Raw genomic sequence first — 71,222 nt, 5'->3', positions numbered from 1 at the left:
TTTTGGTAGAAACTAAAGCATGCTCATCTAAATAAGAGGGTTTTGGATCATACCTTTATAGAACTCTTCAAGATCTTGATCAAACAGCAGTAGTCTTCTACAAAGATCATCGTGAACTACCTCAAGATCTTCCTCACTATCTTCTTGGAGCTTTAGATCGAGTTGTGGGACTCAAGAACAGCTTGAAGCAACAGAATTACAGAGAAAAGCTCACAACATCACACTACCGAAGAACTCGTTCTACCAGCCAAAATTTTCTCTGAAATTTCAGTAGAATTCATGCTTTCAAATCACCCATTTCTTCTTTATTTATTGCAGATGAACATGTACAGAAGGAATGTGCATGGCTTGTAACTCATGCTTGGATTTAATGAAGTAGAGAAAATGGGCTTTGTGTGAGCATGAAGAAGATGATAATGGAAAATCTCACATTTTCATTTTCTGTATGTAATCCTATTTTCCAATTTTATCTTAAAACCAAAATCTTGATTTTAAAATCATTTTGATATTAAAACTGAAAAATGAAATTTCTAAAATTAATTTAAAAAATATTAATTAATTTAATATCAAATACTAAATTAATTTTTGCACAATACCATCTTCATATATTTAAATCATATTTAATATATATTCTCCTAATCCATTTAATTTGAACATTTCAAATTAATCTCTGAAGCTACTCTAAAGCTTAATCATTTATGAGCTAATAGGGGGACCTTGTGGACCTACAGTCATAGGCTTCAACAATTCGAGATTAATCGGCTAAACTCATTAGTTCGATCTAACCACCATTCATTAACTGATGGGACACTCCACTATAGCCCATAGTTGCACTCCTCACACTGTAGATATATTATGACCACTTTATAACCATAATCAGTAAGTCGATCCTTCACAGGTAGTTTGTAATCACAGTTAGGTCAAAATAACCATTTTACCCCTGTGAATACATCTTGTTCCTTAAGTTCCTACTGACTCTCTAATGAACAATTCTTATTCATAATCTCTATGAATCAAATCTTTTCTCTATCATGAGAAGGCAGAGCCCCGATTATTCAAGACCTGGAATCAGTACTTAAGAGAACAACCTATCTGCTAACCCTAAATCGGGTAGGAGTGAATTCCATTTTGCAAGGCTATGTCCCCAGCTATGCATCCGGTCTTATCCCCAAAATGGGAAGCTTATTGAGCAGTGTTGTTGGACTACTCTCACCGTCTGCAGATCAAAGGATAATCCTGAATAAACAAGGGTTTATAGCTAGCTCAGGATTAAGATCGAGTTAACCTAGGTTATTTGATAAATAAAATAGTCACTTTTAAAGAAAAATGAAAAATGACTATTCTCGTGGTCCAATCTATATGCAAACTCATTGCATAGAATGCCCCCACTCACATGTCTCAACATGAACAATTTGTGGATCACATCGTTTGTAGTACTTTACAATTTCTTGTAACAACTACAAAGTGGGTGCATCCGAAAGCGTTACCAAGATGAGATATCCAATTTCATTCATATACTTCTTAGACCATTTAAGCTATATACTGTTGACTTGATCCTGTTTATGTCACTACATAATGATACCCAATTTTGTCTATAGAATTATTAGACCATTTAAGCTATATATTGTTGACTTGATCCTGTTTATGTCACTACATAAAGTTACATTATTCAGACTATAGCCAAAGATATGTTTATTGGATTTTCATAATAAGATGCAAAATCAACAAGTCAATATTATTGATAAATAAAATGTTTAACATGAACTGCGAGTTCTAGGACATTCCTAACAATCTCCCACTTGGACTAAAACTCCAGTGAGAACAAATATATACAATATCATGTTGAGAAACATAATGGGAAAAATACAATAAACTAGGGCATCTATAATACCATAGAAATTCTCCCACTTGCCCTAGATTACACTACTCGGAGTCCTAGTCCAACTAGGTGGCCCTCAAATACTTTAGCCGAGAGGGCCTTTGTGAATGGATCAGTAAGGTTGTCTTCAGAAGCAATCTTAAAGATGAGATGGTACTTTCTTTCAATGTGCTTTCCATGTTTATGACTTCTAGGTTCCTGTGAGTTGGCAACAGCACCACTATTGTCACAATACAGTGTGATAGGAAGGTGCATATCAAGAATTACTTCCAAATCAGCCAAGAATTTACATAGCCATACTGCTTCTTTAGCAGCTTCGCATGCAACCACGTATTCCGCTTCCATTGTGAAGTCAGCGATACAACTTTGCTTAATGCATCTCTAAACTATAGCTCCTCCATTAAGAGTGAAAAATGATCCTGAGGTAGATTTCCTAGAATCTATGCCAGTCTGAAAATCAAAATCAGTGTATCCTATAAGGATCAAATCCTTAGGTCCATACACAAGCATATAGTCCCTCATTCTCCTTGGATACTTGAGGATGTTTTTTACAACAGTTCAATGACTGTGTCCTGGATTGGATTGAAACCTGCTAACGATTCCAACTGCAAAACATATGTCAGGGTGTGTACACAACATAGCGTACATAAAACTTCCAACTGCAGATGCGTATGGAATTCTGTTCATCTCCTCAACTTCTTGAGGTGTTTTAGGACACTATTCTTTTGACAAATGAATTCCATGCCTAAAAGGTAATAAACCTTTCTTGGAATTTTTCATATTATACCTTGACAACATCTTGTCAATATAAGATGCCTGAAATAGTGCCACTGTTCTATTCTTTCGGTTCCGAAAGATCTGTTTCCTAGAACATATTAAGTATCACCCAAATCTTTCATTTGAAACTGTGTTGCTAACCATCTCTTTACGTCAGCAAGAAAACTTGTCTCATTCCCAATAAGCAAGATATCATTAACATAAAGAACTAAGAATGCTACAGTTTTGTTGACTATCTTCTTGTAGACACAAGGTTCGTCAACATTCTGTTCAAAGCCATAAGATTTGATCGCAGTGTCAAACCTTATATTCTAGGATCTGGATGCTTGTTTCAATCCATAAATGGATCAATTAAGCTTACATACTTTTTGTTCTTGTCCTTTTTCGATGAACCCTTCTAGTTGAGACATAAAAATACTTTCATCAAGATAGCCATTTAGAAAAGTTTTCTTGACATCCATTTGCCATATCTCATAGTCATAATATGTGGCAATGGCAAGAAATATTCTTATTGATTTGGTCATGGCAACAGGAGAAAAAGTTCTTCATAATCAACTTCTTTTCTTTGGGTAAAACCTTTGCCACGAATCTGGCTTTATAGGTCTATACCTTGTCAATTTAGTCTCGCTTTCTCTTGTAGATCCATTTACAACCTATAGATGTAACCCCATGTGTTTGATCTACAAGTTCCCAGACAGAGTTGAAGTACATAAACTCCATTTCATTGTCTATGACTTTTATCCATTGTTCCCTGTCAACATCTTCCATTGCCTTTTTATAGGTTAATGGATTCTCTAAACCATCATCTTGTATGATGTTTTGAGTTTCTGTTAAACCTATATAGCGTGCAGGTTTTTGAATAACTCTCCCACTACGTTGAGGCATCCTCAACTCTTGAGATGGACGTGACGGGACAACAACCATTGTTGATGGACCAACTTGATCAACAACTCTTGTTGATCTTTTTGTAGTATCTTTAGTCAGCTCTTGCAATATTATTTTACTGCAAGGTAGATGATTTTTAATATGATCCTCTTCCAAGAATGTCGATACAAATACTTTATCTTCTTGGGGATCATAAAACAATCCTCTTTTTGTTTCTTTGGGGTATCCTACAAATAGGTATAATTTCGAACGTCTTTCTAATTTCTTAGGATCCTGTACCAACACGTGTGCTGGACAACCCCATATATGGAAATGACATAAACTTGTTTTGCATCCTTTCCATAATTCATACAATGTTTCTGAAACACTTTTTGATGGAACAACGTTCAGAATATAAACTGCAGTCTGTACTGTATACCCTAAAAGGATTGAAGTAACTGAGCATAACATTATAGACCGAACCATGTCTAACAAGGTTCGATTTTTCCTTTCTACAACACCATTTTGTTTTGGTGTTCCTAGTGCTGTGAGTTGGGATTGAATTCCATGATCTACTGGATAGTTCTGGAATTGCAAATCTATATACTCACCACCTCGATCAGATCGAAGTGTTTTAATTCTTTTACTTAACTAATTTTCAGTCTCAGCCTTAAATTCTTTGAACTTTTCAAGAGTTTCAGACTTATGACTGATTAAGTAAATGTAGCCATATCAAGAGTAACCATCAATAAAACTGACAAAGTACTGATATCCTCCTTGAGCTTTAACATTCATTGGACCATATAGGTCTGAATGTATAAGTTCGAAAGGTTCTTTGGCACGAAGATCTTTGTCAGAAAAAGATATTTTAGTCATTTTCCCTCAAGACATGATTCATATGGAGGTAGAGAACTATCTTCTAACTGATTTAGATTATCGTTTTTTTACTAATCTCTCAATCTTGTTGAGATTAATGTGACCAAACCTGATGTGCCAAAGATAGGCGTTAGGAGAATTTTTCCGCTTTTGATTATGAGTCTCAGCCATTTTAAACATCTTTATATTTAAAATGGCTTTTGCTTCGGTTGGTTTTAATATGTACAAGTTACTATCAAGTCTTGCAGAACAAATATGTACACCTCTTGAATAAACAAACACTTCATTACATTCAAAAGATACACTGTACATATTTTCTAATAGACAGGAAATAGAGATTAGATTTCTTTTCATCTTTGGTACATAGAACACATTCTTAAGCAAGATAAAAGAATCTCCAAAAAATAACTTTACATCTCTCATTGCTTCAGCTGAAATGATTTCACCTATTCCAACCTTGAAAGTCATCTCATATTCAGAAAATCTTCTCCAAGAACTAATTTCCTGTAGAAAAATACAAACATGATTAGCGGTGCCTGAATCCAATATCCAGGTAAGATGATAATTTTCCACTATACATGTTTCAACAACTAGTAAATCAGATTTACCTTGTTTAGCCTTTTCTGCTTTCTTTTCAGCCAGATATTTTGGGCAATTTCGTTTCCAATGCCCAACTTCACCACAATGAAAACATTTTCCTTTGGGAGTTTTGTTTTTATTTTTCTTTGCAGTGACTTTCTTTTTCCCTTTTTCTTTCTTCTTCATTTGTACAGTTTTATCCTTAGAAGAAGAAGAACCAGCTTTCTTATCATCAGTGGGTTTCATACCTGACGTAGACCCCTTATAAAACTTTTTCGGTTTCAAAATAACATTTATTTCTTTTTCCTTCAGTTTCATCATTGATTGACAAGTAGTTACTCATTCAACAGCATCGTCAAATTATAAGTGATTTTGTTCATGACAGCGTTTGTCTTGAATGGTAGATAACTCTCTGGGAGAGATTCCGTTTCATGCTCACTTGATTCGTTTTGTCTATCATTGCCCCATGAATCTCTGTAATATTGAAATGAACCATCATGTTGAGAACGTGTTCTCTTACATTGGTTCCATCTTTCATGCATGTAACATAGACATACTTGATGGCTTCATGTCTAACAGAAGATAACAGTTGCCTGAACATCTTCTATAATGATCCATAATCTCAGGGGCAGTGGGCATGACCTCATGCTTCTTGTTGAGTACATCAGATATACTCGCCAAGATATAGGATCGAGCTTTCTCGTTCACCCTCACCCACCTATCATAGACGTCCCGAACATTTCGAGTGGCTATTGAACTGGGAATTGGAGGACACTCCTTCTTCAACACAAACCTCAAAACGTCTACTACTAATATCGTATTGATGTTTGACTTCCAGTTCGAATAACCCTCTCCATTAAATTTACCAGAAGCAAGCAATTGTATGATTGAGTTCGACATTGCTGAAACATTTTAAACAAACTCTATTAAATATGCATCTAAATCCATTTCGCAAAACTAATAAAGTACCCAATAAATCTTTACATATTTGCAATGATACTTAAGTGATTTAGAACAATTGCTACCGAGAGGTAGTCAAGAATTCCTTCACAGAAGCAAGACAATTCTTGACCAAATACTATTTCCAAAATAACTCATATTCCAATAGTTCTTTTGGTTATCGCTCGAGATTTTTACTAACAATTAGTAATTCTTGTAAGTGTGACCCGCCATTTTCAGATCTAATAGGACGGTATGAATATGCCTCCAAAATAGAAGACAATATCCAAGACGAAACTATAAGACCCTATTCATTTTACTGAAGCCCGGGTTGTTCCGAATCCTATGTTACAACCCTCCGTGGGGATCGCTGTGGTTGACAACTAGCTAGTGCCGCCTAAAAACGATAGCAGGAGCAACATAGGAATCTCACGGTTCAAACTAATGGAGGAGACCGTAGGACAATGTTGACACATTTCCTTCACCCACTTACTATGAACTTTACCTTCTTCATTCACCTTGTTATTGACCCATGAAAACACTTTTTGAATGGAGCAGTCGAGGTAAAATCGACACGAAGCCGAGTATGGATCTCACGGTGTGAACTCTTGAGGACATGAGAGCTAATAACCTTATATCAAATATATTGTTAATCTCCCACTAAAGTGTTCTAAATGTTTGGGTATTTTACTTAGGTATGACGACTAATTTCATACAATCTAAGTCTAAGTGGTTTATCTAAGTATAACATTTATAATTGGATTTAACCTACAATGTCTAGGTGATAAACCATTTTATTACCTCACATCGCTCACGCAAGCTCATAAAATCAGTTAACAATTCTCAATAGTTCGGTCATAATCCCTAGGTAGGAGGTGTTCCATAAATAGTCAACTTAAGTACCCCCAACCTTTGATAGGTTTATGAACCAATGTGAGTTTGTAACTGTATTTTATAAGGTAACAATCTATTTTAACGATTAAAACTAGTTGTTAAACTAAATGAGCATGCAGCTGTTTTTATTATGGATTTTAAACGTCTAGCCAATTTTATAATAACTTGCAAAATTTTAGACATGCTAAACATCCACAACATTCAACAAAGGCATCTAACATAACCATTATATTAAACACAACCCTAACATGCATATTATATATTATAACAATTATAACATACTTTCAATGCATGTAACATGCTTCCTACGGTGGGGTTTTAAATCTTCGTGGCATACTATATGCATATACATGAATTATTTAATTATTAAATACATCAGATGCATAAACAATTAAATACTAACTGATATGGTTTTTGTTTTTGCATAATCAAGCAAATAAATGCCTAACTATTACAAACAACTTCAAAACCGTCTTTGAACCGCTCCAAACCGAACCCAAGCATCTTGAACCGGACTGGATGAGTCTGAATCAAACCAACAAAGTTTGAACCGGACCAGCCCAAAACCCTTTGAGGTTGAACCGGATTGGACCTTAAGAAAATTGGTCGAACTGGCTACTCTCGGTCCAACCTCAAAATCTTGCTAAGGCCAATTGTGTAGCACTGAAGGCAATCGTCTAACACCATCGCCTTGTGTTGAGAAGTGTTTTCTGTCTATCGCATAGTGCAATCGCTTGCTTTCGGATAGAACTACACGATCGCTTAACACCATCGCCTAGCGCTTCATGTCATCGTTTAGTGTTTGTTGTAGCTAAAAGACCGCTTAGTTTCCATCGCATAGAACATCATCGCGTCGTTCAATGCCGTAGCTAAACGATCGTTTAGTTCCATCGCATAGAAACTTCAACGCATCGCTTAGCACCGCATCTAGATGATCGCCTAACGCTATCGTATAACACTTCATCACATTGCTTAGCGTGTGCCGCAGCTACACAATCGTGTAGTGCCATCGTATAGCACCTCCAACGTATCGTTTAGTTCCCATGCAAAAGCTAAACAATCGCTTAGTTCTATCGTATAGCATTTGAACGCATCATTTAGCTCCCACAGGTACATGATCGTTTAGCATCCAACATCACAATGACCAGCGCCCATTGCTATACGATCGTCTAGCTTTTCTTCACATCGTGTAACACCTGGAACTAGATGATCGCTTAGCAACTGAACCTCAACAACGATTTTGAGCAGAAGCTGAAAACTGGAACAGCAACTCGGCCTCTTTCACTTGTTTCTTCAATTACATCTTAATTACAACTCTAATGACTCCAAATAAATTAAAAACTCTTGCTAACACATATAAGCTTATGAAAAAAGAGCCAATTACAAATTTAATTGAGAAGTTAAAGAGAATTAAAATACCAAAACTCAGAAAACCATATTAGTGCATCAATTTCATATATCTCATGAAAAACACCCACCACACCAAAATTAAATCGAATTAAATGGTTATCGATGCTCTGATACCAATTATTAGAGTGTAATAGCATGCAACGGAAGTATGAAGGATCCATAAGCATTCAAATTCACTAATTTTGGCAGAAACTAAAGCATGATCATTTAATTAAGAGGGTTTTGGATCATACCTTTGTAGAACTCTTCAAGATCTTGATCAAACAGTAGCAGTTTTCTCCAAAAATCACCATGGACCACCTCAGATCTTTCCCACTATTCTCATGGAGCTTTAGACCGAGTTGTGGAACTCAAGAATAGCTTGGAGCAATAGAATTACAGAGAAAAGCTCACAGCATCACACTACCAAAGAACTCTATCTTCTAGTCGAAATTTTCTCTAAAATTTCTATAGAATGCATGCCTTCAAATCACTCATTTCTTCTTTATTTATTGCAGATGAACATGCAAAGAAGGAATGTGCATGGCTTGCAACTCATGCTTGGAGTTAATGAAGTAGAGAAAATGGGCTTTGTGTGAGCATGAAGAAGATGATAATGGAAAATCTCACATTTCCATTTTATGCATGTAATCCTATTTTCCAATTTAATCTTAAAACCAAAATCTTGATTTTAAAATCATTTTGATATTAAAACTGAAAAATAAAATTTCTAAAATTAATTTCATAAATTAATTTTAAAAATATTAATTAATTTAATATCAAATATTAAATTAATTTTTGCACAATATCATCTTCATATATTTAAATTATATTTAAATATATATTCTCCTAATCCATTTAATTTGAACATTTCAAATTAATCTCTTAAGCTACTCTAAAGCTTAATCATTTACGAGCTAGTAGGGGGACCTCGCGAACCTAAAGTTCATGGGCTTCAACAATTCGAGATTAATCGGCTAAACTCATTAGTCCGATCTAATCACCATTCATTAACTGATGGGACACTCCTGCCCATAGTTGCACTCCTCACACTGTAGATATATTATGACCACTTTATAACCATTATCTGTAAGTTGATCCTTCACAAGTTGTTCGTAATCACAACTAGGTCAAAATAATCGTTTTACCCCTATGAATGCATCTTGTTCCTTAAGTTCCTACTGACCCTCTAATGAACAATTTTGATCCATAATCTCTATGAATCAAATCCTTTCTCTATCATGAGAAGGCGGGGCCCCGATTTTTCAAGACCTGGAATCAATACTTAAAAGAACAACCTATCTGCTAACCCTAAATCGGGTAGGAGTGAATTCCATTTTGCAAGGCTATGTCCCCCAGCTATTCATCCGGTCTTATCCCTAAAATGGGAAGTTTATTGAGCAGTGTTGTTGGACTACTCTCACCGTCTACAGATCAAAAGATAATCCCAAACAAACAGGAGTTCATAGCTAGCTCAGGATTAAGATCGAGTTAACCGAGGTTATTTGATAAATGAAATTCACTTTTAACAGTAAATGGTCGTTATAAAGAAAATTGACTATTTTCGTGGTCCAGTCTATATGCAAACTCATTGCATAAGATGCCCCCACTCACACGTCTCAACATGAACGATTTGTGGATCACATTGTTTGTAGCAATTTACAACTTCTTGTAACAACTACAGAGTGGACCACATCTAATAGTGTTACCAGGATAAGATATCCAATTTCATCCATATACTTATTAGACCATTTAAGCTATATACTGTTGACTTGATCTTGTTTATGTCACTACATAAAGTTGCAGTATTCAGACTATAGCCAAGGATATGTTTATTGAATTTTCATAATAAGATGCAAAATCAACAAGATATTGATAAATAGAATGTTTAACACGAACTATGAGTTCTAGGACATTCCCAACAGTTTTAAGCATATGAATTAAGTTACTTATGCTTCAGAAGTATGATTTATTTCAAAGAATGAGCTATATGATGATTATGATGAACCCAATACTAAAGAACTTTGAGAAGGTATTTAGGCCCTAGTACCTAAGGTATGACGGTACTTAGTTATTACCACATGCACGTAGGTATAGTTGCCGTTAATTGTGTTGAGACTACTCCACACCAAGAGGTTTGATGTTGGGGGATTGAGTGGTTCTCTCTCAACTAAGGATTATGTCAATTAATATTTTCTAGTAGTTCATGTTAAAAATTTTAAGTATAAGTTTGAGAAATGAAGTTTAGGTGTTTATCTTAAAAATGCTTGTATATATGTGTTGATCATGTTTAAGTATTAATAAGGAGATTGGGACCCACTAGGCATTGGTATTGTAATTATGTTATGTGTGCAGTGTGTGTGCTGAACCCTGGTCACTCAGGTTATTTTATTAAGTCATATTCAGAGTTGTTATGTAGTGATATCTTGTATCCGGGGTTAAGGAGGTTAAGGAAATCTAGAGGGGTAGTAAGTGCCATAAAAGGATTGGTAACTGTTGCCATCACATTCTATCCTTGATTAAGAGGGTAATCTAGGAAAAGATATGACAGGTAATGTACCTGATCATGTTGATAATGATGATCTTGATGAGTCTTCATCTAATGAAGAAATTCATGAGGAAGTGGTTCATGGAGAGGTTCATGAGTAGGGGGAGCAATCTATTCCCCAAGTGGAGGATACTCAGGCTTGAAAGTCCACCAGAGTGTATAAACCTTCAACAAGGTATCCAAGCTCAGAGTTCATTCTAGTTAGTGAAGATGGAGAGCGAGAGAACTATCGAAAGGTTTTGTCTCATGATGAAAAAGACCAGTGGCTCAATGCAATGAAGAAAGAGATAAATTCCCTGGAAAAATATAAAACCTATGTGCTAGTAAAGCTTCCAAAGGGCAAGAAAGTATTAAAAACATATGGGTTTTCTAGTACAAGAAGGATGGTGAGAAGATAGTGACATACAAAACCAGATTAATGGTTAGGCGATGCAACCAGAAAAAAGGGCATTGACTTTGATGAGATCTTCTCTCTAGTGGTCAAAATGGCATCTATCAGAATAGTGTTGGGATTAGCAATAAGTCTTGATTTTAAGATAGAGCAACTTGATGTAAAAACTACCTTTTTACATGGTGACTTGCATGAGAGATCTATATAGAGCAACCTGAAGGATTTGAAGAAAAAGAGAAAGATAAACTTGTTTGTGATGGAACAAGAGACACATGTAGTGGAAAAATGACCTAATTACACTCTAATTGCTTTTAATTAGAAGGAAAATAGCATGCACATTAAAACTAGGGTTATTTGAAATCTTACCTTTGAAGCTCCTGAAACCCGCTTTTCCTCGCTGAATCTCGACCCGAACATGAACGGATCACCACTAGAGTTGACCTACTATCCTCCGGACTCAGAACCGGGTTGTGGGACTTGGTGGATGAAGAAAACCGAGAGAGAGAAAGAGATGGAAAAGAAGATGGAATCTTGGGTTAGGTTTGGATTTTTATTTTTCACAAAGTAGTGATTTTTCTAGCCCAAATTTAGAAAACAATTTTGGAAAATGGCCAAAAGTTTTTCATCCATAATTGAAAGCCCATTTTATAGAAAAAACCATGCAACATTTGTATGAAACAAATCCATAAAAACCCATCACCTAGAATCCACTATCTAAGTGGACTTGATGTCTCCACTATAAGCCAACACCTAGCCTACTAATTTGTTAGTAGAATTATCCAACAAAAGTTTGGATTTTCCCACTAACTTTAGTCAAAGGGCAAAATAGTCATTTGGTCAAAGTCAAACTTTGACCAAAAAGTCAACATTTTGACTTTTTATGATTTTTTCCTTGCTGACTAATTTTGACCTCCCGAGCATGAATCCGCATTCATTTTCTCGAAATTCAAATCACATTTGAATATAAGGTCGGTCAAAGTTTGATTTTACAAAGTCAAAAGTCAACTCTTTGACTTTTTACATCTTTGACCATTTTCATTATTTTCGAGCTTCCGAATATGAACGTATTCATATTCTTGATATTTAAATCACATTTAAATATTAAAGCTATATCTCTAAACTGAAAAACCCGACCACTATATCACATATACTTGTCGGTTTCTCTCTCTTCACCTAATTCGATCAATTCGAATTATTCTATCATACTGTTCTAAGTTTATTCTATATGAGCTAATAGGGGAACCTAATGGACCTACAGATCATGGGCTCCAACAATCCGAGATTAACCGGTAAAACTCTTTGACCTAATTAATCAACATTTGTTAACTAACGGGTCATTCCAATAAAGTCCCGTAGTTGCACTTCCCTCACTGTAGATATATTTATATCCATCAGATATAACCATAATCAGTAAGCTAATCCTTCATAAGTTGTTCGTAATCTCGGCTGGGTCATAAAAACCGTTTTACCCCCAAGACTATATCTTATTCCTTAAGTTCCACTGATCCTCTAATGAACAATTGGTTTAAAGTCCAACCTATAAACCGAACCCCTCGTGGGCCAAGGAGAGGGTGGGGCCCCTTGTTCAAGACCTGGATTCAATACTAAAGGGAACAACCTATCTACTCTCCCTATAACGGGTATGAGTGAATTCCATCTTGCACCCTATGTTCCCAGCTATCCACGTGATCTTACCCCTGAAATGGGAGGCTTATTGGGCCAGCGATAATGAACTGCTCTGACCTATGCAAATCTAAGGATAATTCCGAGTGAACAGGAGTTCATAGTTAGCTCAGGATTAAGATTAAGTTACCTAGGTCATCAATTAACAAAATCGTCAGTTTTATACATTAAACGGCATTTAGAACGTAAAAAGTGACTATTTCATGGTTCAATCTTATGTAAACTCTTTACATAGGATGCCTCCACTTTCATGTCTCCACATGAACGATTTAGGATTACATCGTTTGTACTAACTACAAAATGGGTCACATCCATAGTGTCCCCAGAATAAAGGGTCCAACCTTATTCATATACTATAGACCATTTTGGCTATATATTTGAACTTGATCCACATTTATGCCACTACATAAAGTTCAAACTACATTAAATAGCATCAGGACCTTAGTTTATTGGATTCAAGATTACAATTTCAATAACAATTTTATCGAAAAACAAAACGGAATATGTTTATTAATTTACAAACTACGAGTTTTAGGACATAAAATCCAACAAACCCCCACTTGGACTAAAACTCCTAGTGGAGTATCACAATGTTGAATTTAAGTGAGAAACATATGAGTACAATAAACATATGAATACAATAAACTAGGGCATATACCCAAAAGTTCTCCCACTTTTCCTAGTTTACAAACTTCGTAGACCTAGACTCTGTAGGTAACCTTCAAACACTTTAGCCGTGAGGGCCTTTGTAAAAGGATCAACAATGTTTTGCTCAGAAGATATCTGGGTTACTGCAACGTCTCCATGATGTAGAATCTCCCGGATCAGATGGTATTTGCACTCAATATGCTTGCCGCGCTTGTGGCTACTTGGTTCTCTTGAATTTTCAACTGCGCCACTATTATCACAATATAGGGTGATAGGCAGATGCATATTTGGAACGACTTCCAAATTTGTCAAGAATTTTATCAACCATACTACTTCCTTTGCTGCTTCACAAGCAGCTACGTATTCAACTTTCATTGTGGAGTCCCCAATACAGTTTTGCTTTACACTTCTCCACACTACTGCTTCTCCATTCAGACTGAACACTGATCTCGATGTAGATTTTCTTGCATCTTTATCGGTTTGAAAATCAGAGTCAATGTATCTAGTAAGGATCAAATCCTTAGTACTATACACGAGCATGTAGTTCCTCGTTCTCCTAAGATACTTGAGAACATTTTTAACGGCAGTCCAATGATCATATCCAGGATTGGACTGATACCTACTGACTATCCCTACTACGTAGCATATGTCAGGTCTAGTACATAACATTGCATACATCAGGCTCCCTACTACGGAAGCATAGGGAATGTGTCTCATATCCTCAACATCTTGAGGTGTCTTAGGACATTGATACTTTGATAAATGAATTCCATATCCGTAAGGTAACATGCCTCTTTTAGAATTCTGCATCTTATACCTAGACAATATTTCGTCTATATAAGTTGCTTGAGACATGGCTAGTGTTCTGTTCTTGTGGTTCCGAATAATCTAAATCCCGAGAACATACTGCACATTTCCCAAATATTTCATTTGGAACTGCGTTGCTAGCCATTTCTTGATGTCAGTTAGGTAACTTATTTCATTTCGAATGAGTAGAATATCGTGAACATATAAAACTAAGAACGCTATAGTAGAACGAGATGTAATTGAAGAGATGTGATTGAATCTGAAGAAAGTCTACACTGACAAGAATAGTGTAGATATGTTAACTAAGTTAGTTCCTGAAAGAAAGATTGAGCTTTATAGTAAGCTCGTCGGAATGAGATTCAAGTTATCGTGGATGTGATTGAGTCTTCCCCGTGTTGGGCTGGAGAAGGAGATTGTTGTGGGTGTCTAGCCAACTTGTTGCACAAGCAAGAATTTATTTTAAACTTGTGTTTTGTAAGCCCAATTGGAGCTAATTTTTTGGGTTGGCCCATCTGATGCGTTATTTTATGAGGAAAAATTATGGAATGAAATGCGGTGATGGAAATATGTTGAGCAATAAGTTTTCTCAGCGGAATCCAAGTATAAACCCCCACTAAGTTTCCTGGTAAGTCCAAGGTTGAACTTAGGGACTAGGGAAAACAGTATGCGGTGATAATTTCTAAGAAGACCTTGTGGTAACCAAATAAATCAAATAGTTTTTTATGTTGTCGTTTTCAGTGTAAAAATAAATGTATGCGACGGATTTGAGAAAAGTTCGATTATGCAGTAGATACACTGAGTATGCGGAGGAACGGGTTGAGAAGGCCTTTCGCTAGCATTTCTCGGGAATGCATCAAACTATACGATCATGCTACACTCATGTGATAGCAGATCATTTTCCAATGCAAATGCGGTGCTCCTAGTTCTAGGACGCAAATGTTAAATGCAACAATGTCCATAGAGCTTATTTCTAAGTCTCTATTCTTTTCCTATGCGATGGTGCAAGATGCACACAAAGACAAGGTGACTACACACAATCATATCCTATCTCTAGGATGCATGTGATACGTTAATAGCAAACAGTGTTTATTCCTAAGCTCCTATCTCTTGATTATGAGTTCTAATCTGACTCTCCCGAGCCTAGATTCTAACCTGACTTTTTCAAGCCTAGATCCTATTCTTAGGCTACCCTCCCGAGTATCTCTAATGGACAAATGATGCATACATAATACAAGATAATCGCATAGAATAAAGATCCCTAGTTAAGCTAGCTAAGTGCTTCTCAACCCATTCGACAGATTTAGATACTAATGCGTGATAAACAGAGAGTGAATAGATATAAAGAAGTAAATTCCATTTCTATAGATGAGTTTAAGTACAAAATGACAATGGAAGATAAGGATAGAGAGCCAGATAGCAATCCCTTGCTTCCCAAGGCTTTTACACTGTCAACTCTGTTCTGTTCAAAAGACATTCCTGCTTCCGCAAGAGCAGGCCCTCTCTCTGATCTTGAAGCTTCTGACACTCTCCTAAGTTCACCGGAACGATCTATCGGCACAATCTCGCTTCTCTCACTTCCGCCTTATAATAAAAAAAATCTAAGAACAAAGCTATTCTAACTATGGAGAAAATTATCTAAGTATCCCAACTCGTTGAACCCTTTTTCTGAAGGTTGCCTTCGGTATTTATAGAGCTTCGGGGTGAAAGGCGGCTTCTCTCTTATGATTGCACAGATGGGATGGCTTAAATTCTCTAACTAATGCGCCGAATATTTGTCACCAAAAAGCTGAGTGTACTTGTTATCGTTAGCGGTTTGTCAACTTAATTCGGATTCGACTATCATCAGCTTTCTGTCCCATCGTGATGAATTATGCTTTTCACCCAGATGCGCCCACTAAGTTGCGCCAGCTCTATGCGGCAATCCTTCTTGAGCAGATGTTTGCGAGCACAAATCATCGCAAAGCCTTGCGGTAATGCTGTGCTCGACCATTGATTTCTTGTGATCGCGCTTTCCGCCTTACGTCAACGCATATTCTGCATAAAAATACAAAAGTTAACTGTTCTTATGCGATGAACGCATGTGACCGCAATGTTATGCACTTAATGTTTTTTGCACGCAATCTAACATATTTTATCAATGCAAACCTACATTGTTTAATAACTTAGCACTGTAATAACGTGCATTTTTGCCCGTTATCACCATCCGAAGGCCCTAGGTTTTCTTTTATATGATATAAGGATGAAGTAAGGGAAAAGATAGTGAGAAAAAAAGCCAAAAAATGGAAGAGAAAGACGACAGTTTAGTTTTTTCAACGATAACTTCGATTGTCAGAGTTCGTTTGAACCATTGGATCGTGCTGAAATTTAGTCAGCCTGTTCGGGTCACATAGGATCTCGTTTTGAACCGTTGAATCATTGTTTGGGGCTCTAATTTGTCCATAATCACTGGCGAATATAATCTGAAAAATTGGATGATTTTCATTTTTTATCTCTTAAGTGTTTATCTTTTATCTATGAAAGTATTGGTGGATTGTGAACCTTTGTATGAGTGATTTGGGTTCTTTTTTCCCTCAATTTCTGATTTGGGTTCTTTTTCCCTCAATTTTATCATAATCAGAGAAGTTGACAAGGGTGGACTCCTCAGAAGTCCTGTGAGGATTTTACTCTTCACGTTTTTCACGTATAATTCGTGTGTGCTCTTTGTTTTTAATCTTCTCAAATTTTTATGGTTTATTGTTGTCTATTGTTAGTTGATTGCTTGGTAATTACTTGGTGATTTATTTGTGATGTTTTGGAGAACAATTATATGGTTAATTGTTTTAGAGGAGATCCTAATGGGTTGTTGTTATATTGTTTGGGTCCTATCAAGATAGGTGGCAACAACGATAGTGTCTGGAGAACTAGATCGACATCGGACAACTACTATGCAGGGGTCGATTTAGAGAAAGAATACCCACCAGTGACTATTGCAGTCAACGACAGTGCTGCGGATGACAACCTACAGTAGATGACCAATCAAAGACAGTGTTGGTCAACAATTAACGTGATGGCAGATGTATTTGCGGCTATATGAAACTGAGAGGGAAAGTTGTCCTTCTTCATGGATGAGGGTTCAAAAGAGAGAGAGAAAAATCTGTCTCACTCCCTCTCAATCTCACATCGGCAAGCCTAGTTCTTTTCTTAAGAAAATACATATTATCACCATTTGTAGTGGACGCATCTCGGCAGTCGACACATATGCTCACCGACGACAAATTCCAACCAACGAACCGACGTACCGTTGATCCTATCGACGAACCTCGTGCATTAAATGATGAAAGATCAGGAAGGGTTGGACCTCTCTTGGTTAACTGAGGGCTCTACTTCCCGCCCCTCTCCCTATCGGTTGAGCTGCTTTGCCCCACTCCCTCTCGGTCGAGCAACTTCGCTCCTCGTAAACCTCTTCCTCTTTTCGTTACTTTTACCTTTATCTCTAGCTAATTCCTATTTTACCTTTTCAACTGCTTTCTTGGAATGCTTTCTGACTATGGGATGATAAGAAAACAAAGTCCTCATATAAAGGAATTTGGCCATTCACTGTTGATCCTGGTTGTAGCTTCACTGGTCAGCGTCTCCGATCTTAGACAGACAATTTTCAGTGATTCTGGTAGCATCTTTTTCTGGTTTCAAGGGATTGGACGGTGCTTCCAATGGTGTACGAAGGAAACTGGCACCAACCAGTATGCATCAACGATCTGAAGAAGAAGAAGAGAAAGAAAGAAGCAGAAGATGAAACCAAAAAAAAAGTTTCAATTAATTAAATCTTTGAAAGGAAATTAAGTGTTTCAATTAATTTGATACCTTCTCTATCGGCTGGTTCTGAAGAATGAGATTGAGCATAATTTGTGAAAAGAATATATGTGAGAACAAAATTTTTTAAAAAAAATGTGGAAGTCTGCCTAATCGAAAAACAAGAAAAGGATGATCACCTTCGTCTTCTGTGTTCAGTTGCCTAAAAAAATGAGACTCAAGATGGTTCAATTTATAAGAATGATCATGATTCAATTTCTAGTTAAATTTGAAATCAGATCAAATCAAATAAAATATTTTCAAATTGAGAAATTTCGTTAGATTTGAATTTGATTATTTATCTTCTTAAAGTCAAAAATTGAAGAACAAAACATGTTCCACGGCGGGATAAATTTTAGTCAAGAGGGGATAATTTGATCTGAAAATTTAAATTTGATTATTAAGTTGGGTATATATTCAATTTATTCAAGTTTTTTTTTTTTTAGAATAGGTGATATTATTATACAACAACAAGGGGGATCCCACAACCCGGGATCAAGGCATCAAAGCAACAAAGCACAAGCAAAGACAGCGCAATAAGACAAAAACAAAGCCAACAAGATAAGACCAGAACAAAACCAACACATAAACGCAAACTCGCAAACCACCAAGGAGAAGATCAGAGAAAAGAACCCGGGACAACAGCAAAACAAAGAACAACGTAAAGTTAAAAAAGAAAAAACATTTGTAAGCACACTCGATAAAACCAAGAAGATCAACCCGCCAAGAAGCAGCACGAGCATGAATCGTTAGATCATAAGGTGAACCAGAGTAGACACCAACCTTGGTCGCCCTCCATGCAGCCGCCGATTACACTCCTGCCATATGTAGTATATGGAAACATACCAGAAAACACGGAACAACTTACTATGCACCCCCTTACCCGACCCCACTCGGCACAACCAACTCAACTCTACATCCCAACCCGCCACCCGATACGACGAACCCAACTAACATAACACCCCAGACCACACCTCTCTCCCAAACCCACACTTAAAAAATAAATGATCCCGCGACTTCACCCCTTCCCCACACAGAAGACACACCCCCTCTGACAACACACCCTAACTCCTCAACCAATCCTACGTACCCAACCTATCCCTCACAACTAATCACGCACAGAAGGAGTGACGCGGAATACCACCCCCCACCCATAAAATACCAATCTAAGACACCCTAGGACGACGAGGACGCAAACTCTCCCATGAACTAGCGATAGAAAACCGACCACTAGCATCTGGCACCCAAACCCAATAATCCCCCCCCCCCCCCCACCCTAGGCTTCACTTCCTGAATAAGACCCTAATCTCAAGTAGCTCCCAGGACACGGGCCACCTCCAACCTCCCTCACCATCCATGAACTCTGACAATCGTGCCTCCAAACTACTCCCTACATCATAAACCACCGTAGACCCGTATGACTCCAAAATCGCGCCCCCCGGCAGCCAAGGATCCCACCAAACAAAACAAGACTGACCATCACCGACCAACAAACGAACCAGATGCTTGAATATTTCTCTACTTCGCAAGATAGCCCTCAAGCACCAAGACCTCCCAACCTCACTCCGAATAGCCCACAAAGACCGCCCACGCAAAACATATGCCTCCACCCACGCCATCCATAAAGAACCCGATTTAATTAAGAGAAGCTAGAGCAGCTTCATAATAGCAGCCTGGTTCTAAGAGGCCACATGCTTCACACCTAACCCCACTTCTCCCAATGGCAAGCATACTTCATCCCACGCCACCCGTGCACCACCCCGACTCACCGCACTACCCTTCCATAAATAACTATGTAACAGACGATCAATCTCAAGAGTTACACACACAAGCAACATAAAGATGCTACACCAAAAGACCTGAAATGACTGTAAAAAAAACATAACAAGCTGCAACCTCCCAAAAAAGGAGAGGGACCGCACTGCCCAGCTTCTAATACGAATTGTAATTCTCTATATCAACGGTGCACAATTCACAGCCCTCAACCGACCCGCCAATAAAGATAAAACCAGATACCTAACAGGCAGCGAACCAAGAGAGAAACCCATAAACGCGGCTAGTTCCTCCGCCTCCCCAGACTCCACACTCCCATAAACATGGAACTCTTCCCAACATTTGCAACTAACCCAGACAGCCCTGCAAAATCTGCCAGGACTTGCCTCATAAACTCCAAAGAATCTCTCTCAGCTGCATAGAAAATCATCAAAGCGTTTGCAAAAACCAAATGAGTCAGGCCCACACGTTCACACCGATCATGGAACCGAAACCACATAAGAGGTTTATTCAACAACCTAGACAAGACCTCCATCACCATCACAAACAAAAAAGAAGACAACGGATCCCCCTGCCTCAACCTCTTCTACTAGGAAAAAAATCCTTCAAGAGAACCATTAATCATCATAAAGAACTTAGGCGAAGTAACACAAGTCCTCACACAACTAACAAACTGAAGGGGCGTACCTATAGCCAACAACACACCAAACAGAAAATCCCAATTGACCAAATCGTACACCTTCTGAAGGTCTATCTTCAACACACAACGTGGCTTCCCTCTGCTCTTCTTATAGCTCCCCACAAGCTCCTGACACAATAAAATATTATCGAAAATCGACCTACCCAGAACAAACGCAGACTGGTTACTACTGATGAAAGCAGACAAGCACAACCACAATCTCTCAGCTAAGATCCTCGAGATATACTTATACACAACATTGCAACAAGAAATAGGACGAAACTCCTCCATACATTTAGTTCCCCGCCTCTTTAGGATAAGAGTAATGGCAGTAGAATTAACTCCACTAAGCAGGTAACAGGTTTAAAAAAAAATCAGCACAGCATCACAGGAATCGTCTCTAATCACACTCCAAGCAACTCTGTAAAAATCTACCAAAAACTCATCAGGCCCAAGATCCTTCCCAGACTTCATCGAGAATAAAGTCTTTTGAATCTCCTCCCGACTCACTGGCCGACCAAGCGCCTCCACCCCCTCCTCGGACCAGCTGAACTGCACAATACCCCCAATTCGGGCAGTAAGATCCTTATACCCCATAGGCTGAGACCTTAAACAACCCCAAAAGAATTCCACCGCCACCCCTACCATCCTGTCACGCACCATCTGATGAGTCCCCCCAGTATCCATGACCATAAATAAACCACTACAACTGTGATGAGAATGAACACAGCGATGAAAAAAAGTTGTGTTCATATCACCTAACTCCAGCCACCTCGCCCTAGCCTTCTGTCGGAGCGACGGCTCCTCCAATCTCGCCACTAACTAGAACACCTCAGTGGCCCAAGCCGCCTCCGCACACACCAACTCTGAAGTAGGATCCCTTTCTACCTCAACCGGAGCAGCCTCCATAACCTGCCTAGCCGCCCGCACCTCATCAGCTAACATAGAGATACGCCTACCAAACGATGCACGAAAAACCCGTTTCACTGCCTTCAAATTTCGCACAAAGCTAACCATAAGAGACACATCCTCAGACCTTCTCCACACTGACCTGATAGTATCAATAAAACCCTTAGCCTCCACCCAATGAGAAAAATAACGAAACGTAGGAGGCGGCATACTCCTCATCCCTCCTATAGAAACCAAAAGAGGGTTATGATCAGAAATTCCCCACTAACCAACCCTAACCTCTGAATACGAAAAAGCTACCTTCCACGCCTCATTAGACAAGCATCGATCCAACCGGCACAAGATACTATTCCCTTGAAGTTTACTAGTCCAGGTAAACCAGTTACCTATCACACCCAACTCAACTAGATCCGCCTTCAGTAACACCCCATCAAACTCCTCCATCTCCCTCAAGCTAGGGCAACCACCAAAATCCTCCGAACTACTACGAATGGCATTAAAATCCCCCAAAACAACTGCAAGAAGCTACCACGAGACACACACATCACTCAACTAAGACGAAAAGTTCCTCCTCTCGTTCATGTGAAAGAGGCATACACAACACCAATATGTACTCCAGCACTAGATACAATATCCATTAAGGTTCCAGAAATGAACTGCTCCCCACTGACATCAATAGAAAAATCATAGACACTCTTCCGCCACATCACCCAGATCCTCCCAACTTCCTGCACACTATAGCTATACACACAACTCCAAGCATCACCAAACCTACTCATCACCATACCAAAATTATCGCGACGAACCCTCGTCTCAAGAAAATAGTCAAAAGTAACAGATGAGGAAGCCAGAAAGTCTGCCACCACCCTACACTTGACAGGGTCATTCAACCCCCTAACATTCCAGGAACACCAAATCATGAACCTTGCAAGAAATCACACTTACCACCTCCCACTGGGCCTTTGCCCGAACTCCACATCCCATCCATAACATATAACGGATCAGGATCTGCCTACACTAGTGTCAATGCCAACAAGTCTCCCCCCTCATCACACAAACATCAAACTGATTACGATCATCAACATACTTTACAAATCCTGTAATTCCAAGGACCTATAAACTACTCTCCTCCTTAAAGGTGCCGAACCCGGTGACCCACTGCCACCTCTATGCCCTACACCTCCTCTATCACGCCTACAACGACTAACCATAGTAAACTCGTCAACACTCTTCACACCCTTATTCTCATCCACTGGGCTAATTCCCCTTGCACCAATACCCAAATCCTGCCCCTACTCTCAATTTCCCAATTCTCCCCCAAACACCCCTCATTAACTATCACAATACACAACTCCTGACCCTTTTCCACACCCTATTTCTCACACACAGCCCCAGTATGCCCAAAGGAACCACAACAAGTACATCTATGAGGTTTCCACTCATACACTACTAGAATAATAAACTCCTGACCCTACATTCTAACAGTGACTGAAGGGAGCATTAACGAATCACCATTCACCTAAACACATACCCTCGCATATGATAACTATCGCCACTCTCTTGTTGCAACATCAAAAGAGATAGGTTTACCCACAACACTAGCTAATACTGCTAAACCCTTATCCGTCCACAACTCCAGGGGAACACGCTCTTGTTTAATCCAGATAGAAATAGAATAAAAAATAAAGGTTTTAGAAACAATACCTGAGGACCACTATCGTAATAAGATGGGCTTGCCACCCAAATGCCACTGACTATTCTCCAGCACCCAATCCCATGACTCTACCTTCTTAAATTTAAAGATAATCAAATATTTCTCCAACAAGGTAATAGTTGACATCTCTACATGTCCCCAAATTTTTTAAATAAGTTGACAAATCAGAGTTTGGCATCCACAAACTGACCAACCAAAGACTTCTCCCACAAATAAACACCAATAATCTCCTCACAAGGTTCAAAAATAACTTTATCAAATTCATCTCAAATTAAAATTTGGCGATATTCCAAAATTTGTGCTAAATTTAAATTCTTAATCTTTCATCTCCAAATCAAATTAAATTGGGGATAAATTTTATCTCACATTAATATTGGGTCATATTCCAAATTTTATCTCGAATTTAAATCATTTAGTTTTATCCTCAATCAAAATCAAATTGAACGTAAAATCTCAAATTCATCTCAATTAAAAGTTGGTCATATTCTAAATTTTATCTCAAATTCTTATCAAAGCTATCTACTAAATTCATAATTTGACATTTTTCGAGATTCGTTGCAACAATCACAAATTGCCACATCGTTTCCTAAATTAATAACAAAATTACAAATCATCAAATTTGGGACCAATTAAAAGTTACATGTGTCCCAAACTGAAATTGAAGACATAAATTGGCAAATTCCTATGACGACTCTTATTCTCATCATGACCATTGGATTGAATAAAATTAATTCGATCCAATTTGGTATTATAATTCAAGTTAAATTCTAATTGAGCCTAGAAATAGGTTTAATTTGGCCCAAATACCAAATTAGATCCAAATCTAATTAATTGGGCTCAATAGCAAGTTCATCTACTAACCAAAGTCCATCAGAGAACTCTATAAATAGAAGAGTTTTCTTCAAGATCAACAAGCTCAAATGATCCACAAGCCCAAAAGTCAATCATCCCGATCATCAACCCTAAAAGTCGATTATCCAATCTCAGAGGCCGATCATCCAACAAGATCAACAAAGCCAAAGGCCGATCATCCAACAAGATCAACAAGGCCATCCAACAAGTTCAACAAGACCAAAGGTCCATCATCCAACAAGATCAACAATCTTAAAGATTAAAGTTTATTTTTGAAAGCATCAAAAGATTATGTATTAGAGATTGTAATTACTATACTAAAATTAATACAAATACAAAAGTTCAAATTCCACAAAATAAGTTTCTTCGGAAATCTCGTGTGAACAATTTTATTTATTTTTATTTTTTTAGATTTTTTGTATATAAACTAAACTTAAACGTTAGAAAATAAAACTAAAAAAAGAATTTTTTAAAAAAATAATGTTATTTTAATATCTATTGACAAAAATAGGGTTAGTTTGAAACTATTGACAAAAATAAAGTTATAAAATCGTGGACGGGGTCCACGATTTTTTAGTTAGCACATAAATCTTGTACCCGTCCACGATTTAAGGCCAGCCACGAATTAATTTTTTTTTTCACATTTTCTCCCAACTTTTTCTTCTTATATTTTTTTAGCGTTTTTGCATCTTCTAAAAATCCGAAATTCAATTTTCAAAGAGTAAAATAAAAATTGAATCAAATTTCTAGCAACGAATTAATATTAAATCTATTTTTTTCACATTTTTCCCTAATTTCTATCTCTTTTTTTGTATTTTCGGAGATTTTTTTACTATGAAATTCAAATTTTTAAAGGTCCACAGTAAAATAAAAATTGAATCAAACTTCTAGCCACAAATTAATTTTAATTTTTTTTTTCACATTTTTCTCCAACTTCTGTCTTCTTATTTTATTTTTGTAGTGTTTTTTTTTTTTTTTTTTTGGAGAATCTTTTATTGTGAAATTCAAATTCTGCAAGGTCTACGATAAAATAAAAATTGAATCAAATTTCTAGTCTAAATCTATTTTTTTCACATTTTCCCCAACTTCCGTCTTCTTTAGTGTTTTTTTTTTTTTTTTTTTTTGCATTTTTAAAGAATCTTTTACTGTGAAATTCAAATTCTTAAAATAAAAATTGAATCAAATTTCTAGCCACGAATTAAGGTTAAATCTATTTTTTTTTCATATTTTCCCCAACTTCTGTCTTCTTTTATTTTTTAGTGTTTTTTTTGTATTTTTGGAGAATTTTTTTACTGTAAAATTCAAATTTTAAAAGCCCATGGTAAAATAAAAATTGAATCAAAATTCTAGGTATGAAGACTAAATCTATTTTTTTCACATATATTTGTTTTATCGTGAATTCAAATAGATTTGTTTCCCTTTGTATCCACTTAAATGAAAAAGCAATAAAAAATAATAAAAATATTGAACTCGTGGACCCTTTCCACAAGTTTGTTAGTTGACATAAAAATCGTGTACGGGCTACACGATTTTGCTACCTTATTTTTGTCAATACTTTTTCCCTCCACCCTAGTTTTGTAATTTCTTTCCTATATACCCTATTTTTGTTATTACTTTCAAAAAGTACACTATTCTTGAACTTACCCCTAAAAAAACCAAAACAATATTTCAAGATCTATTTTCAAATATAAAAAAATGAATCAAAATATTTATAAATATAACGAAAAATTACTATCGATTAGTGATAAATATTGATAAACTATTATCATTTATCACGAATAAACAGTGATATTTTGTTATATTTAAAAACATTCTCAATGGTTTTTTTTCATTTAAAACAATTTCTCATATTTTTAACATATTTATAAAATTAAACCTTCAATTTCAATTAAGCCGCGCGTACCACAACTGTCAAAAACGACCACGATCTTTTTGATCGGCTTATCTGCAGATAAGGTTCCTTCTTTCTCTCTCGTCTTCGAGCTCAGCCATGGCTGAAGCTTCTTCAAGGGTTTTCAATTCTACACTTCTTCCCAACTTCCGTCCACTCCAAAAGACCCATTTAACCAAGCCCTACACTGCAACTTTTCGCAGACATTCAATCAACTGCTCCGTCTCCACCAGTGGCAGTGCCCGAGTCACAGTGACCGGCTCGATTCCATGGGGGTGCGACATCGATTCGCTGGAGAATGCTTCTGCTCTTCAGAAATGGCTGTCGGAGTCTGGCCTCCCTGACCAGAAGATGGCGATTCAGAGAGTTGATGTTGGAGAGAGAGGGCTTGTGGCTTTGAAGAATGTTAGGAAAGGGGAGAAATTACTGTTTGTGCCTCCCTCTCTCGTTATCTCTGCAGACTCGGTAAGTTTTCCTGAGTGGAAGTTCTTAGAAATGTAAGAATTTGAATAAACTGCTAGGTTACCCATTTGAGAATATTTTAGTAGTCTGCAAAATGTTTGGTAAATTTTGTTCAAGTAGTTTTGATTGTGTTACCAATTATGGTGTTGGTTCTGTAACCAATCATGTTATGAAATTGACAATTCAAAAATACAAAAAACGTTAAAAAGAATAGAGAGTCGACACACAAATTTACGTGCTTCATTAATAGTGTGTTAGCTACGACCACGGGGTAGAAGGAGAATAATTTTATTAGAGAGAATGTTACAGAAACGGAATAAATGACGCCTCTAGGGTTATAGAGTTTATATAGTGCACTTCTCTAAATCTAGATCATCATCATAAATAACCAAAAATAATTAAATAATGGTATTAGGTCGTTCGAAGCGCCAGATAACAGATTCGAGGCATTCCAACAAATCACGTGTAAATTTAGCTTTTTTAAAATATATATATATATATATATATCAAGAGTAGATGAATTTGAGTGAAAAATGGGCAGATGAAGGCCTCCTCTTTGAAGGAGCAGGAGAGGAGCAGAATTATAAATTTTCACGGGCAAATTTTTTATGTTTTAACTTTATATACGTGCGTATATATAAATTTTGAAAAGTTTAAGGACGCAAATTAAATGAAGAATCATAAAATCTATACTTTTGTGTATAATTTTTTAAATAAAGGAACAAAGAGGCCAATTGCCCCTCCTTTTAGCTCTGCCCTTGGCCTAACCACATTAAAATTTTGGGGTGGTTGGAGGAGTTCAGCAGATGTTGGAGTAAACTAAGTAGATGATTTTTAAGGGGAACTTAGTAGAAGTGAACTAGGCTTGTGGTTTGATTTCTTTGGTAAGGAGGATGCAAGCGTTCCGTTCGCAACTTAACTTCATGGTTATGTTTATTCATTTCCATTTTCATCATCATCTAAGCTTATAAACCAAGAAATAAGAATATAGCCTTGTTCACCCTCTTCCAATAGGAACAACAACCTCTTGGTGGTGAACAAATTTTACCAAATCCTTTTGTAATTATAGCCTTTTGATGATTTTTAACAATTGGAAGCCTCTTCTTCATTAGTTCTTTAGGGAGGGGTCTTGTCAACCCCTTGCCCTTTGCTATTTTTGTTGACTTTTGATGGAATATACCCTGTTGTTTCTTAAAAAAAGATGTCTTCTCAACCACTCTCAGCATGTCACCATGTTGTGTATCTAGGAGTGGAGCTGCCCTGAGGCTGGGGAGGTGTTAAAGCGTAACTCAGTACCAGATTGGCCACTTATTGCAACCTACTTGATTAGTGAAGCAAGTCTAATGAAATCATCAAGATGGAACAACTATATATCAGCCTTACCGCGGCAACCATATTCGCTTTTGTACTGGTCAGTTTCTTAATGGTCCAAGTGACTTTATCTTTAGTGTACTTGCAATGTATAATCGGTCCTTGCCCATATAGCCTCTTTCCTATCATTTCAGGACACGTGAAGAGCTAGACCGATATCTGGAAGCATCAGAGATCAGAGAAAGGGCAATAGAAAGGATCACAAATGTTGTTGGAACGTAAGGCTACATTTTCTCACTGCTTTTCTTATTAAATTTGGTTAAACTGCTATTGAATGCTAGAATTTTCAATCAGTATCCTAAATTCCCCTAGTACATCATCCTGTAGTTCATTAAATAGTCATTTTTTACTCTCTGATTTCTGGTGCAGATACAATGATTTAAGGGTCAGAATATTTTCTAAACATCCTGATTTATTCCCTGAGGAGGTATTAAGTTCTTTATTCTCCAAGAAGTTTGCCCATCATCATTTTATAACTTTACTTTAGTCACACTGGAATATGTTCGACCTTTTTATGTCCAACTGGTATCAATCAACTCTGCTAAAATACCTATACTGTTTTTCTATTCCCCTAGGTTTTGGTATTCAAGAGTAAAACTCATTTTCAACTTCATGTTTTTCTATTAAAATATTTGTTCTCTTGAGAAGAGTTTCGATCAACCGAAAAAAACAACGGATTTTCGATCAACTTTAAGCACATTGTAGTATAATTCTTTTCAATTTAACATTTAGTTCCGGGGGACCTGGCTTAGACATCTAAGAATTGTGTAATTTAATTTCCTACATTTGGGAGAAAATTGCAAATTTATAGTTTTGCTTGCCATGCAATGTACATAAATAGGTTCCAGTACTTGAGCAAACCTCAAGTCACTCAACTCTTGTTTACTTGAAAAATGATTGAAACTAGATTCTTCCTGGATGTTTGATTTTCAGGTATTCAATATTGAAACTTTCAAGTGGTCATTTGGGATTCTTTTCTCCCGCTTGGTAAGCTGAGTTAATCAAATACTATGCTGTATAGTATATGTCATGCTTAATATTTAGATAGCAAGGCATAAAACTGTATTATAGGGATTGGTTTAGAAAAAAAGACTTGGTTGCACTTGCAACCATATATAAGAAGTTCACTGTCAATAATGTTTGCTGAAATGGTATTCATCTATTGGAGCTGTAAAAGCCTTCACATATTTTTTTTTAGAAGTTATCTTCCCTGCCCCTTTTCTTTATATATTTTTTTGTCCATCATAAATCTGGGAACTATTGTTCGTTTGTAATTTGAATGCTGACAATATCATATTTCTTTTAAGCCCAGGTTCGGTTACCCTCAATGGATGGAAAGGTTGCGTTGGTTCCCTGGGCTGATATGCTGAATCATAACTGTGAGGTACGTTAATTGGTATTTTTCTAAAGCTGTGAGTTGTGTGATGCTAGAATTGAAATTTAACTCTTGCAAACTATAAATGCTGGCCCAGGTGGAGACTTTCTTGGATTATGATAAAGCATCCCAAGGTGTTGTCTTTACAACAGATCGAGCATACCAACCAGGTGAGCAGGTAAAAGAACATTTAAAATTTTCATCATGGATGAATCTGATGGAATTATGTAAAACCTAAATGTTATGGAAACTTGGATTCAAATATGAAACTATTTCGAACTTACAAATCATATTGGACCTTGAGTCTGCGACGAAAAATATTGGCAAGTGTCATAAACGGTAGAAAGAAGGATCAGAAACTTTCTTTAACTTCTCACTTCCAAAGGAACTCTTCCCAGACAGACGAAACCTATGTCAACTGCAAAAATTTATGTTATTTATGCTTCGTGTTTACTTCAATCACTGCTCATTGCAGGTGTTCATTTCATATGGCAAGAAATCTAATGGGGAGTTGTTGCTGTCATATGGTTTTGTTCCAAAGGAGGGAAGCAATCCTAGTGATTCTGTTGAGTTGTTACTCTCCCTAAAAAAACCTGATAAATGTTATAAGGAGAAGTTGGAAGCACTGAAAAAGCATGGATTAAGAGCGTGAGTATGAAGAAACTGATGAGTTCTTCACCATTTATTGGGATTTAATCCAATGAACATTTTCTCAACTCCCATTTTCCAAATCAAAAGATATCATCTCGTCTTCCTTCATAAACATTCATCTTTAATTTCTGATGCAAATCTTAATAATTAGTGGTAAACCAATCACATGCTGGTTAGTTCCGCCCACCCCTTGTTCTCTTGATATTTTGTTGATAATAGTTCTGGCTAAATTTATCGTGGCAGTTCCCAGTGTTTTCCTATTCAAATCACTGGCTGGCCTTTAGAATTGAAGGCATTTGCTTATTTAGCTGTTAGTCCACCAAGTATGAGCAAGCAGTTTGATGAGGTTTGGTTGAAAACCTCTTTTATATTTTTGCTCTTAATCTGCATTCTGTAATATCTTTCTCAATGTGTTCTGGTGTATTGGCTACCAGATGGCTGCTGCTGCATCTAATAAATCAACAGCAAAGAAGGAGTTAAGCTACCCTGATATAGAGGAGGAAGCGCTGCAGTTCATATTAGATAGCTGTGAAACAAGCATATCAAAATATAACAAATTCTTGCAGGTTATGAATAAAGAATGTGTTGATTCTATGCTTTTGGTGGAAATGACAACTCTAACTAAACAATGAACCTCTGATTCTTATCATACTTGTTCTGCTCTTAATGGCTGAATCAATATTAATTTTGTAAAGACTTAAAAATGTACTTTTCTCAACTTATCTTGCAGGCAAGTGGATCCATGGATTTGGATGTGACATCTCCGAAACTACTCAACCGTAGAATATTCTTGAAACAACTGGCAGTAGACTTGTGCACTAGCGAACGAAGGATACTTTTTCGAAGCCAATATGTAAGTCTACATGATCCCATATCTGCAGCTTTCTTATCCTTCGTGAAAATGACAAACCTTTCACATTTTCTGGTTGTTGCTGTGTGAAAATATTAGAATATATGATAATCATTTGACTTTTTATTTTTTGTTTTTCAAAATTATTCTTATAAACACTACAGAAACTTATAAATTTCTTTGTTTTATTATCTACTTTCTAACCAAGTATTCAAAAACCATATCAAATTTTAAAAACTAGAAAATGTAGTTGATAACCCTTTTGTAAAATTATGCTCGTTTCATCATTTTTTTTTTTTTTAAGTATTTCACCTTCTCTAAAAATACATTGAATTCTAAGCCAAATCTAAAAAAGAAAATTAAGGTTTTAAAAACTACTTTTTTTTAGTTTTCAAATTTTGGTTTGGTTTTTTAAAAACATTTAAAAGTAGGTAATTAAGCAAGAAAACTATAGGCATGAGTATAGTTTATATGCTTAATTTTCAAAAACAAAAATAAAAAAACAAAATGGTTATCAAATGGATCAATAGATTTTAAAAACTTGTTTTTGGAATAAGGCTAAGAATTCAAATGTTACCCTAAGAAAAATGGAAGACCATTGTAAAGATAGGATGAGAAAGTAAACACAATTTTTAAAAACCAAATGTTTATCAAACATGGTCTAAGTGGCATGTGGCTGTTATTTGTTACGTAAATCTTAAAGGTTAAAACCTCTTATTTACTCTTTTATCAATATCACAATTTCTACCAGAAGAAAATTGATAGCAATGTTAAGAATGCGACTACTGTTATTCATATTTTGAGTATGGATGTTTTCAGATTCTAAGAAGAAGATTGAGAGACTTAAGAAGTGGTGAATTGAGAGCTTTAAAACTGTTCAGAGGGTTTGGGAAACTTTTCAAATGATTGGTTCATGAGGCGAACTTGCTAGTCCTACTGCTTACCAAACCTCACGTCGGAACTTTGCCTGCCTTGCCGTGGCGGCCACGGTTAGTTTCCTGCTTGAGAATTAAGGAGGCTTGTCTATATAGCATCAATGGTTCTGTTTAGTGTTGTGGTGAACAAAGTGAAATAGGCAAAGGAACTTCCCCACTCCCTCCACCACCTCTTGATCTGTATCTTCACGTTGTAAGTTGTGTATTTTGTTGCCCGAGTTTTGAGCATTCTTGACCGAAAAGAAAATGGATTTCAGTCGCTTTTGATTTTAACACGTTCTTGATTTCATTTTGATATTCTGTTAAATTCTGATGTTATTTTTCTGGAGATGTTTTCTTCAATTGTTCACTATAATTTTTCAGAACTTCTCAGCTGGAGAACAACTCACAGTTGATGGATCTTTTCTCGTGCCTTTTGAATTCCTTATCTTTTAATGAAGATTTTTAGGTTAAATTATAAATAGATTTTAATCCCTATGGTTTGATACAATCTATTTATGAGGAGTTTATCAAATCATATAGGAACTATTTATAAGGTTTTATCAAATTATAAAGATTAAATTCTAATTTTTAAAATATAAGAACTTAATTCAATCATTCTCCTAAGGGACTAAATTTGTAGTTTAATAAAAAAATTTACAATGTTCTTTGTTTCATTTTTTTTTTTTAATAACGATATGTGAGTGGAGGAATCGAACTTCTAACTTTGAAGTTGATAGTAATACAAATATTATGTCAGTTGAACTATGCTCATTTTGGCTATTTCTTGGTCTCTTTAATATATGATTAAAGTAAATTTTGATATGGAGATATGTAGGTGTATCAAAGGTTTATTTTTAAGTCAAAATTAGTATAGCTAACTGACGTAAAGTTTGTACTATCGATCTCGAAATTAAAGGTTTGATCTCCTCTCCTCCCCCATATATTGTAAAAAAGAAACATTTAATTTTAAAGGTGGAACAACTTTTAGGATCAAAGTGTGCATAGCTCAATAATAATTGATATGTACTTGTGAGATGTCAAATTTTCATATCTCTACGTATTAAAAAAAAAAAAAAAAGAAAGGAAAAGCTTTTAAGGAAGATGTGAATTCAAAGCTACTACGTTTTTAAAAATAATAAGTTGGTAACCAAAATTGGCAAGTGTAATTGATTGTGCCAACTAGATTGACACAATTTCAAAGCTCCATTTAATTCTTTCTAATGATAGATTTAATTTTTAAAGACGTGATTTAAACTAATGTGGATTAATAACTGTTAGGTCAGTAATTTGAATTTTCTTATTCCTATTCATATATTAAAAATATATGTGATAAATTTTTTTGTAAACAATAATTTAAACTACTTGAACTACATTACATTTGTACCAAATAATTTATTCCAATTGAGTTTTATTTTTATTTTATTTTATTTCTTTTCTTTTCTTTCTTTCTTTCTTTTTTTTTTTTTGACAGAAATCGATTGAGCTTTGTTTCACCAAATAGCCAAAAGTAAAACCAAGTTGCAAACAAAATTTAAGCGAAGTTTGTGGAAACAAGTTAATATTATGAACGAAAGGGATAAATCACACACACACAAAGAACCCATTCAAACTTTGCCATTGGTTATCAAAATTTCTCTTTTTTTTTTAGTTGAAATATTACTCTTACTATTTTTATAATTTCTTTCAAAACTAAAATTGAGTAGAAATTTGTTAGAACTTTATAGAGAAAGAACAAGCTTGATAATGATTTAGAACAATGTGATAGTGTTCAAGTCTTAATTTTCGTTTTAAGTCAATGTTACATCGCTCTAGCTCCTAATTTTTTGTATTCCAATAATAGTTTTAAAACATTTATGAAAGACCAATGGTAACATTGCAACTTTTAAAAGATATAATTTTTCTTTTTAAAATGACGAAGTTCAAATTTTTAGTTGAGCCATCTTCAAAGTGCTATATATAGTTTATAGTTTGGTTAAATCTAATGGACTATTATGAACTGATTTTTGCCCACAATAAAACCCACATGTTTTAAATGTTGGTATGGCAAATTATCACAATTAGCTTAAAATATCCAATCATTTTTCACATGAAAATAATTGATAAATTAATTTGACTTTAACAAAGAAACCAAAATCACAACACATGCATCAAATTAACCTAAATTAAAGCTTCGTAGTTTAGAAAAAGAATGGTTATATAAAAGTATGAATCATTCAAAATTGTATTAATATAAGATAAAAGAAAAATATATATATAAAGATAAAATTTTAATTTAGAGTAGTTAATTAGAAATAATCACGTATTTTTTAAAAAAGCTAAAAACTAATATGTAGATGCTTTTTAATCACATACGAATAAATACATGTGAATTGAACTATGCTTATTTTAATCACGAGATTGGTGTATAACTAAAGCGAACATAACTCCCTCGATCAGTTTCACTTCACATATGTTACACTAAAAAAACGGGGCTTTTTAACCGAAAAAACAAAAAAAGTGAGACCAATTATAAAAATAGGGAAAAACAGAGTTTTAAGTTGCAACCTTCTTCTGGCTCCAAGTCCCAACAACAAAAACTCCCACAAATTTTGACCTTTTTTCTTTTGAACTTTCAAAATAGTTCTGACCCTCTGTTTCAAATTTTGGTGCAACTCCCCCAATTCGCCAATATCTATAAACCCAACGTAGGGTTTTCAAAGGAGCACAAGTAATTTTGGACGACAATGGAGGGTCTCGCTTCCATCAGAACAATTCCCAAGGTTTCCTTTCAACCCATTTCCTCTTCTACTCGCCGGTCCAAGTTTCTTGCCAGAAGGCTGAATTTCGGCCCTTCAATGGACGCCTCTTTGAAGAATTCAATCTCTTTTGCCTCGTCTTCTTCTTCTTCTCCTCCCATCTCCACTGTCATCCGAGCTCAACAGGTTTTGATTTTCGACTTCTATGTTCTTCCAATTTGGAATTTTTTTTGTTGGGGTTGAGGGACTTTCTTTGTATTTCGTGCATTCGTTGTTTCTTTGTGCTTAATCTGCATTTTGCCCATCTGGGTAGATTTAGTTTTCTCGTATTTTCATTAAGAGGATCGAATTGTTGGAGGAGTTTTGCATATACTGATTGTTTTATAGATTGAATCCGAGGCTGGCTCAGCTGCGTCTTCCCCAGTTACTGAATCAGAAGAAAATGCTTTGAAAGTGAAGGAATGGGAAGTGGGGATGTTCCAAAATGAAGTAGCAGCAAGTCAAGGCATAAGGATTCGTCGCAGGCCGCCCACCGGACCGCCTTTGCATTATGTTGGACCTTTTCAGTTCAGATTACAGAATGAAGGGAACACTCCTAGGAATATTTTGGAGGAGATCATATGGTACAAAGACAAGGAAGTTTCACAGGTAAACATTATGTGAGACTGTTAGATGATATGATATTAAATTTGCCTTCATTTATCTGCTTATACTTTTGGGTCAATCAGTGATTTAAGAGGACCTTTGATTAATATGCATTCTCATACTTTAGGAAGTTGTCTGTTGGTTGATAATGTTTTGGTTTTTGAATTTTTTTAGATGAAAGAAAGAAGGCCTCTTGCGGCATTGAAAAAGGATCTTGAGAGAGCCCCTCCTGCTAGAGATTTCCTTGGAGCTCTCAAGGCTGCCTACCGTAGAACTAATTTGCCTGGTTTGATTGCTGAAGTAAAAAAGGCTTCTCCTAGCAGAGGAGTTCTAAGGGAGGATTTTGATCCAGTGAGTTTGCTTGACTGTTTATTTTCTAGTTAGATTTCATAGATCTCTACATCAGTCAACTATTGCAGACAATTCCCTTTTTCATAGTACCGAATTTTGATTGGATTGTAAAAAACAAGAAGGTTATACAAACCTAGGTTTGTGTACTAAGAGGATTTCTAGGTTTAAGAAGTATGAGTTTGTGAAATCTTTGTTTGGATCCTAAAAGAAATAGATTATTAAAACCTAGGTTTGTGTATATTGTACTGAATAGGTGTTTACAATCTGTAATAGTTAGTATGTAATTTGAAGAGTAGGTTTCATGAGTGTGGGTTTATTAGACATGGGTTCGTGTATTATGTGAAATTAATGACTATTAAAAGATAGAAGAAAAGAACACAAGATTTACGTGGAAAACCCTAGTATAGGGAGAAAAAACCACGATGAAGGATACTTTTTATTATTTTCTGCACACTACATACAAGAGATGACAGAGACATAAATAGGCTTTAGAAAGCCCTAATATAGAAAAGGAAAAAATTAGGGCAAAGTAAAAAGACTAAAATGCCCTTGGGGCTAAACACATTGCAGCCCCTTATTTTCAACAACGACTCTATGGTATGGGATAAATAAATATATTAGCAAGTGTAAGTTAGATTTCTTAACCCAAGTTAGATAAGCCTGATCTATGAGCCAAACACCCCTTAAATATTCTTTCCCCCTTGAGAAACCCAACTCTTCTCAATGAGAGAAAACTAGACAAAAGGCCCACGGGCATTAAAAAAAGGAAACCAGCACATGCTACGGGAGCCTAGCACCTAACTAATAAGACCTCTTAAATATTTGTCAAGCATACGCATAGCATTTGCATTGTTGCTTTGCATTACCCAAACCTTGCTAGCACACCATTTTTAAAAACTAGTTGGGCTACTTTCATGTGCTATGCTGTTGATGGAAGGGGGTTAAAATGACTGAAGATGTGCCAGGCGTTCATTGCCGATGCCCAGTTTTGTCAAAATGTTGTGGTACTTCTTGGACTTGGAGTGTGGAGATGAATGAACTGGATATCAGGTCTTCCCCTACCCTAGGAATGGTAATGATTTGTTTTACCGGGTTCATTAAGTGCATCAAACATATAAAAGGGCTATGGGTTTAATAAAGAATTTAGAGGGAATGTTTTTAATCCATAGTGGTCACCTATCTAGGATTTAACATCTTACATGTTATATTATTAGGTGAGTTGTTCCGTGAAATTAATTGAGGTGCGTGTAAGCTGGCTTGGATGCTCATGTATATATATAAAAAATAATAAATAAGTAAGTGCATCAAACAGGGACCTACTATCTGTGTGTGCGTTCCTAAATCTTCAGCTATAAAACAACACTATGAAATTCAAGCCTTTTAAGTAGTAAAACTCAAAATTCAACTACTTGTTAAGAGTAGGATTTGTATTTCAACCAATTACTTTTGCATCAAAATAATCTTTTTATTTAATGTAAATTTGATAATGATGATAGGTTGAGGTTGCCCAAGCGTACGAGAAAGGTGGAGCAGCATGCCTTAGTGTTCTAACAGACGAGAAGTTTTTTCAGGTGAAGAACATTTTAGGAGCTCTGTCTTTCTTTTTATCTCTCTGGATGGTGTTCAACTTTTTATTCATCTTCTTTTAGTATTTTAAGATGCTTGCATCATTTTCTAAGTTTTACGTCTGTTGTTTTGGGGATTAGGGAAGCTTTGAGAATCTGGAAAAGATAAGGAATGCTGGAGTGAAGGTTGGTCATATTTAATTATAATTTTACATATTGGTATGTGAATTGTACTTCTAAAAGTAGGAAACGTCTGCAGTGCCCTCTCTTGTGCAAGGAGTTTGTGGTTGATGCATGGCAGATCTACTATGCCCGATCAAAAGGTGCTGATGCCATTCTTTTGATTGCTGCTGTTTTGCCTGATCTCGACATTAAATATATGGTTAAAATCTGCAAGATGGTTGGTTTGACCCCCCTTGTTGAGGTCTGTGTACACATTATTATGAAATGCACTATAGTATAGCTTAATGGCAGTTTGTTCTTTACCATTATTGTACAATGTTCGAAGAAGCTATACATGTTCTTGACCTTTTACTTTATTCTTAGGTTCACAATGAAAAGGAAATGGATCGTATGCTTGCAATTGAAGGCATCGAGCTTATTGGCATAAACAATCGAAATCTAGGTAATGGCTGACTACTTTTGTTACTTCATTCATATTGTAAATTTCTCATTTCTCCATTGATATTGCATTCTTTTGTACCAAGCTGCATCTCTACTCTCTCTTCTTAGCTTGATATGTTTTATTAGGACCTCATATTCCGTGCATTTGAACGACCATGGCGTTAAAACGTGAGGAATTGTCTGTTCTTGCTTGCTTTTGAAGCGCTCCTATTTCTCCAAAAACCATTATTACTCTGGCGAAACGTCCCATTGAAAGTTATTTTACTTATATATGTGTGCGTAAATCAATAACTTGCAGAAACATTTGAGGTGGATATCAGCAACACAAAAAAACTTCTTGAAGGAGAGCGCGGACAAAAGATCCGCGAGAAGAACGTTACAGTAAGTATCAAGTGGACAGTTCTGCTGTTCAACTTCTCAACAAACTAATTCTTTCCCTCTTTTATACCAAATGAAAAAGCACATCAAACCTTTACATTATCTGATATTCACTTGTTTGTTGTGAGGATTGTTCAGATAGTGGGAGAATCTGGGCTGTTCACTCCTGATGATATTGCTTATGTGCAAGAAGCTGGTGTTAAAGCTGTAAGCTCCTCATACTTGAATTCATGGCTTCCATTGTTGCATCAGACATGGAATTTTGAGAATGTGTAATGTTGGTTTCTGCAGGTTCTGGTTGGTGAGTCGATTGTGAAACAGAGCAACCCGACGAAGGGAATAACCGGACTTTTTGGTAAAGATATTTCTGTTTAAAGATTATAGAAACTTGAAACCGTTGTATTTTGAATATATTGGTTATCCCCATTTGGCTCTAATTTTATGTACCTGTAAGGTATTTTGGGTTGTGAGTGATTAGGTAGGGCTTGCATTATCATGCCTTCCAAAATGGAAAAATAAAGCATAAGTTATACATTAGTACAATAAATGTTGTATCTCTCGATTCTTTTGTTTGCATAAATATAGATTGACCCAAAATTTGTGTCCAAAATGAAAATTGCACCACTTTTTAAAACTTAAGGGGGTGTTTGGGACAATGAGTTAGTTATTATAATCCTAGGTTATGATAGTTTTTGGTTGGGGTATAGGTTATTTTAGTTTGAGTTATAATAGTATGTATTTGAGGTGTAAACTATTTTAGTTTGAGAAGGAAATAGTAAACACTGTAGTAAATAATAAAAAAAAATGATTAATGTAAAATAGTAAAAACTGTAATAACCAGTAAATACTGTAGTAAATGGAGATTTTGAAATAGTATTGATTGTAGTTAATTGGAGGTTTTGAAATCGTTTTCCAAACCGCCCCCAAGTATTTTTTTTTTCCTTATGTCATTACTAGTGAAAAGTACCAAAATGACCTTATTGTTAATGCGTGCTCGAATCTTGACTCTCACTCTTGATAATACACATACTTGCATTTGATTCTTACTCTTGACCCTCACTACTTATCGTAACGTGATCGCGACGCATAGTGGCAACGTACTTTGTTAATAAGGAAAGGTGTTAACACCCTACACTATCGATAAAAGTGGTTACCAAATTTCATTTTTTATTATTCAATTAAAAAAAATTAATAAGGTCCACAAAATATTGTTTGCTTTGTTTTTAAATGTCTCGTGCTTATTAATACACATTTTAGATATAAACAATGAACTAATAATTACGAGTGGGATCAGAGTTATTAAGAAAATTAAAAATTTATTTTGGATTTTCAAAATATTACACTTCAAGAATATTGTAATATCAAATTTTGATGTTTCTAATCTTCATTGTCGGTGTTTGGTGACAAATTTCATGTATTTAAAGAATTAATAAATTCCAAAAATAGAATGATGCTTAGTCTCATTTTAAATTAAAAATTGTTATTGATGGTTGAAATTCAAATTATTAATTTTATGAAAATGTTTTCAAATGTTGAATTTTAAATTAGAGAGAATTCTCGTGCATTTATGAAATTTTAACCATAAAACTCATAAAGGAACACTACTTTTTAAAAAAAAAAAAAATAAATAAATCTTTTAAAAGAAAATATAGAAAAATTTCATGTGTTTAAATCTAGCAAATTCACAAAGAAAACACTACTAATTTTCAAAAATTCAATTCTTTTCGTTTTGTAAAATTACAAAGTCAATTTTGGTTAGACATTTTCATATCTTTATGGAATTTTAATTTACTCCAATCGTGTCTCAAGAATTAATATTAATTTGCTTTAATTTTCAATTTAGGAAATATTTGTGATGATTTTTTTTCCTTCAAAATTCTAGACTCATAAGATAAAAGTAAATTTAAGATTTATACAAATAAATATATATAAAATTACAAATTGACAATAACTAGTGGATGATATAGTACTTGATATTCAAATACGATAAGTTAAATTATACTAATAATTAAAATTAAGATTATGACATATCCAAGAAAATACAAGAGTTACAAAAAGAGTAAATCAAATCACCGTGAACATACATTCTTCAGATGAGAAAATATGAAAATAATATTTATCAATTTATTTAATATTTAATTTGAAAGAAGAGAGAAAAATATAACATAGAATTAGCTAACAGACCGATATCAAATCAAAGCAAACAAAATCACATCAAAATAATTAACCACAAAAACCTCATTAAAACTCCAATTTGTATGTAAGTTCCCTTCGTAGTTTACAAAAGAAAAATAAATGTTCATGGTAAATGTAGAGAGACTTCACTCCCCTTTGGAATCTTTAATCTTCGTAGGATTTATACAGCACAGTAGAATTTGTGAGAAAGAGTGAAGAAGAGATCTTAATTACTTTATAGGTGACAAAATGTTTTTATCCTCCCTCGAATTCCATGGAAAGCTCCATTTTATAGGGGAAAAGTTAGCATTTTGTGTTGGTGTTAGAGAAATATGAAAGAAACAAATTAAGTTATGAATGTATTTGTTATAACAATATTTGTTATTTCTGTTATTTTTTATGGGTTGTTGCTTTCCTCTTTCCTCATTGGTTGTATATATATAATGTGATATTTGAGAGAAAGACTATTTTTTTATCATTTCCCTTTTTCACTTTAATATGGTATCAGAGCGAAATCATTAAAATAACAAAATTCCTAATTTTTCCCCCTTCCTCTCCCGCACGAAATCATGATGCCTCTTCCTCATACACATCCTTCTCCTCCAATCGATCCATCTTCTTCGACCAATTTTTCGGCCACTGGACTTCCTCTTTCTCATCAAGATCAATACACTCCTTATGCTCTTCATCACAGTGACACTTCTAATCTCGTTCTTGTTTCAGAACTTCTCACTGACGACAACAACATTTCTTGGAGCAGATCAATGGTTCTCGCCCTTTCCATCCGAAACAAACTTGGTTTTATTGATGGTTCTCTTCCTCGACCTACAAGTGACTTTCTCCCCTTGTGGATTCGCAACAATAACGTTGTTGTTGCGTAGATTTTAAACTCTGTCTCTAAGGGAATTTCTTCAAGCATTCTTTTCACCCAGTCGGCTCGAGCAATATGGCTTGATCTTCAAGATCATTTCCAAAAATGCAACGGACCTTGTATTTTTTTATCTCAAACGAGAATTATCCAACCTCAAGTAAGATCAAGATTTTGTCACTATGTATTTTACAAAAATGAAGAGTTTCTGGGATGAATACATTTTTTATCACCCTGGCTGTACTTGTGGAAAGTGCACTTGCAGCGGCATCAAATCCATAGAAGATTTTATTCAGTTCGAGTACCTCCTCTGTTTTCTGATGGGACTCAATGATAACTTCAACCATACTCGTTCTCAAATCTTCTTATGGACCCTCCTCCACCCATTAACAAGGCCTTTTCCTTTGTTGTTCAACAAGAGCAACATCATTCTATTGCTAATCCTTCTTCTCCTGCTATTACACTGGCTGTGCACAAAAATGATAATCCCTCGCAATAGAGTAATCATCAGTCTTCTTCAAAGCAGAACAGAAATCGTCCTATTTGTACCTATTGCAACATCACCGGTCACACTGCTGATAAATGCTACAAGCTCCATGGGTATCCACCAGGTTATAAGCATAAAGGACGGTCCAATCAGGTTCATAAGCAAAATTCTTCCTCCAGTTATTCTGCTAATCCTGTTGATTTTGCTTCTTCACCATCTATTGTTTCATCTGGAACTATGATCAATAATGACACTCTTCAACAACTCCTCACTATGCTTCAGTCAAAGCTTAATATGGCAAAATCCGATACCGATTCAGTGACACATGTAGCAGGTATTTGTTTTCAAATTGTTTCGATCATGAATGGATCATTGATTCTGGGGCTTCTACACATATATGTTTCCAAAAGCACTTATTTCACAAGATACAACCAACTAATACCACTGTTGTTTTGCCTGATAATACAAGAATTCCAGTCTATTTTTTTAGCACTATCACTCATTTTGGATCTCTTGATCTTCATCATGTTCTCTATGTTCCCGAATTTCAATACAACTTACTTTCTATCAGTGCTTTAACATCTGATGGTAATGTGTCTGTCCACTTCTCCACTGATTCTTGTGATATTCAGGCAAAGTCCACTACGAAGATGATTGGCAAGGGTAGGTTGCGCGATGGTTTGTATATTGTTGAACAACCTCACATCACTACAGTCCCTTCTCAAGCTGTTTCTGTTAATACTGCTTCTTCCAGTGTTTCTTCCATATGGCATGCCAGGCTTGGACATCCATCTCTATCTCGTTTATCTGCTTTGAAACATGTTTTGCATCTTGATTCTATTTCACTGAATAGCACACATCCAGGTGAAATTTATCCTTTAACAAAACAAAAGAAATTGTCTTTTGAATCACATAATAATAGGTCATATGTTGTCTTTGCCTTAATTCATGCTGATATTTGGGGTCCATTTTCTACATCTACTCATGCTGGAAATAAATTTTTCCTTACTCTAGTAGATGATCATAGTCGATTCATTTGGGTCTTCATGTTAAAGTCCAAGTCTGATGTTTTGAAGATTGTACCTCCGTTTTTTGCTTATGTTGAGACTCAGTACAATAAGAGAATTAAAGTGTTTCGTTTTGATAATGCCTCTGAGCTTTCTTTTGTTGAATTTTTCTTATAAAAAGCGGTTTTATATCAATATTCATATGTGGGTAGACCAGAACAAAATTCAGTGGTTGCACGTAAGCATCAACATTTGTTAAATGTTTCCAGAGCATTGTTTTTTCAATTAAGAGTTCCTCTCAAATTTTGGAATGAATGTGTCTTGATTGCAGCATATCTCATTAATAGGACACCTTCACCTATTTTTGGTTGGAAAACACCTTATGAAGTGATGCAGGGTACTTTGGCTGACTATTCTATTATAAGTACCTTTGAATATGTATGTTTTGCATCCACCTTATCCCACAGTCGTTCCAAGTTTGTACCAAAGGTTGTACCTGCTGTTTTTCTTGGTTATCCACCAGGTATGAAGGCTTGCAAACTTTTTAATATCACAAATAACAAATTTTTTGTTTCCCGAGATGTTGTTTTCCATGAACATCTATTTCCTTTTCATAAAGTGACCTTGGAGACTGAGCAACCAAACCTTTTTCAACATGTTGTTCTTCCTATAGCACTCGATGTAGACGTCTCAGCCTATCCCTCTACTGCACCTACCTTATCTACCACTCTTGCTGACCCTCTTCCTTCTAGCAACCTTTCCCCACCTATCCCCTGTTCAATACCTTCTTCCTCTTCCCCTCCAACTACTCCATCCGTTTCTTCACGTGCCACATCTTCTTCTCTTTCTACTGATTTTTTCCCAACTTCTATTACTTCACCTTCTTCTTCTAACCCCTCTTTTTCATCTCAAAAACCTTCTTCATCATCCATCCTAAATACATAACCTTTCATTCCACCTCGGAGAACATCAAGACCACTCAAACCTCCATCTTATCTTAAAGACTATCACTGTAGCCTAACTACTCAGACACCTCTCTCAAGTCCTTCCACCCGCTATCCCATACATTCATCCCTTTCTTGTGATCGTCTCTCCCCTGCTTTCCGCACCTCTTCCATTACCCTTTCCTCTCATTATGAGCCACAATTTTGTCATCAAGTCATACCTTATGATCATTGGAAAATAGCAATGAAACTTGAACTTCAAGCCATGGAAGACAATGATACTTGGGAGGTTGGTCCTTTGCCTCCATCCAAACATAGCATTGGTTGCAAGTGGGTCTATAAAGTTAAACACCATGCAGATGGATCTATTGAGAGATACAAAGCTCGGCTTGTTGCTAAAAGATATACTCAACAAGAGGGCTTGGATTTCCTTGAAACGTATTCTTCTGTGGCAAAATTAGTAACCGTTCGAGTTCTTCTTGTTTTAGTTGTCACCTATCAATGGCCTATGGTACAACTTGATGTGAACAATGCTTTTCTTCATGGAGATTTGTTTGAAGAAGTATATATGGACCGCCCGTTTGGTTATACACCTAAAGTTCCTCACAATGGCAAGCTTGTTTGTCGATTAAAGAAGTCCATTTATGGTCTTAAACGAGCTTCACAACAATGGTTTGCAAAATTTTCTGATGTTTTGATTTCTCTTGATTTTCAACAGTCTAAGGTTGATTATTCTTTGTTTGTTCAAGGTTCTGGTTCCAGTTTTATTGCCTCGTTAGTATATGTTGATGACATTATCATCATTGGTAAAAATGTCAAGCTTATTAATGAACTTAAACAGTTGTTGAATGTTACGTTTAAGCTCAAAGATATTAGTTCGTTGAAGTATTTTTTGGGCCTTGAGCTTGCTCGTTCGTCTCAAGGTATTTCTATTTCACAGAGGCATTATACTCTTCAAATTCTAGAAGAAGCTGGTCGTCTTGGTGCTAAGCCTGTCAATCTTCCCATGGATCTGAATGTTAAACTTTAACACTCTTACCAAGATGTACTTGATGATCCTTCTTCCTATAGAAGATTGATTGGCCGATTTCTCTACTTGACTATTTCTCGACTGGACATTGTGTTTGCAGTCAATAAACTTAGTTAATTTGTGGCCAAACCTTCCAAAGTTCATTTGTCCACAGCCCATCATCTCTTGCGCTACTTAAAGTCAGGTCCTAGATAAGGTGTTTTGATTTCACCTGCCGAATCATTTCAGTTTCGTGTTTTTGCTAATTCTGATTGGGCTTCTTGCCTTAATAAAAGGACATCTACAACCGGTTTTTGCATTTTTTTTTTGGATAGCTCTTTTGTTTCTTGAAAATCTAAGAAGCAAAATGTGGTTTCGAGATCTTCTGTAGAGGCTGAATATCGAGCTCTTTCTTCCACAACGTGTGAACTTATTTGGCTTCAATCTCTTCTTCGTGATCTTCTTATTCCTATTCATCAACCATCTTTGCTCTATTGTGATAATCAAGCTGCTATTCACCTTGCCACAAACCCTATTTTTCATGAGAGAACCAAACATATCGAGCTTGATTGTCATTTCGTTTGGGACAAGGTCGCTGATGGTTCTATTAAGCTGTTGTCGATTAGATCTATGCATTAATTTGTTGATGTTTTTACTAAAGCCCTTCATTTCTCAGTTTTTTCTGCTATAAGATCCAAGTTGGGTTTGTCTCATCATTTTAGTCCAACTTAAGGGGCGGATATTAGTTAAAACAAATATTTGTTATTTCTGTTATTTTCTATTGGTTGTTGCTTTCCTCTTTCCTCATTGGTTATATATATATAATGTATTTTTCTGAACACGGTGATATATGAGAGAAAGACTATTTTTTATCATTTCCCTTTTTCACTTTAATAGAATGAGAGAGTGAGAGTAAGGGAGAATAAGAAAGTGAGAGTGGGGATGAGGAAAGATGAAAAAGATGGAATAGTGGAGATAAAAAAGGAAAGAGAGAAAGAGAATGTGAGAATGTGAGATATGGAGATTGGAGAGAAAATTAAGAAAGTTAAAGAATAAATGAGAAGTTGAGAGACGTTTGTTATTGTTGGGGTTGATGTCCTAAAGTCTCGTGTCCTGTTGTTTGTAAACAGTATATACGAACACCTGTGATTGTTAATATATGATATTTACTTCACATCTTGTTGTTTTTCTCAGTTATTTGTTTTATTTGCTTTACCACAAACCAATAAACATAAAATCCCTATTTATCTGTATGTGACTCAAGCATGTATGTGGTGACATACAAATGGATCATGTCTTGAGTGATAACTAAAATGGTCTGTAGTATATGGATAAAGGAGGGAAATCTTATCCTGGTAATGCTACGGACGCGGCCCGCTTTGTGGAATGATCACAAGTGTTGTGACTTAGTACAGATGGTCTGATCCTGATCTTTCGTGTTGGAGACATGCGAGTGGGGACATCCTATACAAAGAATTTGTATAAGTCTTACACGGAATAGTTAAAGGTTAATGATTCTAGACCGAAAAATGGTGGTTGTTAGGTTCAGTTCCAAGAGTTGGTTCTGCCTAATGGTTGAGAATGTCTCATCCTAGTGAAGGGGCAATTGATCACCCCACCGATGGCGTTTGTCCTGACTCACTGGGGCATCATGGCAAAATAGAAGTCTATAACTTAAGGTACTTGAAACTGTTTTGCAAAACAAATTGGTTTAAAAGTGGTTTAGCAAAATCTACTAAAGACTTGTTCGTATTTTTCAGCAATTTTTTCAAATGGCTACAGCCACCTTATCATTGTTAAACGCCGAAAAATTAATTGGCAACAATTTTTCAACATGGAAACACATGATCACGACGATCCTAATCATCGAGGATCTCATGTTCGCTCTCACGGAGGCTTGTCCTCCTATTCCAGCTCCAAATGCTGCTCGAAATGTTCGGGAGACATACGAGCGATGGATAATGGAGAATGAGAAGGCCCAAGCCTATATCTTGGCAAGTCTTTCTGACGTCTTGGCCAAGAAGCATGAGCCTATGGTCTCAGCCCGTGAGATCATGGAGTCCCTGCAGGGGATGTTTAGACAATCATCTAAACAACTTATGCATGAAGCTCTTAAATACATATTCAACTCCAAAATGCAAGAAGGCACCTCTGTTCGTGAACATGTGCTAAACATGATGATCCACTTCAATGTGGCGGAGTTGAATGGGTCTATCATCAATGAGGGCAACTAGGTTAGCATAATCCTGCATTATTTGCCGGAGAGCTTCCTACACTTTATTGGCAATGTGATTCTTAACAAAGTGAAATATAACCTTACAACTCTCCTCAACGAGTTGCAGACATACCAATCTTTACTGAAAAGTAAGGAGAGGCAGAAGGGTGAGGCAAATGTTGCTTCATCCTCAAGGTCGTTCTATAGAGGTTCGACCTCAGGAACGAAGTCTCCACCTTCTACTTCTAACTCTGTAAAGGGGAAGAAGAAGAAGGGTGGTAAGGAAAAAGGGAAGGCACCTGCTAACCCACCGCCTATCGCCCCGAAGAGGCGTCCACCAATTCCTAAGGGAATCCATTGTAACCAAGATGAACATTGGAAGAGGAACTGTCCTCGATATCTAAAGGAGAAGAAAGCAGCCAAGGCTAAGGCTAAGGCAGATAAAGGTAAATGTGATTTACTTGTGCTTGAAACTTGTTTAGTGGAGAATGATGATTCAGCCTGGATAATTGATTCAGGCGCCACTAACCATGTTTGTTCTTCTTTTTAGGGGATTAGATCTTGGCGACAGTTGGAGGCTGGTGAGATGATGATGCGAGTAGGCACCGGGCACATCGTGTCAGTTGTGGCAGTGGGAAGACTCCAGTTAGCTTTACAGAATAGGTTTCTAATTTTAAATGATGTATATATTGTTCCTTAACTAAAAAGAACCTTCTTTCTGTAAAGTGCTTATTGCAATATAAATACACTATTTCTTTCAATTTGAGTAAAGTGTTTATTATAAAGATGATGTTTTTATTTGCACAGCAAATCTGGAATCGAATTTATATGTGCTAAGGCCGTTAGCCATTAATTCCCTTTATAATACTGAAATGTTCAGAACTGTCGTAACTCAATCAAAACGTCGACGAATTTCTTCAAAAGAAAATGCTCAACTTTGGCATCTACGTTTAGGGCACATCCATCACAATAGGATTGAGAGATTGGTGAAGAATGGACTTTTAAGTGAGTTAGAGGAAAATTCTATGCCAGTGTGCAATTCTTGCCTTAAGGGTAAGATGACTAAACGACCTCTTACTGGAAAAGGTTCTAGAGCCAAGGAGCCTCTTGAGTTAGTACATTCTGACCTTTGTGGTCCTATGAATGTGCGAGCCCGAGGTGGCTATAAGTATTTTATTAGTTTTACTGATGATTACTCCAGGTATGGGTATGTTTATCTTTTGCAATGGAAGTCTGAATCCTTTGAAAAGTTCAAAGAGTTCAAGGCTGAAGTTGAAAACGCATTAGATAGACGGATTAAAACACTTCGATCAGATCGAGGTGGAGAGTTTTTGGACTCCGCATTCTAAGACTATTTGATAGAACATGGAATCATTTTCCAACTCTCAGCATCGGGTACACCTCAACAGAATGGTGTAGCGGAGAGGAGAAATAGGACCTTGTTAGACATGGTTCGCTCGATAATGAGTTACACTTCCTTACTGAACTCATTTTGGGGTTTCGCAGTGGAGACTGTGGTGTACATACTCAACTGTGTTCCCTCTAAGAGTATTGCAAGAACACCTATGGAGTCGTGGAACAAGCATAAAGCTAGTTTACGTCATTTCCGCATTTGAGGTTGCCCTGCACATGTGCTTGAGGCTAATCCCAAGAAATTGGAACCACGGTCGAGGTTATGCCTCTTTGTAGGCTACCCCAAAGGTACATGAGGGGGTTATTTTTATGATCCAACGGAAAATAGAGTGTTTGTTTCAACAAATACTACTTTTCTAGAGGAGTATCATATAAGGGAGCACAGTCCACAGAGCAAAGTCGTGTTGCATGAGCTTTCCAATGAAACTACTGAAACTTTAACAAGAGTTGTTGAAGAGCCTACTACATCAACAAGAGTTGTTGATGGGAGTTAATCCAGTCGGTCGGTTCCACCTCAAGAGTTGAGGGAACCTCGACGTAGTAGGAGGGTTGCGAACCCACCCATTCGCTATCTGGGTTTCACGAAAATCCTTGCTATGGTAGTAGATGGTGACGTTGAGGATCCATTGTCTTATAAGAAGGTAATGGAGGATGTTAACCAGGATGAATGGGTTAAGGCCATGGATCTCGAAATGGAGTCCATGTACTTCAACTCAGTATGGGATCTTGTAGATCCGCCTAATGGGGTTTGCCCTATAGGTTGTAAATGGATCTACAAACGCAAATGGGGTGCTGATGGAAAGGTACAGACCTTCAAGGCTCGACTTATGGCAAAGGGTTATACCCAGGTAAAGGTAAAGAGAGTCGACTATGAGGAGACTTTCTCGTCTGTTTCCATGTTAAAGTCGATCTGCATCCTCCTATCCATTGCAACTTATTATAATTATGAGATCTGGCAAATGGACGTCAAGACGGCCTTTCTAAATGGCAATCTTGAGAAGACCATTTATATGGTGCAGCCCGAGGGATTCATAGCCCAAAGTCAAGAGCAAAAGGTTTGCAAACTAAATCGGTCCATTTATGGACTGAAACAGGCATCTCGATCTTGGAACATACGATTTGATGCTGCGATTAAGTCGTATGGCTTTGACCAAAACGTTGATGAACCTTGTGTCTACAAGAAGATCATCAACGCTTCAGTAGTCTTCTTAGTGTTATATGTAGACGATATCCTACTCATTGGGAATGATGTAGGTCTACTGACTGTAGTTAAGAACTAGCTAGCGGCCCAATTCCAAATAAAAGATTTGGGAGAGGCTCAATTTGTTCTAGTTATACAGATCTTTCAAGATCGCAAGAAAAAAGTACTAGCACTGTCTCAGGCATCGTACATTGACAAGATGTTGCTCAAGTACATGCAGGACTCCAAGAGGGGCCTACTGTCGTTCAGGCATTGAGTCACTTTGTCTAAGAAAATGTGTCCTAAGCCGCCTCAAGAGGTTGAGGAGATGAGGCAGGTCTCATATGTGTCTATCGTTGGCAGTTTGATGTACGTGATACTTTGTACTCATCCAGACATCTGCTATGCTGTGGATATAGTTAGTAGGTATCAGTCTAACCCAGGCCAGGGTCACTGAACCGCAGTGAAGGACATCCTCAAGTATCTTCGGAGAACGAGGGACTACATGCTCGTGTATAGTTCGAGGGGTTTAATCCTTATAGGATACACGGATTCTGACTTTCAGACTGATAAGGACTCTCGCAAGTCCACGTCAGGGTCAGTCTTTACTCTTAATGGAGGAGCTGTAGTGTGGCGAAACACTAAGCAGGGGTGCATCGCCGACTCCACTATGGAGGCGGAGTACGTAGCGGCTTGCGAAGCTGCTAAGGAGGCCGTCTGGCTCAGGAAGTTCTTGACAGACCTGGAAGTTGTTCCAGATATGTCTAGGCCCATTACCCTCTATTGTGATAATAGTGGGGTAGTGGCAAACTCCAATGAGCCAAGGAGTCACTGGCGCGGTAAACACATAGAGCGAAAGTATCATCTGATCCGTGAGATAATGCATCGAGGGGACGTGATCGTCACGCAGATCGCTTCAGAGCACAATGTTCCTGACCCGTTTACGAAGACTCTCACGGCTACAGTGTTTGAAGGTCACCTACGGAGCATGGGTCTACAGGATCACCCGCGGCTGAACTAGAACAAGTGGGAGATTTTATTGTACTGGGCTTTTATGTCCTAGTTTATTGTTTTGTACTAAGTTTTTTGTACATCCTACTTCGCTTTAGGACAAGTGGGAGATTATTGGGGTTGATGCCCTAAAGTCTCGTGTACTGAAGTTTGTAAACAGTATAGACGAACAGCTATGATTGTTAATATATGATATTTGCCTCACATCTTGTTGTTTTGCTCAGTTATTTATTTTATTTGCTTTACCACAAACCAGTAAACATAAAATTCTTGGTTATCTGTATGTGACTCAAGCATGTATGTGGTGACATATATGTAGATCATGTCTTGAGTGATAACCAAAATGGTCTGTAGTATATGGATAAAGGAGGGAAACTTTATCTTGGTAACGCTACAGACGAGGCCCACTTTGTGGAATGGCCACAAGTGTTGTGACTTGTCACAGATGGTCTGATCCTGATCATTCGTGTTGAGGACATGCGAGCGGGGGCATCCTATACAAAGAATTTGTATAAGACTTGACCACGAAGTGTTAACGTCTCGTTATATAACATCGTTCATGACAGAGACGTCACTTCACTAGGATGACCATAGGTAAAATGACCTTAATCCTGAGTGAGTTGGGAACTGCTGCCATTGAGGGAGGTCCTTTGATTTGTATGGGTGCGAGTGGCCAGGTCGCCGATTCAAACCTACCATTTTGGGGATTCGTCTGATTTGGGAGATGGAAACTCAACTACGCAAGATGGAATTCACTTCTTTCCCGAGGCAGGGGTAAGTAGATAGATAGTTCTCTTAAGGGCTGATTCCGCGGCGTGAACGATGTGGCACCACACACCTTCTTTTGGCCCAAGAGGTGTTCACACATAATTGGACTATGTTCTATTGTTCATTAGAGGAATCATTGGTACTTAAGAAGTGAGATGTAACTACAGGGGCAAAATAGTAAATTAGCCCAGATATACTTACGAGCATCTGTGAATGGTCATTGTACTCATGATTGGTTATATTCGATGGACACAGAAATATATTTGTGGTAAGAAGAGTTCAACTATTAGTCTTTAGTGGAATCACTAACAGTTAACAGATGGTGGATCTCGTGGCTAAAGAGTTTAGTCAGTTATTCACGTATCGTTGGAGCTTCGAGCCACAGGTCCATTAGGTGACCTGGGTAGCTTGGATAAAGTCGAGAACTAGTGTTTGGGTTAATTTGAAATGTTCAAATTGACAAGAGAAAGTTCAATTATATATGATATAATTGGATGGTTAATTATATATGATATAAATGTATGAGATACATTATTTTGGAGGAAATTAGATATAAATATGATTTATATCAAGTAGAGGAGAAAATACTATAGTAGATATATGATATCAAACTATAGGATATAAATATAATATGATTATATTTATTAATTAAATTAATTGATTAATTATTTGATAATTAAAGGATTTATCCATGTTCGAACGTGGGAAATGGGGCTGCGATAGTTATGGTAACTGCGGATTAAAACAATGAAAATTGTTTTCATTTTAATCAATCGTGCATTCGTATTAAGCGATCGCGAGAGCCTATACGATAGAAGCTCGTCCGTCTAAACGATCGTTTGCCTCACATTTTCTCTAAACGATCGTATACGTTTTTCCTAAACGGTCGTATATGTTTTTCCTAAACGATCATTCAATTTTTCCTACATGATCGTGTAGCTCTACTATACGATAAGCATTTCCGCTATACAATAGCAGAGTTTCATCTCCTACTTGCTTATCGGCTACAAGACGCCTTCTCCTCCGTCCTCTACCAAACTCATCAGAGCCCACTCTTTGGGTTTTTGACGCCAAGGATACCCGAGTTTCTCTTTGGTGGTGTCGTCCCCGTTGCATTGTTCGTGTACGTTCGGATCGTGCTGTTGTAGTCGACATACTCGCCGGGTGCTAGTAGATCGGTGGGAGGTTTTTCGCTGCTTAAGGTTCAGACATACGAAAAGAGTCTTCATCTGGTATAAACCTTTTTCCTTGTTAATTATTGTATTCTGAGCATGCCGATAATGAGTTTTAGATGAATAATTGTATGTGTTGAATGTATGTCGTTTGTGTTTCGGTCACTGTGAAATCGGAGCGATCTAAACCCGCTCATGGAACTCTCAATATGAGATCCTTCAGTTTTGGCTGAGGAAAACATAGTAGTGGAGATGTTGGGTGAAAATTTATCTTTTTTCAAAAATAAGAGAGAACCAACTATTGGTTGGAGAATCTCACATTAGAGAATTTTGAAAAGGAAGTCTCCCTTTTGTACTCCAACCTTGGGCTATGGGTTTGGGCCCTAAGGGGTACCCATGTTTGGGAGGGAGTGATAAGACCTACCAATGTGGGTCCCACATACGACCCTTCACAAATTGCTTGTAAGTACATACTCGTACTTATAAATTTAATTATATATGTCAATTCTATTTGGGTGGTTATGAAAAAAATCTATGGATGGGTCATTATTAGTTATCACTCATCAAGATGATCTATAAGTTGATTATAAAGAGAATATTTTAAAGTGGATCTTTTTTATTTATAAGCATTTTAACACTAATTAGATTCAACTAATTTACTATACTTGACTACAAATTGATACAAATTCTAAAGTATAGAGACTTATATATTATTTTGTTTCATTTTATTATTCTATTTTTATTTTAAATTCTTAAAATGTCCATGTTAATGAAAGAAAATTCAGAATTTAATTTGACATAATAAATCATTAGGAAAGTAAATTAGTTATTAATGGTACATTTTAAGAAGTTAATGATAATACATGGTAAATTGGTATAGTATAGTAAATAAATTAGTGTTTGATAAATTAATACTAAGTTATTGTATCTTTAAATATAATAATCAAAATAGGTGAAATTTTGCAATAACACATAATATTTTGGTATTTAAGTTCAAAATTTTTATGAGATAATTCATTTAAATTTCCTACCGACTTTTTTTTTTTTCACAAAAAACTACATACGACTTAGAATTATAATATATCATTTAGTTTAGATATTGCAATAATAATAATAATAATAATCACATTGAAAAAAAAATGTTATTTCAATGTTAAAAGGAAAAAAAAGGGGAAAAAAATCAATTGAATTAAAATAAGATAATTAAAGATCCATAGTGTTCCCAATCCCCATACCCATACACGATTTATTGTACATTTTTTAATTTGAGTTCGAACCTCTTTTTTATGTAATTAAATTGGATTTGTTTTGTGAAAAATAAACTTTATTAGACAAAAGTGCCCACGAATTAAAACAAAAACAAAACACAAATAATAGAAATTTGTAAAGTTAGAACCATTCATTTTTTAGCTAAGAAAATTATAGGAACTTGTAAGAAAAATTTGTTTTTTTTTTCAATTGACCATTCTTTTAATTAGTATTTTCTTTTATATATATATATATATATATATAATGCTTACACATATATTAAAATTATTTAAAAATTAAACAAGACAAGTTCAAGGTTAGGGATATCCTCTCCACCTATAACGATGGAGAAACAAATTGGGAATTCCCTACTTTAACTGGGAGTGGATAGTTGTGGGACCCAACCCTTTTTTTTCTTTTTTTCTTTTTTTTTTTCTTTTTTTTTTCTTTTTTTTTTTTTGTCGTCAATCCTATAACGATGCAAATGGAGATTTATGTTTAATTCATACCCAAAGTCGGTTATAAATTAATATTTTCACAAAAATAAAATTTATCAAAATACCATTTTGTTCTCTGAATGTAGGAGGTTGTTTAAATTTAGGGTGTATTTGAATTACATTTCAAGTGTGTAATTTTTTTTTTTAAAAAAGGTTATTTTTGAAAAAATTAAAGTGATTGACAACCATTCAAAATAATTTTTAAGTATATTTTAATCAATTTTTTATCGAAAATGTTTAAATAAAAATGAGTTTTTAGATTTTTTTTTCTTAAGTCAATTCAAATGGATCCTTAGTCCATGTGCTCTCAAATTGTCAAATTTTAGTTTACATATTTTGTTCGCACGAGATTTCAAGAAAAATTTATTTCGTAGAACTTGAACTTTGTATTTGTATTAATTTTGTGGAAGGTAAGTACAATCTCTAATACATAGTATTTTGATACTTTCAAAATAAACTATAATGATTGATCTTCTTGAACAATCGGTCTTTGGGCTTGTTGATCCTCTTGGGTGATCTGTTGATATTAGTGTTCGCACGAGGCTTTCGAAGAAACTTGTTTCGTGGAGTTGACTTACGTCCTCTGATTATCTCTCGGTGGAATGCTTATGCTTGATGTATGAGTGAAATGCTTATGCTTGATGTATAAAAGTGGAACGTGTGGAATGTTTTTGAGCTTCGAATCTTAGAAGAATGCTTGTATCTTTTTCAACCTTCAGCTTCTCTATTTATAGAGTTCATAGGTGGGCTTGGACTTGGTTGATCCATAGGTTTGGCCTTTGGGCCTAATTAATTGGATTTAGGTTTGATTGGGTCAAATTCAACCCATTTATAGGCTTAGTTGGACTTTGACCCAAATAATAATATCAAATTGGGCCAAATTAATCCGGTCATGATAAAACCACGTGAAGTCATCGAAATTTGTCTTCAACCTCAATTCAGGACATATGTCAACTCCTAATTGAGCCTAAATTTAATGATTTGGAATTTCATCATTAATATGTGGCAACTTGATTAGTCCAAAATTTTTCTCCCAAATGCTACTTTATTTTTTTATTTTTTCAAAAAACTTATTATTATCTATAACATTTTCATTATGAATTTTGGAAATGTATTCACATTAATTTTTATGGGATGAAAATTATTGTCATTAGTTATTACCTTGTAACTGATACTAAAATTTTGATATATTTATAAAAAGGTTGACCAATATTTGTTTATATGAAAACCGCCCAAACCAAAATAATATTTTAAGCAATAAAAAAATATTTTAACGAATAAAATATCACAAAATGAGGGAAGATATAAAGCGCATGTACTAGTTACTGATATATTCCCATTTGCCATTTGGGACGTGTGGTCTCGTCGGTTTCTTTGTAGAAACTTCCACTGTAATAGCTCGTCCCCGTTTCTCCGGCGATGTTTTCTGCCGGAGACGCGGCCTCCGGTGACATCGAGTTCCAGTGCGACGATGACGCGTGGTACAATGTGACCGTGAAACTCGAAGGCGATGATCTTAGGATCAGCTATTGCGAGTTCGGTGAGGAACATGACAATGTCTTTAACGCCAACCATTTCCGGAGCTTATCGGAGTTGAGCAACTTCGAAGCTAGGTTTCGGCCTTTGTCCAGACAGTTGCAGGATTCCGAATGCCCTAACGTCGACCCTGGAATGCCCGTTTGCGCTTCCTACTCCTCCCAAGCCGACGATGTTCGCTTCTACGACGCTCTTGTGGAAGGGGTTCGTTCCTTTGCTTTACACTTCTCCTATTGTGTTTGAGTCCGAGTCCATCACTGATTCCTTTTGTTTGAAATTTTAGCCTCTTAGTTCCTTCAACTTTTTTGAGCATGACCTTTACTTAGAAAATTTGTTTTGTGATTTTCCTTCTCATATTGAAGATGGTCTCTATTTTTTTTGGTCTGTTTGCTATTTTAAGGATCTTAGATGGTCTAACACTGTTCCATATGCCATAGGGTATCTGAGTTTTGGAAGGTTTCAATAATGTTTCAGAGCATGCATGCTTTACAGCCATAATGCCATTTACTGCTTGAAAATGAACTTTCTGACTATTTTTTAATATGGATCAAATATTTCTTTTCCTTGATTTTCTATATGAATGAAACTTCAATATTTTATTCTAACTCTTTTGTTCATTTTAATTCTTAAATCTATAAAACTTCATTTCTTTTTATTAAGTTCTATAGATCAAAATGTATACAAGTTGTTTCAAAATTTAAAGATTAAAATGAAGAATGGTTATAAGTTCAATTAACTAGACCATATTTATATGCAATCAATGAAATCTATCTATGAGTGCAATCATACTAGCACTATTACTATCAAGGACAATGACTCTCCTTATATCTCCGTGTTGATATGATATTATCCACTTTGGGTATAAACCTCATGATTTTATTTTTGGATATAGTGTTTAAAAAAAAAAATACCCATGATGTTCTCCTTATGTAGCCCATGTGGGACTTTAGTCGTATTCCCAATAATTCTCCGCTCGAACAAAGTACCATCGAGCCTCCTCTCAAATAGTCATCTATTTGTTAACCTCGTATCTACGCAAGCGAATCAGATAGAGCTCGATCATAGATCTTCATAGATCTTTCAAGACTCACCACCCGAGGATCATATCGACATGGCTAAGTTAGGGGTATGACTCGGATTCCAATAATCCTTCACATATCTCCATAGTAGCATGATATTGTCCACTATGGCATAAACCCCTGTGATTTTGTTTTTTGGTTCACCCAAAAGGATTCATGCCATTGAAGATAGTTTCCCTCGCTTATCTACCCATGATCTTCATCTTATCTAACCGATGTAGGACTTTGGCTGCATTCCCTACAAATAAATACAAATACATTGAATCCTATCAAAACTCTACGGTTAAATGTTTTTGGGCAATAGTAATACTAAGTTGGTGATCACATTAGAATTCCTTGTGTTGTACCTCTTTTTACTTCTGTTTGTTAGAAATAAAAAGATCTATCTTTTGAATTGAATATATGAAGCGTATACTCTAATCTAAGCAGTGTTTTTTTGACATGAATTGAGGTTTCATTTTATTGCACATTTTAGGCTTGCTTGTGGACATAAGATGGAATAGCGTATGAAATGTACTATGGACTTGTATTTTATTTAAGTCATAAATAATATGGGCATGTTTGAATTAATTTTTTTTTAATGCATGTTTTAATTATCAATCCCAGAACATATAGTTGATGAAAAATAATATATTGGATTTTTAAAGAATGCTTAATTCAAAATTTCATAAAGTATGAATTCAATTAGAAGACTTGGCATTTTCATTTTCTCCATGACTCGTGCTTTGGTAGGTGGATTATCTTGAACACTCTTATGCAAATGGAGAAGAGGAATGCTTATGCAACTTTATCCTTTTATGGCAGCATGGTCCAAACTCTGGGAATTTGACAATTGCCAGTATTGCTAACATGTGTCAAATTCAATTTGATGAAATTAATGACACAGTGTTAGCAACCTTCTTCGCAAAAGTTAGGGAGAAAATCCATACCAGAATGAATAGAGGTGATACCTGTTCTGAAGATCGCCTTCTCACCCATAATGGCGGTGGTGTTCATCAGAAGGACGAATGCAGCCTAAAATTAAAGCGCCGGCTATCCTTTTTTGAACGCATGGACCCGGTGAGTACTATTTCGGGAGCTCAAGATTTTACTAAGCATTAAGTTATTACGTTCCAACTTCCATTTCCATTGGAGGGCTCCATTTCATGCACCATTTCATTATGTTTTTATCAGTATTTGATGGCTCTCTCCATTTGTAGGACACACGACGTGCCAAGCGTTCTTCTGTGACATTGGAGCCATGGGAAGGTAAAATTTGCTATTTAGGGAATGAATCTAATCTCTCAGTTATCTCATCAAGTGTGGATAATGAGATGATTATGGGGGAAATATTTTTTCTCCAATTGAAACTGCGGTATCTTAATCAATAATCATGAACCACTTAACGCTTTTTTAATCACTATTTTGTTTCTTAATTGAACTTCTTTTTTCCCCCATAGACCAACAGGCTCTCAGTTCCAGAAAAAGTGAGGTGATCGAGGCAGATACTGATATTGGTGGAATGAAGTATCAGTACATGATTTTACTCGAGAATCTAGATAAGGGATTGTCTCCAGTTAAAGTTGCCAAATTCTTACATGCACAAACATTGATATTACCTCGAGTGTACATTTTCCCAAGCTTAACATTTGAGTCGTATGCAAGGGGAGCTGTTGTATTGAATTGCAGAAAGAACCTAGAGAGGTTGTGTGATTTTTTGGATAATCCAGACCATGTCATTTTATCCTCCCAAGGAAGGTAAATTTTTTCACTACATGAACTTTTGTACTGATATATTATAAATCATCAAACCATTCTACTAAATGTGCAGTTCGCGCTCTCTCTCTGGCTTTGATACTGACTGTCTTGGATTTAATCATTCAGCTCAACTTGATTACAGTTCTACGCTTAATTTCTATAAATCCTTGACTGTTGAGATTTGTTTCCATTTTATAGTTTGGGAGTTTGCCACGTATTTTCTGCAGGCCCTTGGTAGTAACTGGCAGAATAGCAAGGCACGAAACTTTTGGGACATTGACAGCAGGGGCCATGGTGCTAGACTCTGAAGTGAGTTCTTATTTACTCTTTGGACGTTTTTGTAGTAACAGGAGTGGCTCTGTTGATCTCTCATAGTTGCATTTGAAGTTGAATTTTGAAAAGTGAAAGAGATGTCCAGTTTTTAACTAATTAAGCAACGTGTATCATGCTCTGCTCTGAAGTCTGAATCCTTAGTATAATGATGCCTTCAAGTTTCTCTTAGATAGTTCCACATGATCAGTTCATGTTTGGGAGGGACTTTAAAATTGTTATAATCATATTTGTCATATTTAAAATCACTCAAAATCAACACAACGTTTAATTTTACATTTTTAAATGCAATTTTCAAACTATTAAAATTAATTTTGAATGATTAAAAGCATTTTTTGAACGATTTTGAAACTGATAAAAGTGATTTTAATCTTTTTAGAATCACTCCCAGATGTATCAAATATAATTGTTCAAGTAGAAATTTCAAAAAAAAAAAAAAAAAAAAAAAGGAGAAAGAAAATGATGGAAGACAATCTAGAATCGATAATGAACACAATTTAGCTTAGGAAGTAATCTAGGAATTTCGCTTGGTGTCCTACTTCTGATGGTTGTTGCTGTTCATCTTGATTGGTTACAGAATAAATTTGGTAATGAAAAAGATGGGATGGTTTGTTGTGAGCTGAAAGTTGTGAAAGTAGGAACAGATGAGTATTTGACTGCAAAGCACATGAAGGAATTGTTCATGGAGTTTCTTAGCCATCAAAGGAGATTACATCAAAGATTGGCCATGGAGGAGAGCAAGATATACTGCAATGGTGCTTTGTAATACAAGTTGTAAATCAATCATAGGTTGGTTGGATAAGGTTCTTGTTTTTGTTGGGGGGGTGGGTGGGGGAAGGTACTTTGAGCTGAAAGTTTTACATTGTGGATAATGGTCTAGGCTGTAGAAACCATCAACTTCCACTTTTTGTATAGACCCCTTATTGGATTTATGTGGGATTTTGCCTGTACTAAAGAAAATGGACATTTAGATGTACTCGTAGTCATAGTCATTTTGTTCCCTCAAACCCCGAGGACTATTTGGCTCATGAATTGGAATGACCTTTCTTATAGATTTTGATTTTTTAACTTCTTTCTCTTGAAAATATGTTAAATGGAGCGGAGAATTGAATCTCTGATCTTGAGGTTGATAGTTCAAATTTTATGATAGTTGAGCTATGTTCACTATTCGTACGAGGTTTTCGGAGAATGTGTACCATGGAGTTGAACTTGTGTTCTTGTTGATTTACATGGTTGTGGTTTAATCTCTAGTATTTGATCATTTGTTTCAATCCCATTGAATGCGTACGCTTGATTTGATAAAGCGAAGCGCATAATGTTTTTTATGTTGAAGTCTGGAAAAATGTTTCTATCGTTAGGAGATTTGTATCTTTGAGGAGTGATTTAACTTCAAGGGTCAAGAAATTTTCTAAATATTGGGAAAATTCTCTCTAGGCTCTAAGTGCAAAATTTCTGAACCCTTCAAATGAAGGAGAATTGTTCTATTTATAGAATTCTTTGGTGAAGTTGCGAGTTTGGGCTTGGTTAGTTCACAGACCTAGTCTGTGAGTCTAATTAATTGGATTTAGGTTTTATTTGGTATTTGGGCCAAATTAAGCCTATTTTTAGACTCAATTGAACTTTAGTCCAAATAATATCAAAATGGACCAACTTATTTTATTTGATATAAGGGCCACAATGATAAAACGTAACATCATCGGGATTTGCCCACTTATATCTTTAATTTCAATTTGGGACATTAAAGTTGGCAATGAGGGGGCAGGGAGGGGTTCCCCGTCCTCGTCTCCAATGTAGGAATTTACCTCATCCTTGCCCCCATCGAGGAAACGGATGAGGATCCATTTCCTATTTTCCCCTTTGTTTCTCCAGAGGGGGATTAGGGGTGTTCATGGTTGGGTTGGGTTGGGTTGAAAAACTTTTTAGACTCAATCCAATTGTTCGAGTTTTAAATTTCTTCAACCCAAATAATCTTTATTAAAAAATGAACCCAATCCAACCATGAATAGGGTTGGCAACGAGGCCGGGGCGGGGGAGGTTCCCCCGTCCCTGGTCCCGTGGGGGAAATTCCCTCATCCCCACCATTTGAAGGTGGGGACGAGGGCGAGGATTCCCTGTCGGGGAAACAGGTCCTCGTGGGGCCCCATTTCTCGTTTCCCGTGGGGATTTCCCATTTTTTTCTTTTAATTTTTTAAGTTTGGGCTTAACTTTTGGGCTTAAATTTAGAATTTATATATTCAATATTGGGCTCACAACACACTATAAGTCTATAGTATACATTATAAATAAGTTATTTTATATATTATAAATATATATTTATAAAATATTAAAAATATAACTATATAAAATCGGGGTCGGGGCCCAGAAAAAATTTCCCGATTTGACCCATCCCGGTCAAACTGGGGATTCCCCACCCCGCGGGGAATTTTGTCAACCCTAACTATGAAATATTTGGGTTAATCGGGTCATTTACTTAAAATTTTGTTCTAAAAAGAAGCAAAAGGTAAATATGTAAAAATCTAATTTAATTATTTTCATATATTGAATTAAGATTAACAACTTAATTTCAATTTATATAGTGAAAATTTTCTTTCTAAAGTACAAAGAAACTATTTTAAGAGTTATTGAAGAATAGATTATTAAAAAAATATTGTAATTAAATAAAATTAAAATCAATATATATAAATAATTGGGTTATAAATCATAAAAAAAATATTTTTTAAAATTAATAATAAATTCGAGTTGGTTTGGGTTATATTAGGTGAACCCATGAACCAACTCAACCCATAAAATTTTCATTTATTTGAACCCAACCCAACCAAACTGCACGGGTTGGGTTGTTAATCGGTTTTTTCGGGTCATTGGGTTTTTTGAACACCCCTAATGGGGACCATTTTTTAAAAAAAATCCTAAAATTCACTTTGGTTTGGGCTTAGGTACTTTAGTTGGACTTAGATTATGCTAAATATAAAAAGTTAAAATACCTAATATATGTATAGAAAAATATATTAAAAATCTAATCGAGGTGGGGTGGGGATACCCTCTCCATCCCTGATCAAATTGAGGATTTCCTGCCCCGAATGGGGGGGGACCCATGGGGAATTTGCCAACCTTATGGGACATGTATAAATTTTTAATTAGTCTCAAATTTAATTATTTGTAATTTTGTCATTAATTTAAGAAATAACGTTACGTTTTGTGATTGATTCAAAATTTCTCATTCAACATTCACGTTAGCTTTATTTCTTTATTTTAAAGTCAATCATATTGTATAAAGCAAAGACTTTTGTGGGAAGAAGATCAAAATCTAGTTCATGAAAATTGACAAAATCAAACCGAATTGAAATTTCAGTTTCTATAGTCTATGCAGTTCTATTCAATTTAAATTTTAATAAAAATGGAAAAAAAAATTACAATTTGGGTTTTAAGTGGGAGATTTAGATAGCTTGAATTATGAAAATTGAAAACTATACTTGGAGTGTAGGTTTAGGAAATCTGGATCTAAAATCGCGACAAAAAGCTGGACTACCAAGTTAGAAAGTCTAAGATTGAAGGGCAAATTTATAATAGATTGGGTATGGGAAATATTTTCTTATATTTAATCATTATTAGACTTTAGATTAGTTTAAATTTTCATATTTTTCAAATATAACTAAACTCAAAAATAAAATTTTGCTTCTTATATTTTTGCTATTTTAAATGGTGATACGTGAAAGAATATTCATTTAAACAAGATTTATTGGGTAAATTCTTTAAAATGACTGTGAAAAATGAAACACAAATTTAATTGCTATATAACTATGATCAAATTAGATATCATACATTCTCTAAAAAAAAATTAGATATCATACATGCATTTCTTTTGCATTGAATAAATTTAACTTATAATTTGTGTACTTCTTTAATATGATTAAAAAATTTAATATAATTTATTTTACTTATTTTAGTTTAGTAATTTGTAATTCAACTTTCCCTTCTAATATATATTTTAAATTTTGAAATGAAAATTTATCTAAAATTATAATTTTATTTAATTTATTTTTTCAATAGTTTGATATTATAATTTTACTAGGTTTTAAAATAAAATTTCATAGCACTTTGTTATTTTAACTAATTTGAAAATGTTTTTTTCACTGTAATATGCTAACTTACAATTAAAATAAATCAATATTTTAATTTCAAATTATTTTAATATAATTGATAAATATTATCGTCAAAGACCAAAATGATTAGTTATTGAAAATCTATGTTCAAAATGTAAATCTAGAAATCTAGGATTAAATTGAAACAAACCTTAAAATTATTATAAAATTGTAATCAAATTATTTTTTTAATATAACATAGATAAAAAAAAAAAAAAAAAATATTCAAACCATTGATCACTTGATCTTACTACATTTCGATATCAATTGAATTGATAAATTAAAATTAAATTCAAAAGATTAAAATTTTATTTTGAAACTCAGCGACCAAATAGAAATTTGGTCCAAAATATATTTTTTTAAAGATTAAAAAAAATGTATTTTTTCCTAAATGAAACAATTGAAGCTGAAGTTCACAAGTTTGAGTTAAAAGAGAGAGAAGAAAACAAACCATTGCGTTACACTTTCTGCTTTCTTATTGGTCAAAGTCTCGTCATCCATCCAATAAAATTTCGCCACGTCATAATCCGACATCGTATTGAATCGAAGGTGTGGCCAGTAAAAAGTTTAACATTTTCTTTTTTCTTTCGAGTTAATAACATTTTAATTTCTCACATTGTTCGAACTCCCAACTGCGCCACCGCCCGTTTTGACCCTTCTGATTCCAGATCAAAATAACCCTTTAACTTATTCTAATTCTCAGATTCTCTCTTCCCCCAATTGGCGGCAACTGTTTGTTCATCCCTTCATTCCCTAAATTTTGAGGTAATTTGCATACCCTTTTGTTTCTTCTTTCGTTTTGTTCATCACAGATCCTGAGAATTTGACTCTTTTTTGTACGATTCTTGTTATTTTCCATATGGGTCTGTGATTTTTGAAGAAATGGAGCGATGGGCTATGAGATTTGTGGTGATGATGGCGTTTGTTGGGGTATTGCTGTTGAATTTGAGAGAATCAGAAGGGATTAGGTTTGTGATAGACCGGGAAGAATGTTTCTCTCACAATGTTCAATACGAGGGAGATACTGTTCATGTTTCTTTTGTTGTAATCAAGGCAGATTCACCTTGGCACTATGGCGATGATGGCGTTGATCTTGTGGTATCATTCTTGTTCACTTCCCTTTGTTTTGCTTTCTTCTTCATTAATAGAATTTCAAACTGGGCAAACAAGATTCATGGGTTTGTTCATTCATTTATTTTATTATTATTTTTTTTGTGTTTCATAATTCTTTGTTAAGTGCCTTCTTGGTTCTTCTTGGTGGAAGAGACGGTTGGTTTTTGAGTTGTTTTTAGTTTTGGTTTGACTGAAAGAGAGAGACCTCCTAATGGTAGAAGCTATGACTTTGTTTTGGGGTGTTAAGAGGACTAATACTAAAACTAGAATGGGTAGGGATTGGTCATTGTACAAGAGGTGGTTAGTTTTTAGGTTGTTCCTTAGAACTCAAGGACAGTACAACTTATAGAACGATCGTGTTCAAGTAAGGCTGTATGTTTTAGGTTGTTTCTTGTGATAAAAGTTACGGCTTAGTTCTTGGGGTGCTAGAAGACTTATACAATAGAATGGACGGAGACTTATACAATAGAATGGACGGAGACTTATACAATAGTATAAGAGGTGGTTAGCTTTAAGTTACTTTTGTGGAGATGCTTCGCATTGGAGAGAAAGAGAGACAGACAGACAGACAGACTACCTCCTTATTATATCTACTTCTTAGTTCTTGGGGTGCTTGTAAAGATTAATGCTAAAACAAGAATGGGCGGAGATTTATCTTGGTAGGGAAGGTTTGTAATTTTTAAGTTAATTTTGTGGCGACGCTTTGATTTTGAGAGCAGAGAGTCCAATTTTAACAAGATCTATATCTTAGTTCTTAAGAGGATCATTATAAAACTATAATGAGTAGGGACTTATCTTAGTACATGAGGTGGTTAGTTTTTTAAGTTAATTTTTGGAGATGCTTTGATTCGTAATTTGTGGGAAAGGAGGGAGAGAGAAATCCAAATGATAAGAATTATTATGCCTTTAATGTCTTTTCTGAGTAAATAATACTGAAGGGTAAGTAAAGGCTTATCTTTTTGTTTAGTTCTGTATCACTGAGAATGGATGCAAAAGCTTCTACTTCATATTAATGGATCAACTTCACCTCTGAAGGTGCCGAATCTTATTTCTTATTCTGCTCCAAATTGGGCATGATCAAAAACTTACAAAAATATGGATTCTACGTCACCCATCAGATAGTATTTCTAATACATTTTTAGAGACTTTTTTTTTTTTTTTTTCTAGAGATAAACATAAATAACTAAAAAATCTTTTGAGAGGCTATAAAATCTCTGAGATTGGGTTGTGTTATACTTGAACATATGCCTGATTTCATCCTCAGAATCTGTAATCATAGTCATTTGTGTAAACATGGTCAAGAAGCCTTTGGACATATGCATTGAAGTTGAGTTGGTTATTTTCTAAATGATTTAGCAGTATGGCTGTGTACAGGGACTCTAGAGACTGTATTCGCCGCACTTATACCTTCAAATTCCGTCTTCGATAACGACAAAAAGATATTTTTATTTTATTGATATAAATTGATCTAAGATGGATAGAAAAAAGATCAATTAAGTGACTAAATGAACTAATTGGTTCTATACGATATATTTATAAATAAAAATTTGTATTTTACCTCATCAATGGGGTGATTTTGTTGCAATTTTATGAGTAAATAAAAAAGGGGATTAAGTTTTTTTACTTATTTATATTTATGGAGTGAATAAACCTGATATATTTTTTTCTACTTCTTCCTTATTTTCTTGTTTAGTCTACATCTTTTATGTCTATTTATGTTGATTATCTCTATAGTGCCAATCCAATCCAAGTCCGTAGTTTTTGGAATTCTTTTCTCTTATTTTAATATAATTTATTATTATTAGAATATTTTCTCATATTATATTTTGTTGGCTTTATCTAGTTAAATATAACTATTTCTCTTATGGAGTTCGTATTATGTGATTTGATCTGAGACCTTTGTGTTATATTGCTTTCTCTGGTAGAATTTGCTGCTAATTCAATATTATTGTTTGAAATCTAGATAAAGGGACCTTCTGGTGAACATCTTCATGATTTCCGTGACAAGACAAGCGAAAAGCATGAATTTATTGCTCACAACAAAGGCCTCCATCGATTCTGCTTCACGAACAAGTCTCCGTATCATGAAACCATTGACTTTGATGTTCATGTTGGCCACTTTTCTTATCACGAGCAGCATGCAAAAGATGGTAATAAGCCATTTCCCTGTTTTATTATGTACTGACCTTCTTTCATAAGTTAAAATCAATCTCAAAACTGGCGAATATGCCTGCAGAGCATTTCAACCCTTTGCTGGATCAAATATCTAAGTTGGAGGAAGCTCTTTACAATATTCAGTTTGAACAGCATTGGTTAGAGGCTCAGACTGATCGTCAGGCTATAGGTAATATCGAAGAACCTGTCTCGGACTTTAATAATTTCCACGACACCAGCGTAGGAATTTAACTTCTTTTTTGAAGTTATTCCTTGCAGTGTTTTAAAAAGCCCTCTCAGGCGCAAGTCTGGCGTCTCGCCTTGGAAAAGCGAGGCTCACAAAATAAGGCGCGCGCCTTTTGTGAAGCCCCAAGGATCAAAGCCTTGCACCTTGGGGCTTTTCAATTATTTATAAAAAATAGTATTAATTAAGAATTTTCCTTCTTTATTAACTAAAGGGATCAAGTTTACCAAACCTAATTGCAAAATTTCTTGTATTTTGGGTCCCTTTTTTCCATATTTCCACTCCAATTATACTCTCTTTTTAATGTAATATTTTTATATATAGTATGCCTCACAAAAAAAAAAGGTCCGTGCTTTTTTGTGCGCCTTGCGCCTAGGCTCCAGAGGGCCATTGCGCCTTAAGGCGCCTTGGACATTTAAAAACACTGATTCCTTGATGATATTGAGATCAAGTAACTTACAAATCTAAAGACATTAATTAAGTAGCTTTCCTCTTCAACGATGAGAAGCCGTCGTGATATATTTTGTGGTGTATGGTTTGATTGCAGTGAATGATGGAATGAGCAAAAGGGCAATCCACAAGGCAATGTTTGAATCAGCAGCATTGGTAGGGGCCAGTGTCCTCCAAGTCTACTTGCTGCAGCGCTTGTTTGAAAGGAAGCTTGGGACATCCAGAGTTTAATTCAACAAATACAAGTACAAGGAACCTTCACTTTCCCTTCTTTTTTTTACTTCACCATCTTTTCCTATTTATGGTTTTATCATTCTGTATCTTTTTCCCTCACATGATGATAATATACTAGTTGGTTTTAATATAATTTTTTCTTCTCTTTCTCTTTCTCTTGCTCTTGTTTTGTTTATTAAGCAATTACTTTTCAATGTGCTTGACTTTCTCTTGTTTAATTCAACAAATAGAAGTACACGCATTTGTCTTAATCGACTGAGCTATGATTAGAACGATTTTTTCCTTCTCCTTGTGAGATAAAAGAAATGTAGGTTTGAGTGGGATTGGGGAGATGATGAGAGTTCATTTTTCTTATATAAATTCTTAATTTCTTGGTCTCAAAGTAAATAAGAAAATTAATTGCTAATTTTCAAGGGATAAAATTTCTCTAAAAGTTGAAACTATTCTTCGTCCTCTTTATAAAAATTATTTATATCTTGATTCATTGTAAAGGCAAAAGTAATAATAGTGATAAAGATTGTGAGTCCAACGTAATTTTCAAACACAATTCTATTGAGCACCACCTGTACAGTTCATTACGTTAAACAACAATGAATGTAATCAAATAGGACTCACTTTTCATATTAACATTGATGAATATATGACCTTATTTCGTCGAGAGGAAGGTGCCAAATTTGTAACTTTTTTTTTGGTGTTTTTCTTGGGGAAAAATAACATTTTGGCATTCTCTTATTCACTTTACTTCTATGCGGATGTGGTCTAAATTGTCATATACTCATACTCAATAGATTTAAATGGCCATTTCGGACACTAAGTTATTTATCATAGTTATAATAATATGTGGCTTGTAATAATTTGTATTTGAGTTACATACTATTTTAATTTGGCTTATAATAGTTTGTAATTGAAGTCAAAACTACTTCAGTGTAACGGTACAAAAATGAGTTTAACTTAACATAGGTTATTACTAATTAGAAACTTCAACCATTATAATGAGAGACTCGAACATTGACGAGGTCATAATAACCAACCCCACCAAAGTAAAAAATATAAAATTTTTGGTGAAAATTGAGATCTAAAATAATACGGTGGCATTGATATGGACTGCTACACCATCCTCTACTCATCATCACTTTCAGAATCCTACTTTTAAGGCAAGGTAATTTTCAATATAGTTTTTAAAATGTTTATAAAATTAAAGAAGTTTTTTTTTTTTTTAAGACAAATGGCATAATAGCATCATCATCTTTTGAAACTAGAGTAACCGAATAAAATTATTGCTTTTAAATACTTTTATTCTAATAGCATCATCACCTTTTGAAACAACCTATATTTATCCTAAAACAAAAAAAAAACCATGTAATAATAAGATAACAAAGGAAGAATGTTTCACTTTCTTCTGGTAGCTAAATACAATACATTTTTCAAACTTATTAATTATGAATGAAACCAAATGAAAGAGAAACTTTATGGATAAAATTCATATTATCCTGATCATAGAAAACAACAAACACATCTTGATTGCCTCTGCTTCACTTTAAGCTTTGTCACAAAAGGCTCTACTTTTCCACATTCCTAAGGCTAAGGCTATCATCATTAGAAGGGTGAAAAGGAAGGATAACAAGTTACTACCAACCCGTGTGATCCGACACATTATCTTATCGACACTTTGAACTCGAACGGGCTTCACACGAGCTCCAAGACAAGAGCAGATGCACCACCTCCACCATTGCAAACACCTCCAACTCCATATTTCCCACCTTTCTGCTTTAGTATCTATAATGAGATAAATGTTTGTTGTTAATGGGGTTGTGAGAGAGACCCACTTTCATAGACAAGCAAAGAAGATGTTAATAGAGAAATGTTCGGGAACATTGGAGAGATTTAGATGAATTACCCCCAAAAGTGTGACCAAGATACGAGCACCGCTGCAACCTAAAGGATGTCCCAAGGACACAGCTCCACCGTGCACATTCACTTTATCCTGTACATGAAATGAGAGAAATTTGGAACAATGACAAGAAAACAACTACAAGGAAGAAAGTAAATGGATAGAAAGAAACTAAATGCAAGTCATATTCCAATTATTCAATTCATGTGAAGCCATAGAAGGCCATAGAAATATTTGTCAATATCAAAAGACAAACTACACCAACAAGAACGGGTGTGGCAGTAACACAAACATGGGAGAGAATACTCACAGGAGAGATTCCAAGTAATTTCTGATTGGCAAGAGCCACAACCTACAGAAATTATGATCAAATAGAATATATAAGAATTCGATGATCGAAGTTATGGAAACTCATTATTTCATGCTTGTCACTAAAAATCTTACAGCGAATGCTTCATTTATTTCGTAGAAGTCAATTTGTGAAGCTTCTAGGCCAGCATGGGAAATGGCCTTTGGAACTGCAAGGGCTGGTGCAGTTGTGAAAAATTCTGGCTCCTACAAATCAATTGCCCAAATCATTAGTACAAAGTGCTTTGAAGATCAAAGATGTGAAGACTGATGCTTCAGCTGAACTCAGAAAGCAATTACTACATTACAACTAATAAAAGAATCTGGAATTACTTGGGCGGCATCAGCATATCCTTTAATTTTTGCAATCACTTCCAGCCCAAGTTCCAGTGCCTTCTTCCCACTCACTAAAACTATGGCAGCAGCACCATCACTGTAATTTTGAAAATTTCAACTTTCAATATAAGTTCAATTGATCCTCTGGCACAACTTATCCATATAAAGGGAGGTAATAAAATTTGTTAAATTTCTACGAACTTCCCAACACATGACCAAGAAAAGTTTTCTTTACCTTATGCTGGAAGCATTGCCTGCAGTTACGGTACCACCATTCTCCTTAAAACTTGGTCGAAGCTTCCTCAACTTGGCAGGGTCAAACTGGCATTACATATAAGATTTAGGAGAGAATGAGAAAGAAGAAACTACATAAATGGATGATAGATGAGTACCTTTCCAAGACCCTCATCCGAATTGACAATAGTCGATGGTTTTCCCCTTCCACCAGAAACTTCAACCTGCAAGTTTAGATAGATGTAAGATTCGTAATTTTCAAACAGAGAAAAAGCCATGCAGTGATATGGAGGGATATCCTACCGGAACAATTTCCCATTCGAAGGCATTGCTGTCCTTGGCAGCAGTACCTCGCTCAAAGCTCTGGACAGCGAAGTCATCCTGCATGAAATCCAGATGTTAAAATGTTTACATAATAAAACAAAAAAAAAATCACAAACTCAAAATGCATTACAATCAATACCTGGGCCTCCCTTGTAATTTGATATTTGTCTGCACATAACTCTGCACAAGTTCCCATGCCAGAGTTCGTATAGACATCCCATAAACCATCTTTCAGCATTCCATCAACAAGAGAATCATGCCCTAGACGAGACCCCTTCCTGCAAAGTAGTATGAAAATAAGTTATATTATGCTTAGAGCTTAGGTGACAGTGAAATTTGTCGAAATTTAGAATAGAAAATCAACCTTGCTTCTGCCAGGTACTTTGGTGCATTGGACATACTTTCCATCCCACCAGAAACTACAACATCGTTAATGCCTAGCTGGATACTCTGTGCTGCCAGCATTGTCGCTGAAATAATCAAAATAATAAACAATGTAAGAACACTATAATATCGTTTAACAACAGCAGGCTGTAGGGTGAAAGAAATCTTAGAATAAAGACAAAAATGTGAACCTTTCATCCCTGACGCACAAACTTTGTTGACAGTAGTACAGATCACTGAATTAGGTATTCCTGCACCTAATGCAGCTTGTCTAGCGGGAGCCTGCCCCAAATTTGCACTCAGAACATTGCCAAAGATGACTTCTTGTACAAGTGCGGGATCAACTTTCGCCCTTTTAAGTGCAGCTACAAGTCGAGAAAAGGGAAAAACCACCTTATCATTGGTCAACTCCATTTACATAACAAGATAAAAATGGGTTCCCAAAATTACCTTCAATTGCTATAGATCCCAACTTGGTGGCCGATAAAGATGATAAGCTACCAAGAAATCCACCCATTGGTGTGCGTGCAACACCAACTATGCAAACATCTATACAACCAAATATTGAACGGAAAAAAAAAAAAAAAAAAAGGAAAAAACAAACCCATCACAGAAATGCAATAGCTTTTAATTTTCAGCGATGACATAACCTATAAGACTAGGCTCTGATTAATTATTTCATTGGAAATTAAGTGAAGTACCTCTTGGATTTATCGAGTCTGTTGATGCCGCTGCCGCTGCCGGAGCCATGGTATGCCAAAGAAAAAAACCTGGAAATTTTTATAAATGAATCACTGATAAATAAATAATAATAATAATAATAAATAATAACCAAATGCTCTTGTAACCTT

The 71,222-nt window shown here is 35.6% G+C and overlaps 6 protein-coding genes across 9 annotated transcripts in view; 4 read left to right on the top strand and 2 right to left on the bottom strand.

Annotated features, from left to right (window-relative positions):
* Positions 1-5,351: 5,351 nt before the first annotated feature.
* LOC150036276 (uncharacterized) lies at positions 5,352-5,875 on the bottom strand. The gene is made up of 2 exons (XM_090313622.1): positions 5,533-5,875; positions 5,352-5,449 (listed from the first exon to the last, which is right to left on the bottom strand). The coding sequence occupies exons 1-2, from the start codon at positions 5,873-5,875 to the stop codon at positions 5,352-5,354; spliced, it is 441 nt and encodes a 146-aa protein (XP_090169748.1).
* Positions 5,876-25,889: 20,014 nt separating this feature from the next.
* On the top strand, positions 25,890-31,837 carry LOC120078731 (Rubisco methyltransferase family protein). Its single transcript, XM_039033039.2, has 12 exons — positions 25,890-26,385; positions 27,630-27,793; positions 27,888-27,971; positions 28,123-28,180; positions 28,687-28,740; positions 29,066-29,137; positions 29,226-29,306; positions 29,604-29,776; positions 30,023-30,125; positions 30,214-30,345; positions 30,510-30,632; positions 31,449-31,837. The coding sequence occupies exons 1-12, from the start codon at positions 26,020-26,022 to the stop codon at positions 31,533-31,535; spliced, it is 1,497 nt and encodes a 498-aa protein (XP_038888967.1). The 5' UTR covers positions 25,890-26,019; the 3' UTR covers positions 31,536-31,837.
* A 2,213-nt stretch (positions 31,838-34,050) lies between these two features.
* On the top strand, positions 34,051-38,391 carry LOC120077094 (Aldolase-type TIM barrel family protein). 2 transcript variants are annotated; one of them, XM_039030961.2, is made up of 10 exons: positions 34,051-34,467; positions 34,669-34,929; positions 35,101-35,277; positions 36,774-36,848; positions 36,984-37,028; positions 37,102-37,266; positions 37,389-37,467; positions 37,765-37,847; positions 37,983-38,051; positions 38,136-38,391. In XM_039030961.2, the coding sequence occupies exons 1-10, from the start codon at positions 34,270-34,272 to the stop codon at positions 38,217-38,219; spliced, it is 1,236 nt and encodes a 411-aa protein (XP_038886889.1). In that variant the 5' UTR covers positions 34,051-34,269; the 3' UTR covers positions 38,220-38,391. The 2 variants fall into 2 exon arrangements, with proteins under 2 accessions (XP_038886889.1, XP_090169959.1); XM_090313833.1 differs by lacking the exons at positions 37,765-37,847; positions 37,983-38,051; positions 38,136-38,391 and adding an exon at positions 37,593-37,735 and having other exon boundaries at positions 34,086-34,467.
* A 16,773-nt stretch (positions 38,392-55,164) lies between these two features.
* On the top strand, positions 55,165-59,337 carry LOC120078315 (SAWADEE protein). 3 transcript variants are annotated; one of them, XM_039032550.2, is made up of 6 exons: positions 55,165-55,578; positions 57,258-57,512; positions 57,653-57,701; positions 57,893-58,190; positions 58,418-58,499; positions 59,098-59,337. In XM_039032550.2, the coding sequence occupies exons 1-6, from the start codon at positions 55,258-55,260 to the stop codon at positions 59,284-59,286; spliced, it is 1,194 nt and encodes a 397-aa protein (XP_038888478.1). In that variant the 5' UTR covers positions 55,165-55,257; the 3' UTR covers positions 59,287-59,337. The 3 variants fall into 3 exon arrangements, with proteins under 3 accessions (XP_038888478.1, XP_038888477.1, XP_090169949.1); XM_039032549.2 differs by having other exon boundaries at positions 57,186-57,512; XM_090313823.1 differs by lacking the exon at positions 59,098-59,337 and having other exon boundaries at positions 57,186-57,512; positions 58,389-58,499.
* Positions 59,338-63,194: 3,857 nt separating this feature from the next.
* Positions 63,195-67,009, top strand: P24BETA2 (emp24/gp25L/p24 family/GOLD family protein). The gene is made up of 5 exons (XM_039031362.2): positions 63,195-63,424; positions 63,540-63,757; positions 65,736-65,922; positions 66,009-66,116; positions 66,718-67,009. Exons 2-5 carry the CDS (start codon positions 63,542-63,544, stop codon positions 66,849-66,851), a joined length of 645 nt encoding a protein of 214 aa, XP_038887290.1. The 5' UTR covers positions 63,195-63,424; positions 63,540-63,541; the 3' UTR covers positions 66,852-67,009.
* Positions 67,010-68,217: 1,208 nt separating this feature from the next.
* Positions 68,218-71,222, bottom strand: part of LOC120077462 (acetyl-CoA acetyltransferase 2) — a 4,029-nt gene continuing 1,024 nt past the window's right edge. The window contains exons 2-14 of the mRNA XM_039031341.2: positions 71,073-71,141; positions 70,822-70,920; positions 70,563-70,736; positions 70,352-70,457; positions 70,127-70,265; positions 69,967-70,044; positions 69,822-69,887; positions 69,665-69,750; positions 69,427-69,526; positions 69,190-69,300; positions 69,056-69,097; positions 68,752-68,838; positions 68,218-68,630 (exon numbers count right to left, since the gene is read on the bottom strand). Coding sequence (XP_038887269.1) covers positions 68,541-68,630; positions 68,752-68,838; positions 69,056-69,097; positions 69,190-69,300; positions 69,427-69,526; positions 69,665-69,750; positions 69,822-69,887; positions 69,967-70,044; positions 70,127-70,265; positions 70,352-70,457; positions 70,563-70,736; positions 70,822-70,920; positions 71,073-71,121 — 1,227 coding nt within the window. The 5' untranslated portion in view covers positions 71,122-71,141 and the 3' untranslated portion in view covers positions 68,218-68,540. The remainder of the gene's footprint in view (positions 68,631-68,751; positions 68,839-69,055; positions 69,098-69,189; positions 69,301-69,426; positions 69,527-69,664; positions 69,751-69,821; positions 69,888-69,966; positions 70,045-70,126; positions 70,266-70,351; positions 70,458-70,562; positions 70,737-70,821; positions 70,921-71,072; positions 71,142-71,222) is intronic.

The sequence above is a fragment of the Benincasa hispida genome, chromosome 5, assembly GCF_027475165.1.
Source record: "Benincasa hispida cultivar pf3 chromosome 5, pf3_genome.v1.1, whole genome shotgun sequence".
Taxonomy (NCBI): domain Eukaryota; kingdom Viridiplantae; phylum Streptophyta; class Magnoliopsida; order Cucurbitales; family Cucurbitaceae; genus Benincasa; species Benincasa hispida.
This window is presented reverse-complemented; position numbering and strand designations above follow the sequence as displayed.

Bases quoted from the DNA above. Each gene is read 5' to 3' on its own strand.
- LOC150036276 (XM_090313622.1), bottom strand. From the start codon at position 5,875: ATGTCGAACTCAATCATACAATTGCTTGCTTCTGGTAAATTTAATGGA. The intron at 5,450-5,532 runs GTATGTCTATGT...TCAATATTACAG, and splicing joins GTTAGACATGAAGCCATCAA to AGATTCATGGGGCAATGATA.
- P24BETA2 (XM_039031362.2), top strand. From the start codon at position 63,542: ATGGAGCGATGGGCTATGAGATTTGTGGTGATGATGGCGTTTGTTGGG. The intron at 63,758-65,735 runs GTATCATTCTTG...TTTGAAATCTAG, and splicing joins ATGATGGCGTTGATCTTGTG to ATAAAGGGACCTTCTGGTGA. The intron at 66,117-66,717 runs GTAATATCGAAG...GTTTGATTGCAG, and splicing joins GACTGATCGTCAGGCTATAG to TGAATGATGGAATGAGCAAA.
- LOC120077094 (XM_039030961.2), top strand. From the start codon at position 34,270: ATGGAGGGTCTCGCTTCCATCAGAACAATTCCCAAGGTTTCCTTTCAA. The intron at 35,278-36,773 runs GTGAGTTTGCTT...TAATGATGATAG, and splicing joins TAAGGGAGGATTTTGATCCA to GTTGAGGTTGCCCAAGCGTA. The intron at 37,267-37,388 runs GTCTGTGTACAC...CTTTATTCTTAG, and splicing joins GTTTGACCCCCCTTGTTGAG to GTTCACAATGAAAAGGAAAT.
- LOC120078731 (XM_039033039.2), top strand. From the start codon at position 26,020: ATGGCTGAAGCTTCTTCAAGGGTTTTCAATTCTACACTTCTTCCCAAC. The intron at 27,972-28,122 runs GTAAGGCTACAT...TTTCTGGTGCAG, and splicing joins ATCACAAATGTTGTTGGAAC to ATACAATGATTTAAGGGTCA. The intron at 30,346-30,509 runs GTTATGAATAAA...CTTATCTTGCAG, and splicing joins AATATAACAAATTCTTGCAG to GCAAGTGGATCCATGGATTT.
- LOC120078315 (XM_039032549.2), top strand. From the start codon at position 55,258: ATGTTTTCTGCCGGAGACGCGGCCTCCGGTGACATCGAGTTCCAGTGC. The intron at 55,579-57,185 runs GTTCGTTCCTTT...GTGCTTTGGTAG, and splicing joins ACGACGCTCTTGTGGAAGGG to GTGGATTATCTTGAACACTC. The intron at 57,513-57,652 runs GTGAGTACTATT...CTCCATTTGTAG, and splicing joins TTTTTGAACGCATGGACCCG to GACACACGACGTGCCAAGCG.